At 34.7% G+C, this 72,089-nt stretch overlaps 2 protein-coding genes and 1 long non-coding RNA gene across 3 annotated transcripts; 2 read left to right on the top strand and 1 right to left on the bottom strand.

The window, feature by feature from the left end:
* The first annotated feature begins 13,093 nt into the window (after nucleotides 1-13,093).
* Nucleotides 13,094-14,107, top strand: LOC107919355 (uncharacterized). Its single transcript, XM_016848828.1, has 3 exons — nucleotides 13,094-13,215; nucleotides 13,285-13,416; nucleotides 13,696-14,107. Exons 1-3 carry the CDS (start codon nucleotides 13,094-13,096, stop codon nucleotides 14,105-14,107), a joined length of 666 nt encoding a protein of 221 aa, XP_016704317.1.
* Nucleotides 14,108-32,012: 17,905 nt separating this feature from the next.
* On the top strand, nucleotides 32,013-33,529 carry LOC107918910 (probable carboxylesterase 6). The gene has a single exon (XM_016848483.2). It carries the CDS (start codon nucleotides 32,076-32,078, stop codon nucleotides 33,090-33,092), a length of 1,017 nt encoding a protein of 338 aa, XP_016703972.1. The 5' UTR covers nucleotides 32,013-32,075; the 3' UTR covers nucleotides 33,093-33,529.
* Nucleotides 33,530-42,892: 9,363 nt separating this feature from the next.
* On the bottom strand, nucleotides 42,893-43,954 carry LOC107918826 (uncharacterized). The gene is made up of 2 exons (XR_001690256.2): nucleotides 43,623-43,954; nucleotides 42,893-43,320 (listed from the first exon to the last, which is right to left on the bottom strand). It is a non-coding gene; the product is annotated as an uncharacterized lncRNA (long non-coding RNA).
* Between the last annotated feature and the right edge of the window lie 28,135 nt (nucleotides 43,955-72,089).

Below are 72,089 nucleotides of genomic sequence, written 5' to 3'. Positions count from 1 at the left end.
AAGTGATTTGTAGTGAACAGAGGTCAGAGTAGTCGAACACTACAATAGGGGAAATTTAACTAATAAACTGTACTAATTTGCCAAAAAAAATTCTGGAAAAAAATTAGTAAATAGATATATAAGTCTAGTTTTAGGAAAAATTTACGGATTTTAATTTCGAGTTTCGTAACTCAAGATATGGATTTTTTAGCAACTGTGACAGTCTCGGGTAAAGGGGTGTTATAAAACCTTAACTCTGATACCATTAAATGTAACGCCCTTAACCCAAATTCGTCTCCAAAATAGAGTTACGGAGCATTACCGGAGTTACCAATTTATTTATTAGATATTTTATTTCATCTAACGTTCATATTTGGAACCAATTTAAATCAATCATATTGTCCCTTAAACATACTTATTTTTCTCGATATATTTTACTTGAATTTATTACTCGTCTCAATATACTTAATTTCCTTGTATCAATGTATCAAAGGTAATCACATATTGACATATCATGATAAATATCATTCTCTTGCCATTTCTTCATAAACATAAATCAGGTAATTCATTATATCGATATTTCATGCATTTAAAAATAAAATTCTTACAATTTAATCCTTATTTCTAGCCGTTATTCTCATACAAATTGATAACAACCCATGTATTCTATAAAATATCAGAATTTTTTCATAATTTCAACACTTTTCAATTTAATCCTTAAAAAATGTTTTTCCCCGATCTTGGACTAAATTAATAATTTTATTCAATTTTTCAATTTTAAATAAAAAAATAATCTACTTCATGCAAATTGGTCATTTCTAACATTTTTACAAATTGCCCATAAAGTTTTACTTTTATTCAATTTAGTCCCTGAGCCTAAAACATGCAAATTAGCTATGCTAGCTGAATATTCATACATATTTTCCTCCTCCGCCTCTCCATTACACATCCTTAATTTATATAATATGCTTATAAGTAACATTATCTATAATTTCACTATTTACTTATATGTATATTCAACGCTATCCATTTGAGTCAGAGTCACTAAATTATTTATATCTTGAGCTACAGAACTCAAAATTAAGATCAGTTAATTTTACCTGAAACTAGACTAATATGTATTCTTACCATAAAATTTTCAGAATTTTTGGTTCATCCAATTAGTAGAGTTTATTCATTAAAATCTCCCATGTTTTGCTATTTGATAGTTCTGACCACTCTTCACTAAAGTTTAATTATCTCTTTAAACAGAATTCAAATGATGTTATAATTTGTTTCTTATAAAAATAGACTAATTAATAAATCTAACCATATAAATTATGTCCAAAATTATTTTTTTATAATTTTTAATGATTTTTCCAAGTCAAAACTGGGGATCTCGAAATCATTCTAAACCAGTCTCACAAAAATATAAATATCTCAGAATACAGAATTTCTCTACTTTCTCTATTTCTTTTATATGAAAATAGACTCAATAATATTTAATTCCATATCTCACTAAGCTTCTAATTCAATTTATACCATTTTTGGTGATTTTTCAAATTTAGCCTATTACTGCTGTCCAAAACTACTTTAGTGCAACATATTGATTATCAAGTTTATAACACTCTTATTTCCATTCTCTACCATATTTCCCATTATTTTCTCTCATTTCCCTTCACTAATATATCAAGAACATGGATCCTTATATAAGAAAACTCTACCTTAACATCATTTTCATGCTTTTGATATTACCTTACATGAGAAACTCTACTTAAAATATATTGAAATATTAAAATTCTTACCTTGTCCCATTGATTTTAATCTTTAACTTGATTTTTCTCTCTCCTCCAGCTTCTATTTCTTGAATCCAACTTGATATTCCAACTCCCCTTAGTCTCTTTAACATTTTTCTCTCTTGGTAGCTATGAAATTATTTTTTTTATTTTTAGGTGAAAAGGGTGAAATTTTGGTGGAAGGACTAAATTGTAAAGAAAGCAAAACTTTCTTTCTTCTCTTTTCTTCTAACGTGAAATGCATGGAGAAAGATGGATGGTGTATATTTTTTTTTCCACACACACACACACATATATATAGACTAAATAAAATAATAAAATATCTTATTAAAATATTAAATAAATAATAATTATCTAATTAAATAACTATAAAATATCACCAACATCATCATTACTTTCTAGATTTCTCTCTCTTCCAATTGACCATTTTTCCCTTCGTGATCTTTTAAAACTCCATTCTTGAGTCATTACTTAATTTGGTAAAATTACAATTTAGTCCCTCATAATTCTTCACCTATTCAATTTGGTCCTTATTCATCAATTTTCCTTGGTTTCTAGATCATTACACCCTTAAAATATTTGCACTGTTAGTCCTTCAAATTTTTTATATTTACACTTTAATCCCTCAAATTTTGAGTATTTACTCTTGGGCTACAAAACTTTTCTCACTTTTACAATTTAGCCCTTTCTTGAATCAATATGTCATAATATACTTCCCGTGACATAACTCAATTTTCCTTTTCTTGTCATTTTATTTCCTTATTTTACTATATTAAGGATAATATCTTACTGTAGAAATTTTCAGGGTGTTACAGTAATAATAATTCTAGACCTCAAAATAACCCATACAGTAACACTTATAATGCGGGTTGGAGGAACCATCCCAACTTCTCATGGGGTGGCCAGGGAAATCAAAGGCCACAACCTCCCCCAGGTTTTCAACAACCACCTTACCAGTAGAAAAGAAGTCGAACCTTGAAGAGATGCTAACGAAATTTATCTCGGTGTCAGAAACTTGTTTTCAGAATACCGAGGCAACACTTAAGAATCAATAAGCGTCAATCCAAGGGCTCGAAAATTAGATAAGCCAGGTTGCTAAATTGATTTTTGAACGACCACAAGGTAATTTACCAAGTAATACTGAAACTAACCCAAGGGAGTAGCTTAATGCGATTACCGTTCAAGATGAGGAAGGGTTAGTGGAAGTTGAACCAGAACCGATACAAGGACTTGTGGTAAGTAAAGGTAAAAGAGAGGTGGACCGCAGTGAGCAAAAACCGTTAAGTAGAGAATACAAACCTCATGTGCCATACCCCAGAGCGACAAGGAAAGACCACACGGACGAACAACTTGGTAATTTCCTTAAATTATTAAAGAAATTACATATTAACTTATCATTTATTGAAGATCTTTACTAGATGCCACACGCAGTTAAATTTTTAAAAGAGCTTTTAGCAAATAAGCGGAAGTTGGATGAGGCGTCGCATGTAGAGTTGAATGCAGTTTGCTCAGCCATTCTACAGAATAAGCTACCCAACAAGTTGAAAGATCCAGGGAGTTTTACAATTCCTTGTTTAATTGGTAGTTTAAATATTAACAATGCTTTGGTTGATTTAGGGGCTAGTATTAATGTCATGCCCTATAAAATGTTTAAACAACTAGGTCTTGGGAAACCCAAATAAACTAGGATGAGTATTCAATTGGCAGATAAAACAATTAGATTTCCTAGGGGTATTATTGAAGATGTACTTGTTAAAATTGACAAATTTATATTCCCAATTGATTTTGTTGTTTTAAACATAGAAGAGGATAGTGACGTGCCTTTAATTTTAGTACGACCCTTTTTAGCAACTGTTAGAACTATTATTAATGTTGGTACAGGTGAACTCACACTTCGTGTGAGGGATGGAACAATCACTCTTCAAGCTCGTAATTCGAGTAACACATCCAATATTAAAGGTGATTGTATAAATCATGCTACTAATATTGATCATGTGGTGCAACCTTCTTTGCAGGAAACACATTTGAAGAGCATGAATGAGCCATGTTCAAGTAACAACAAAGGACCCATCTATGAAGAGCGAAGGCTACAGATCGAGGAACTAGATGAATGACGTACACAGAAATCGAGAACACACGATAAACTGAAACCACGCCATGACGAACTCAATGTTTTATCAAATTAACTTAAGGTTGGAGACAAAGTACTATTAGATGCGGCAGACCCCCATATTACCCTTTCTGAATCTAATGGAGCAATCCCTTTTACGGTACTTAACATTTTCCCATACGGTACAGTCGAGGTAACTTATTCCAAATTTAGCACTTTTAAGGTAAATAGTTATCGTCTAAAACCTTATTTTGATAAGATTGATAGCATGAATGAGGACTGTCAACTTCTTGAACCACTATGACTATGCGAAATCAAGGTAAGTCGAGCTTAGACTATAAATAAGCGTTTCTCGGAAGGCAACCCGAGCACTAACGGTGTTGATTTCTTTAAATTTTAGTTTTTAACATCTAAATCATTAATTGAGTCCTTGAACACAGGTTTTCCAAATCCACACGGCCAGGCACACGGGCGTGCCTTAAGCCGTGCTCATACCACGGGTGGCAACATGGCCGTGTGAAAACAGAGCAAAATTTTTCCCAAAACAAGAGATTCGATACGTTGCCACGGCCATGCGACATGGCCATGGGTAATCCTGCCAAATCAACATGGACGTGTGACCCGCCCATGCCTATAAGCCGTGGTTGAAACTGAGAAATTAACTCGTACGCCCGTGCCCACCACCTGTGGTCGAAACTGTCAAAATAACAAGGGCGTGCACATATAGACATGGGCGTGGGAGAAGCGAACAAAGCAGCACACGGCCATGTGACACGGTCGTGTGCACCAACACGCCCAAAGAACACGAGCGTGGGCCGAATTCCAAACGCGCCAAAATTTGAAAATCACGAAACACACGGGCTGAAATAAGGGCACACGGGCGTGCCCCACGGCCGTGTGCCCCAAAATCTATAAAAGCCCCCACTATTCATCATCCCCTTCCCCAATACCCTAACCAATGCCGCTGCTCTCTCCGCCACCATTGCCATCGAAGCTCCGACCAACACCCCAAAATCAACCCTTTCTCCTCTCTTGTCATCCCTACATCCACAACTCCCCTCATCCCTCATTTCCCCCTCCAAAATTCTCTTCCCCAAACAACCCCAATCACTCACCCCACACCCCACCGTCGCACAACCACCACACGCCGCCGGCCACTTCCTCATCCACTCCTCGAACGACTAACCTCCTCCCTCTACCAAGCACTATTGCGTTTGTCCATTCTTTCCCCTCTATTTTCTTCATTTATCTTACTAATCTTATGTTATCTCTTGTTTTATTTGACTGTTTTTTATTAATCTTCATACTTCTAACGATAGTCATGCTTATGCTCTTTATTCTTATTTAGTAATTTTCCATTTTAGTCGATGCATTATGATGCATTCATTCATTCTTGTGTTCCTATGGATTTCATGCCTTACCCACACCATATTCCATATTATCATTCTCATTACCCACACCATATTCCATATTATCATTCCCATATGCATTTTTTCCTCACCAATTTACTGTTTTTATGTCCAATATAAGTCGTCTATGTTATTCACTAGGTATTTCCTTTAGCACTATTCTTGTATTCCTATTGCTAATAATGATTTGATATATCTGTCAATTAGGATTTGGTTATTTTTAAGTACATTTTTCCTTTAGTCCGTGATCCCTATGAAGTAGTTCTATTTAGTTTTAACATGCTTGCATACTTATCCATGCTATTCTTGGGGATTATTTTTTTATTAACTTTATCTTTTTATTCGCAGGCACACTATGACAAACACTAGAGGAAAGAAGACTGTCGTCCCCGCCTAAAAAAAGCGAAAAAGAGCAGCATCCTCCTCGAGTCCTACCACCAAAATCCGACACCCATTCCTCTAATTTCCACCAGGACCCGAGGAGAAACTATTCCAAATACTACGGGCCCGACCTCTAGGTGTGGGCCGTTGCATTGATTTTGGACCGCCCTAGAGCCGATCCAACTCACTGACGCAATCCGGGCTCTTCTGACTACTGACCCATGGGGGCTCTTCTTCGAGATCGTTGAGCCAACATATCTCGAGCTCACATTAGAACTCTGTTCGACCTTCCACCTTCAAGCCCTTATGACAGAGTTCGATGATCCCAGAACGGTCCAATTCCATCTCGGTGGTTTAGTTCACCAGTTGAACGTGCCTGAGTTCGGTGTCGAATTAGGACTATATACGGAGGAGTTCATGGACGATGACGACTTTGACAGTCTCCATTGCCACATATACTATTCACCTTCAAATTGCTCGAAGGCCCTAGTCCCTTCTTCGGCCACTTATGACCCTAGCTGGTCCAAGGCATCGGCCCTTGCCCCATCACTGAGATACTTACAAGCCATCCTAGTCCACACCCTGATAGGACGGTGAGAGAGTACCGGCGTCGTCAACACTAATGACGCTTTTTTTATGGAGCTTGGCACATAGACGCGCATTCAACCTCGCTTATTTCATCGCCCTCGCCATTCGCCATCAGACAGAGCAGCATAGGAAGGGATTCATTTCCATCGGCCCTTATGTGACTCGCCTGGCGCGGTACTTCTGTCTCCTCAACATGGCGGCGCAATCATCCTCCCTCACCCTTATTGGTCAGATGCCCCCATAGGGCATCTCGAGTATGCTCTATATGAGGATGATCGAGTGACGACGTGGATTTGATCCTCTTCAGTACCGCCTCGTCCAGTCAGCCGAGCAGGAAGACCCAGAAGACATTACTGATGATGTCTTTCTACCTCACGAGGATCCACCATCTATTCATCATCCAATTCATGCGGCTGCTTCACTTTCTGACATCTTTGAGCGTCTCACTCGATTCGAGCAGCAATGTTTTTAGTGCTTCGACCACATTGATGCAACCTTACATCAAATTTGTCAGCACCTTCACATCTCATCGCCACCCTCACCTCGCGAACCATCTGGTGATGAGGATTTTTGAAGACTTTTATTTATTATTTATTATTTATTATTTTTACTTATATATTTATTTATCTTTTTAAATTACTTTTCATTTTATTTCTCTTTAATACTATTTTTATTTTACCTTTAGGATTTACAATTTATATTATGTAATTTATGTTTTCGGCCATTTCTTTACGAGTAATCATGCTACTTTATATTTCTGATAAACTGTAATTTATACATATTTCTATCCCATGCTTATCACATTTTATGGATGATTTTTCCTTAAAATTGGTGAATTCAATGCTTCTAATGCCTTAATTTCATATTTTATACTTAGGTCAGCATAAGAGAGTGAAAGGAACGAGAAACGGGCCAAAAACTGAGAAAATAGGCCAATTTTCGAAATCAACACAGCCTGGACCTCCTCACACGAGCAGGCCACACGGTCGTGTCAATTTGGTAGAATCGAAGCACGACTCACACAGGTGGACCACACGCCCGTGCCTATTTAACAGGCTTGACCATTGCCTGAAGTAATCGCACATGGGCGTGTCCCTGTCGAGCCCAAATTGAGTCCAATTCGAAAAAGGCCAATTTTGAGGGTTCTTAGGCATTCTAAAGCCTATAAATACACCCTAGAGGAGGAGGAAAATGGAGCACAGAGGAGGAAGCTAGGAACTACTCAAGGAAAGCTGATTGATCGATCTCAGAAGCTAGATTCATCATCAAGACTAAAGATCTCCCCTCAATTTCCCTTCAGGAGTTTTGGGTTTTTCTTCATGTTTTGTATTCATTATTCTTCTGAGATGTTTACCTTTTCAGTTATGAACTAAACCCCTAAATACCTAAGGGGAATGAAACCTAAGACAGATCTTGTTATTATTATCTGAATTGTATGATAAATATTTGACTTGTTCTTAATTATGTGTTCTTAATTATGTGTTCTTAATTCTTGTTTTGATATTCCAGGATATTGATTCAAGTTAAGCTCTTACTCAGAGGAGGAATAGACCTTGTCTAAGAGTACATTTGTCATAATTAAGCGGAGTTGATTGCGCATCTAGAGATAGGGTGACAAGATTTTGCCAGATTAGGGTGAAACCTAATAAGGGGATCCATAGATCGAGTTAATGCAAACCTAGGGAGTTAATTAGAAAGAGATTTCAATTATTCAACCTAGGGTTAGACGTTGTTAGTCTCGATAGGGATAATAATATAACTTATGGATTTCTATGGATCAAGTCAAATGAATAAATCGTCCGATTCAGAGTCAAATAACAAGTGAAGTCTAGGTGAATTTTTCCTTAGGTATTGTCTTAATTCAATCGTTTTTCCAAAAGTAATTCTCCAATTATATTTTCTGTGAATTCTTAGTTTAATTAATTAGTTAGACAAACAAAACCCTTTTATTTTTTAAGCTAGATAATAAAACGAAAGTTAATACTAGTACTTTTAGTTCCTTTGGGTTCGATAATCTGGTCTTGCTAAAGCTATACTACTATTTGATAGGTACACTTGCCTTCATCGTGATAATAGTTAGTTTCAAGAACGATTCATTATAAATATTTAAAACCTGTCACGAATATCACGTATCAATTTCCTAAAGAGTTATTGATTCTATCGTAATTATGAAGAGCTCCAAAGCTCACTATTACTTAAGAATTTAAAACTCCACTGGAAAAGGTCCTCCACAATTGTTATGCCCTACTCGACCACGACCATAGCTACCACTAGTTATAATATTCTTTTGGCGCAGCACTTGTGGACTAACAACCTCTACCACCACCGGAGTATCCTCCTCCAAATCTCACCCTTGCCTTAGCCGATTACTTTCCATAACTTCAATTCAATGATTCAATTTAACATTTAGAAAGTTTCACTTCTCTCCCTATCTTATGATCTTATATCTATATTTTTCAGTAAATCTATCTTTGTACATTGAGGACAATGTGTATCTTAAGTGTGGAGGGGTTACTTATATCATTATTAGAAAAATCCCTGAATTTTGTTTTATTCTCACATGACTCACTCATATCACAATTAGAATGAATTTTGATTAATTTATGATTTTTATTAATATGTCTTGAATTAAAACATAGACATTTATGCATTGATTGTTTAAACTTTAAGAAATTAGGGAATCAAGCATGATAAGTTGATTTTTGAGAATTAAAATTTTTATAGGTTATTTCCCCAAGTTTAGGTATTATCTAAAAGTTGAAATTCACAGGATTAACATCAAAAAGCCATAATTTTTGTGAGATCTTGAGCCTTTAGAGCATATATTATTTCTTTCATGCTCACCTTTATTGTTGCTATGAGTGCGTCAATATTGATTTGTTATTCTAGAACTTGCTTCGATTATGCATGTCAAGACTACAACATTGATTTGATATGTTGAGATGATAAAGGCACTTAGGTTTAACCCACTCACTCCATAAAAGTCTACCTTCATAATTAACCCTTAGTGAACCCCCTTGAGCCTAACAAGTCATTCATTGATTTACCCTCAATATTAACCCATAACCCATTATTGTTGAAATCCCCTCAATTAATTTGATCCCTATTTTTGTTAAGATTTGATTTGAATAAATTGCTTAGCTATGTTTTATTTTTGATAGTTAGCAAAGTTCTATGTTACTTGATTTGTTCTTAAAAAAAAATCGAAGTTGCTACAACTGAGATTTGTCGTCTAGCATATTACAAAATTATGTAATGCTTGGATTAAAACGATGTATCCATGAAGAAAAGCTCAATTCTAGGATCATCTAATTAGGAATGTAATTTGTCAGTTTTAGTATTTTTCTAGTTAGGTAATTTTTCAATTCAATCTCGATTCTAACCTTTCCTTTCAGCTTGTGTCCACACCCCCTAACCAAAGCCACGTTACAACCCTTTAAAGACCTTTTGATTGATATATTATCTCAATATATAGTGGTGGAGATTTGATTTTCAAGCAAGCCTATGGTAATAACTTTTCATATTGATTGTTGAGTGCTAAATTTGTTGTCCTTAAACACCTTGAGTGATTTGAGTGAATCTTTAGTGAGGATGTTAAACCCTATAATATTTTGAATCAAAGGTGATTACTTAGATAAGGGGAGACACCTATGTTTTCGTGATAGAATGCTCAACTTGGAACGTTTGAAACTTTGATGTTTTTCTAGATGAATTATCAAAGTATGATTACTTATGGATTATTTTGAGATATTATTGATAGGAATTATAAGTTGAGAAAAATGAATTCTTAATTGTGAATTGAGGATTTTGCTTGAGGACAAGGAAACGCTTAAGTGTGGGGGTATTTGATAAGTCATAATTTATACATATTTTTATCTCATGCTTAGCACATATATGGATGAATTATCACTAGATTTGTGGAATTCGATGCTCTTAATCCTTTAATTTCATGTTTTATACTTAAGTGAGCATAGGAGAGTAAAAATAGCAAGAAACGGGCCAAAAACGGAGAAAATGGGTCAACGTGGGAAATCAACACGCCCTGGACTTCGTTACACGGGTAGACCACACGCCCGTGTCTTTTTAGCAGACTCTAACATAGCCTAAGCCACCTCACACGGGCGTGTCACACGGCTGTGTCCCTGTCGAGCCCAAGTCTAGTTCTATTTCGAAAAGGCCACTTTTAAGGGTTTGGAAGCATTCTAAAGCCTATATAACACCCTAGAAGGGCACCTAGAACAGACACGGAGTAGGAGGTAAGGAATTACTCGAAGAAAGCCGATTGATCCATCTCAGAAGCTGGATTCTCCTTCAAGACTGAAGATCACCCTTCAATTTCCTTCAGGGGTTTTTGGGTTTTCTTCATGTTTTGTTATCATTATTCTTCTGAGATATTTTCTTTTACACATATGAACTAAATCCCCTAAATACCTAAAGGGGATGAAACCTAAGACGGATCTTGTTATTATTTTCTAAATTATATGATAAATACTTGATTTGTTCTTAATTATGTGTTCTTAATTCTTGCTTTAATATTCTAGGATATTGATTCAAGTATTGATGTGCTTATTCAGAGGAGCAAAAGTCTCTGTCTAAGAGTAGATCGAGCATAATTAAGCGAAGTTGATTGCACCCCTAGACATAGGACGACATAAATCTGCCAGATTAGGGTCAAACCTAATAAGGGGATCCATAGATCGAGTTAATGCAACACTAGGGGTTTTAATTAGAAAGAGATTTCAATTAATCAACCTAGGGTTAGATGTTGTTAGTCTCGAGAAAGATAATAATATAAATTAGAGATTTCTACGGATCAAGTCAAGTGAATAAATCATCTAGTTCAGAGTCAAATAACAAGTGAAGTCTAGGTGGATTCTTCCTTGGGTATTGTCTAAATCAATCAGTTTTCCCAAAAGTATTTCCCCAATTTACTTCCTATGCATTATTAGTTTAGTTAATTAGTTTAGATAAAGCAAATCCCCTTATTTTTAGGCTAGATAATAAAAAGAAGGTTAATACTAGTACTTTTAGTTCCTGTGGGATCGACATTCCAGTCTTGCTATAAGCTATACTACTATTCGATAGGTGCGCTTGCCTTTATTGTGATAATAGTTAGCTTTCAAGTACGATCAATCATAAATATAAAAATTATCACGTACATCAACAGCTCAGGCTCCAGTTCTGATACAGCCTGAGCCTGGTAAGGACTTCGTGGTTTACAGTGATGCGTCACATGTGGGTTTAGGTTGCGTCTTGATGCAAGACGGTAAGTAGTTGCTTATGCGTCTCGACAGCTTAAGACTCACGAGGCTAATTATTTGACGTCTGATTTGGAGCTAGCTGCAGTGGTCTTTGCATTAAAGATTTTGAGACATTATCTGTATGGAGAGAAGTGTACCATCTACTAGATAATAAAAAGAAGGTTAATACTAGTACTTTTAGTTCCTGTGGGTTCGACATTCCAGTCTTGCTATAAGCTATACTACTATTTGATAGGTGCGCTTGCCTTTATTGTGATAATAGTTAGCTTTCAAATACGATCAATCATAAATATAAAAATTATCACGTACATCAACAGCTCAGGCTCCAGTTCTGATACAGCCTGAGCCTGGTAAGGACTTCGTGGTTTACAGTGATGCGTCACATGTGGGTTTGGGTTGCGTCTTGATGCAAGATGGTAAGTAGTTGCTTATGCGTCTCAACAGCTTAAGACTCACGAGGCTAATTATTTGACGTATGATTTGGAGTTGGCTGCAGTGGTCTTTGCATCAAAGATTTTGAGACATTATCTGTATGGAGAGAAGTGTACCATCTACTAGATAATAAAAAGAAGGTTAATACTAGTACTTTTAGTTCCTGTGGGTTCGACATTCCAGTCTTGCTATAAGCTATACTACTATTTGATAGGTGCGCTCGCCTTTATTGTGATAATAGTTAGCTTTCAAATACGATCAATCATAAATATAAAAATTATTACGTACATCAACAGCTCAGGCTCCAGTTCTGATACAACCTGAGCCTGGTAAGGACTTCGTGGTTTACAGTGATGCGTCACATGTGGGTTTGGGTTGCGTCTTGATGTAAGACGGTAAGTAGTTGCTTATGCGTCTCGACAGCTTAAGACTCACGAGGCTAATTATTTGACATATGATTTGGAGCTGGCTGCAGTGGTCTTTGCATTAAAGATTTTGAGACATTATCTGTATAGAGAGAAGTGTACCATCTACACTAATCACAAGAGCCTTAAGTATCTCATCACTTAGAAGGAGTTAAATCTTAGGTAGCGTCGATAGCTTGAGCTACTCAAGGACTACGACTGCAGTATTGTGTATCACCCTGGAAAGGTCGATGTGGTAGCCGATGCACTAAGCCGTAGGGCTGTGTTAGATCTGAGAGCAATGTTCGCTCGATTGAGTCTTTATGATGATGGAAGTCTTCTGGTAGAGCTACAAGTGAAGCCGGCATGGATTGAACAAATTAGAACTAAGTAGTTAGAGGATAAGACTCTCGAGATGCGATTTCGTTAGGTTAAGACTGGGACTACTACAGATTTTGGGCTGAATAGTAATGGGGTACTGTGTTTCCGAGGTAGGATCTGTGTACCTAATGATGAGGATTTGCGACTTTCAATTCTGAGGGAAGCGCATAGTAGCCTTTATGCTATGCATCCTGGTGGAAACAAGATGTATAAAGATCTTCGAGAGTTGTACTGGTGGCCACGGTTAAAACGTGAGGTTACCGACTTTGTTGCTCGTTGTTTGATGTGTCAGCAGGTTAAGTCTAAGCATCAGTTACCATCGGGTTTGCTATAGCCAGTTACAATACTGATGTGGAAATGGGAACGAGTAACGATGGAATTCGTTAGTGGATTGCCCCTAACACCCACTAAAAAGGACTCTATTTGGGTCATTGTGGACCGATTGACCAAGACCGCACATTTCATTCCTGTTAGGACAGACTTCTTTCTACAGAAGTTGGCCAAGCTTTACATTTCTGAGATAGTGAGGCTGCATGGGGTACCTGTCTCAATCATTTCTGATAGGGATCCTCGTTTTACGTCTCGGTTCTGGGGAAAGCTTCATGAGGCTTTGGGCTCGAGGATAGATTTCAGTACTGCTTTCCATCCTCAGACAGACAGCCAGTCAGAGAGGGTAATCCAGATACTGGATGACATGTTGAGGGGCTACATTATCGATTTCTGAGGCAGTTGGGAGGAGTATTTACCTCTAGCAGAGTTTGCTTACAACAACAGTTATCAGTCTAGTAGACAGATGGCACCATATGAGGCACTTTATGGTCGTAAGTGTCGCACACATTTGTGCTAGACTGAGTTGGGTGAGCGATGTGTTCTAGGTCCGAAATTGGTATTAGAAGCTGAGGATAAAGTTTGTTTGATTCAAGAATGTCTGAAAGTGACTTCTGATAGATAAAAGTCCTATGCTGATCTAAAAAGGAAGGACATCGAGTATTCGGTGAGGGACAAGGTTTTTCGTAGGGTCTCGCCATGGAAAAAGGTTCTGAGGTTCGATCGCAAGGGTAAGCTGAACCCTCGGTTTATTGGGCCATACTGGATTCTGAGGCGAGTAGGGCTAGTTGCATATCGGTTAGAGCTACCTTCAGAGTTGGATTGTATACATGACGTGTTCCATGTCTTGATGTTAAGACACTACCGTTTTGATCCTACGCACGTTGTGCCTGTGGAGGAGATTGAGATTAGACCAGATCTGACGTTCGAGGAGGAGCCTGTTCAGATTTTAGATCGCAATGTTAATGTCTTACATAGGAAGTCTATTCCTTTGGTGAAGGTGCTGTGGCGGAATCATAGCACTGAGGAGGCTACTTGGGAGCCAGAGGATTCGATGTGACAGTAGTATCCTCACCTTTTCTAATCAGGTAAAATTTGAAAACGAATTTTCTTTTAGGGGGTAGAGTTGTAACGTCCCAAATTTCGGTAATTTCGGCTTTTTTAATTGTTGAGCATGGAAATATCAAAACTTTTGTTTTGATTCTTTTTGGTATATATATATGTGGTTTAAAAAGTTATGTGTTCTGGGGTGTGTTTGGGAGGTCCCAAGTTCAAGTTTTAACTTGGACTAAATTTTGGTTTTATTTGAGTAAAGCCTGATTTTAGGTCAGTGGGCTTATAAGGAATTGATGGTAAAAACCTAATAGAATGGGCCTTCTGGTCTAATGGTTAAGATGTGTGTTGGTGTGTTGGAAGTTTGGAGTTCAATTCCCTGCAGTAGCGATAAGATTATTTTTGCTGCAAGTTTCAGTAAAGTGTTAGGTTTTATTAAAATTCTGAGTTGAGGGTTTTAGGAAAAATTAGGGGTTCTCTTATTTGCTTCTTTTTAGCAAAATATTTTCTCTGTTGTTCTTCCTCTTCCAAACCCTAGCTACCGAACTTTTCTTCTCATTCGCTTTCTTCTTTTTCAATTAGTTGTGGCGTGTTGCTAGTGATTTCGTCGATTCAGTAAGTTTGGTTTTTAATAAAAGTTAAGGGATTTCCTTGGAGATTGTTTAAAAGGAATTTTGGTTACCGTTTAAGGAATATTCTAGTGTCTATAGATCATTAATCGAGTTCATAACAGTGAGGAATCATCGTTATTCGTTGAAGGTAAGTAGATCTCTCATTTCGAGATTTGCCTATTCTTAACAATTTGACTTAAGAGACTGATTTTGGGCCCAGTATTGTCAATTTTAGGCTTTGGAGTGCTTGTGGTTAGATTAGCAGCGAAAACAAACTAGATGTATACTCCGATTACGCAAAAAATGAGTTTCAATGAAAGCCAAATAGTGGTCTGTCGACGTCACACGGGCGTGTGGTCTGCCCGTGTGGCAGCCAGCGTCACGAGACACGGGCGTGTCACTAACGAGCTAGGCCATGCGCACGCCACACGGGAGCGACGGACACTATCGTGTGATGGCTTGTAGGCCGTGTACGAGGCACAAGCTCAAAAAAATAGGCCGTGTGGGCCACACGGGCGTGTGAGAATCTGGGCCAGGCCGTGTGATCCACACGGGCGTGTGGGCCCACACGGGCAAGGTACACGAGCTTGTGAGCCCCTTTAATCTAAAATATTTTGTAAGGTTGTACGGGTCGCCCAAGTCGACTGTGACCTGTAGTAGGGTCAGTAAGCCTTATCTGGACTCTTAATTATGTGATGTATGGGTGTGCATGATATACTTAGCATGATTATCTTATTTGCTCTGTTCTGTAAATAAAGATATGATCTGTTTGTCTGTATTATAGCATGCCATGCTTGTATGATGCATTACATCGGGGTGGGTTTGATGAAGTGAAGGGAGTACCTGAGGGGCTTCATAAGCCCATTATCTGGCAGCTAAGCTGCATACTTATGATATGTGCTGCGTTGCGGTACTTTATGGTGTGTAGGGTTAGATGGGTTGATTATATCCCCATATACGGTATGCAAGGATGGGTGGGTCGATTTTATCCCTACATGGTGTGTTGGGTTGGACGGAGATGGTGTGCAGGGTCGGAGGGCATGATATTTCTATTATCCGATCTGTTATGCATGCGATCTCTGTATGGCTGAGGCCAAATAACTGTATTCTATTATCTGTTTGTATGCATGTTGTTTGTGGGGATGTATACTCTGAGGTGCGAAAACTTACCCCTTTATTTATTTATCTGTTCAGGTAATCTCCAGCAGTAGATGGATCGGTGTGACGGAGGGCTCGCTGGTGACCACTGGTAGACATTTACAGATTTTTGAGTAACACTTTACGTTGTCTGCTTTATTTAAGTATTTATTCAGGGTTTATTTTGGGGATTTTAATTTGTTAAATTATTGATTTATGAATTAATGATGTTTTAGCTTCCGCATTAATGAAATGTTTTCACTTAATATTTGGAATAGAGATTTCACAACTTAAGTAAAGATAACAAATTGGACGACTTTTAACTTGCTAAGGTTTTTCTAAAAAGCACTCACATGTGATGCCGCCAGATTCGGTCATAGTGTCTAGGCCAGGTTTGGGGGTGTTACATATATGATGCCATTTGATGAAAGACTATTGTTGAGATATGAAATTAAAGTATAAATTAACAAATATGACTTATATTGTTACATGTTTGATGTCTATTATTTATTATAGTTTTTATAATTTGAATTATGGTAATACCACTGAGTATAGACATACTCAGCGTACGGTTGTATTAATATAATTCAAATTATTTATTATTAAATGTTAAATGTTAAATTATGTATATGGTAAGAGAAGTATGAGGTAGTGTTATTGTTAAATTGAATGGAAATTAAATTGAGTTATGAATGAATTGAAAGTGAAATTGGAATTAGAAAGTGAAGTATTGATAAAGATTATTAGTGAATTTTGAAATATATTACATGTATTAAAGAAAGAAAAGATATAAACATACAGGTTATTAGCACAATGATTAAATTGTAAAGTATGTAAAAGCATTATGCTAAGAGTGTAAAAGTGATATGCTTGCATAATGTAATTTGCTCAAGTAGATGAGATTAGATCTACTAGGATATTAGTGTTACACTAGCGCATTATCCGATAATAGCACGTTGGTACTTACCAAGTGCTCTCTGATTAATAGTGCATAATAATACACTTCTATATCTGTTCCGTATATCCTAAGTGTTCTGTTTAGTCTATTGGGCCTCTTATAAAAAGGTAAGCAATTTTTGTTATAAGGTATGTTCGCAATATTGAATTAAAAATAAATTATGAAATGAAAGGATAGGGAATAGATATAAATAATAAATTAGATAAATATGTGCACAAAGGAGCTATAGAATTATGGAAATAATGAAGTTCATAATCAAAAGAAAACAAGGAAATTTCGAGGACGAAATTTCTTTTAAGGGGGAGAGAAAAGTAACACCCTGAAAATTTCTACAGTAAGATATTATCCTTAATATAGTAAAATAAGGAAATAAAGTGACAAGATGAGGAAAATTGAGTTATGTCACTGAGAAGTATATTATGACATATTGATTCAAGAAAGGACTAAATTGTAAAAGTAAGAAAATTTGTGGCACAATAGTAAATACTCAAAATTTGAGGGATTAAAGTGTAAATATGAAAATTTTGAATGATTAATAGTGCAAATATTTTAAGGGTGGACTGATCTAGAAACCAAGGAAAATTGATGAATTAGGACCAAATTGAATAGGTGAAGAATTATGAGGGACTAAATTGTAATTTTACCAAATTAAGTGATGACTCAAGAATGAAATTTTAAAAGATCACAAACGGAAAAATATTCAATTGAAAAAGAGAGAAATCTAGAAAGTAATGATGATGTTGGTGATATTTTATAATTATTTAATTAGATAATTATTATTTATTTAATATTTTAATAATATATTTTATTATTTTATTATTTTATTTAGTCTATATATATATATATGTGTGTGTGTGTGTGGAAAAAAAATTACACACACACACACCATCCATCATCATTCCCATGCACTAACGTGAGAGGAAGAGAGAAAGAAAGAAAGTTTTACTTTCTTTACAATTTGGTCCTTTTACCAAAAATTCACCATTTTCACCCAAAAATCAAAAGAATTTTCATGGCTACCATGAGAGAAAAATGTTAAGGAGACTATGGGAAGTTAGAATATCAAGTTGGATTCAAGAAAAGGAAGCTGAAGGAGAGAGAAAATCAAGTTAAAGATTGAAATCAATGGAACAAGGTAAGAACATCAAGATTTCAATACATTTAAGATTAATATTATTAAAAAAGGATGGAATTGATCTTAATGTAGAGTTTTATTATATATAGTCTTATGTTCTTGATATGTTAGTCAAGAGAAAATAAGAGAAAGCAATGAGAAATAGTGAAGAGAAAGAAAATAAGGGTGTTACAAACATGGTAAATAAACATCTTGCACTAAAATAGTTTTGGACAACAGCAGTAGGCTAACTTTGAAAAATCACCATAAATTTTGAAAATCTAATTACAGAATTAAAAAAATATGGAATTAAATCTTATTGAGTCTAGTTTCTTATAGAAGAAACAGTGTAAGCAATGAAATCGTGAATTGTGAGATATAATAAATTTAGTGAGACAAGGTCAGAATGATTTCGGGTTCCCCTGTTCTAAATTTGGAAAATCATAAAAAATTGGAGAAAACTAATTATTTTCTTAAAGTTATGTGTTTAAAATCCTGAATGAGTCTATTTTCAATAGAAATAAATGATAACATCATCCAAATCCTGTACAATGAGATAATTAATTTTAGTAAAGAAGGGTCAGAACTGTCAGACAGCAGAATAAGGGTGACTTTAAAGAATAAACTGTACTTATTGGATGAACAAAAAAAAATTCTAAAAATTTTATGGTAAAAAGATACGTAAGTTTAGTTTCATAGAAAATTATCAGATCTTAATTTCGAGTTCTGCAGCTCAAGATATAAATAATTTAGTGACTATGACGCAAATGGACAGTTTTCAATATACATTTAAGTAAATAGTGAAATTATTGATAATGTTACCTATAGCATGTTATATAAATATAGGATGTGGAATGGAGATAAGGAGGAGGAAAATATGTATGAATATTCAGCTAGCATGGCTAATTTGCATGTTTTAGGCTTAGGGACTAAATCGAATAAAAGTAAAACTTTATGGGTAATTTTGTAAAAATGTTAGAAATGATCAATTTGAGTGAAGTGGATTATTTTATTATTTAAAATTACAAAATTGAATGAAATTATTAACTTAGTTCAAGATCAGGGAAAAACATGTTTTAAGGATTAAATTGAAAAGTGTTGAAATCATGAAAAATTCTGATATTTTATAGAATTCATGGGTTGTTATCAATTTGTATGAGAATAATGGCTGGAAATAAGGATTAAATTGTAAGAATTTTATTTTTTTGAGCCTAAAGATGAAATTGTCATTAATTTAAAAGTTTAGGGGCAAATGGTAATTTTGTTTAGAGAATTAATTGAATGTATTAGAACATGAAATAAATGAAAACGAAGATCAAATTTATTTATAAAGATCCGGATGACTCGAATATGAGACTTGAACGTAGAAAAGAAAAGATATCGGATTTGTAAACAGGCCAATTTGCCCGGGCCCAAAGAAAAACCAAAATACAAAATAAATTAAAATTAAATACAAATGTTAACAGTCCATTAAATGTTTATTTACAGACTTTGGCCCAATACATAACCTAACCCAATACCCCATAGCCCAAATACAATGGCCCAATAACTAGAACAGGCCCAAACGGCCCGAAAACTAAGCCAACTTTCGGCAAACCCTAGGGCAAAGGGCTCCTTGCGCCGCAGTCCTCATGAACGGCCTAACCACATCGCGCCAGCTACCTCTTTACGCCTCAGCAGCGCCACGCCCAATCTCCGTACGCCTCACGCCAAGGGCCAGTGCATGTCCTCTACTCCGTACCTGCGAACAAGACAAACACAGCAGCAGCAAAAAGCAAGGAAATATTGTATTCTGATTTTTTATTTTTTCTTTTTTAGTTTCGGCTATAAAGCCAAGAGCGCATCGATTGTATTTTTTTTACGCACATGAATAGACACTATTTCGCATATTGAATACAAAAAAAAGGGAACGAGTATTTGAAGGTGATTCCGATTCAAAATTTCAGAGACTTTTTTTTTCTTCTTTGCTCAGTTTCATTCTTTCTAGATTTTCTTTTGTTCTTTCGCATTTTGAGTGTATAAAAGGGAGAGGAATTGAAACCTTACCTTATAAATACGCCATGAGATCTCCTTTACTTCGTTGAAATCGGGGTCCGAGGGGAGCTAAAGGTGGAAAGAAAACCACCTTGAGACTCAAACAGGCCGATCATTGCGGCAGATTGACATGGCAGATGAAGGGTCAAGGTTCAGTTGAGGGAAGTAAAAATGGAGGCTAGGGTTTGGGGTTCGGCCTAATCTGCTGATTAAGCCCTTTTATAGGACCTCAAATGGCACTGTTTTAGGCCTTGCCTAATGGCTTTCCAAACGGTGTCGCATTGACATCACGCCCGACCCGATTCGATCCTAACCCTCAGGACCCGCATGTCTGTGCAGTGAAGGGTTATTTGCAGTACAAGTCCCTCCCCTTTTTCACCGTGTTTAAATCAGCCCGCATTCTTGTTTCATTTCTTTTAATTTAGACTTGTATTTTGTGCTCATTTTCAATGGGATCCGCGCTCAAACGCAGCACTTTGGAATTTGGCATATTGCCAGTTTTAGACCCTTCGCACTTGCGCGCACGGCAAATTGGTCATTATTGTTATTATTGTTTTATTTTCTAATTATCCCTTTTGTTTTAGTTTGATTCTAATCAAATCCTTTTAGTGTATAGCCGTTTTGACTACCTATTTGTGTATTTTTAAACTACCTCGATAATTGCTTCTTTTTATTGTAAATTTTTTTAATATACCATCACCACATTTTATGTATTTTGTATAAATGTTTTGCACATTACCATATATATATATATGTATATATATATGTACTTTATAGTAAGATAACTTTAGTCCATGTACCTTATTAATGTTATTTTATTTCGTACATTTTTGAACTTATTCATGCATTTTGACATACATTTTTGTTATTATAATACGTTTTACATGCATGTTTTAAATATTTTTTAAATGGTTATTATGCGTGCACATATATATATTGGCACGTATGTTTGGTTTACATATATCATTTAATTCATGTTATTCTATACATATAGTTTTCTTCGTATAAATAAGTGTATTCTTAAATTTATTATATACATAATTTGTAATAAAATTGATTTAACTCTATGTACATATTAAGTCTCATGCTAATTCGTTTTTTTTATAAGGTTCTTTTTAAGTTTTCCTATATATATCTTTATGTACAAGTTATTTTTAGAACGTGTCTTACTACATATTATTTTGATTTAAAAATCTCGTATTTTAATACTATTTTCATATTTTATACATTATTAAGTTCTCCTTTATCGTACGTGTTTTAAAAAAAAAGGTTCTTAACACCTTATATATTATGTGTTTTTAAAATATCCATTCTCCAATAAATATTTTAATGATTGCATGTGTATTTTGAGCTTGTCTTTACAAATGTTTTCTAATTTATCAATCCATCAATTCATATAGTGTATCGTGTACTTATCATTGTCTTAAAATAGTTTTATACCATATTACTTCTTTGATTTGCATTTTGCTTTGTGTATCTAGTAGTAATCATATTATATTATGCCATGCATGCTATCGTTGCATATTATTTATTCATTGTTTTATATTGTCATGTTAATTGTTCTCCATGCATGATTAAAATTGAGTTCTATTTCCAATTTGGTTATACTTAGTTGTTTAAAGTGTTCGTTAGTTGATTAAATAAATTGCATTATCTTCATTCTTCCATTGTCGTACTTTTATGCATGCACATATTACCCCATATCATTGTTTTCCACTTGGTTTACGAAATGTGGTTTTATAAAATCCAAATTTTTATGATTAGTTTCATTTTAATTCAAGTCGCATTAACGCGTTTTAAGCTATTTTCGCAATTATTTTTTAAAGAAAATTCTTTAAAACGAAGGCGATGTTTGATATTTGACAATTCGCGGAATCGTGCCCTAACGTGTTGGGTTGCAATTTCTCGTTTGCTCAAAATAATCGAATGTCCCTTTGGAACTTCATTCATGTTTTCTAAAAACTCTTTAAAACAAAGGTAATACTCGATGTTTGGTAATTCGAGAATCGTGCCCTATCGTGCTGGGTTGCGATTTCCCGTTCGTTCAAAACAATTGAATATTCCTTTGAAATTTCACCCATGTCTTTAAAAATTCTTTAAGCGAAGGCGATGTTCGATATTTGGCAATTCGCGAAATTGTGCCCTATCGTGTTGGGTTACAATTTCTCATTGGTTCAAAATAATCTAAGGTCCCTTTTGAATTTCACTCACGTTTTCTAAAAACTCTTCAAAACGAAGGTAATTTTCGATGTTTGGCAATTCGGGGAATCGTGCTCTATCGTGCTAGGTTGCAATTTCCTGTTTGTCCAAAATGATCGAAGATTCCTTTAGAATTTCACTCATACTCTCTAAATTCTAAAATAAGGCAATGTCTGATATCTAGAAATTCGAGGAGTCGTGCCCTACTATGCTGGGTTTCGATTTTCTCGTTAGACTAAATAATTGGGCATCCTTTTGCGGTTTTCAACATATAAATTTTTGGAAATCAAAATTTATCATGTTTTCGAGGGCATAAAGGATCGTGTCCTATCGTGCTGGATGTGGTGCTATATTCCTCTTAAGCAAGAGAATTTTGATGACCAACTCGGGTTATTCAAATGTTATCAAAAGGGAACCACATTTCAAAAACATTTTTAAATCTTAGACATAAGGACAATATTTAATCGATTTGGTACCAATTTTGGGCGTAGTGAGGGTGCTAATCCTTCCTCATGTGTAACCGACTCCCGAACCCGTTTTCTCAAAAGTTCGTAGACCAAAATCATTGTTTTAGTAAACCAAAAATGTTTTATTAAAATAACCAAATTCTTAGGTGACCCGATCACACCAAAACAAAAAGATCGGTGGCGACTCCACGTTTTATTTTTAAAAAAGTCGATTCCCCATTTTTTTTCATTAAATTGAAATCTTGAAAAAGATGGTTTCGACAGAATTAATGAAATTATAAACATGAACAAGCAACGAGGTAAGTTAGTGTAACTTGAATTGTATTTTTAAATGCATGAAATATCGATATAATGAATTATCTTATTTATGTTTATGAAGAAATGGCAAGAGAATGATATATATCATGACATGTAAATAAGTGATTATCTTTGATACGTTGATACAAGGAAATTAAGTATATTGAGACGAGTAATAAATTCAAGTAAAACATGTCGAGAAAAATAAGCACGTTTAAGGGACAATATGTTTGATTTTAATTGGTTCCAAATATGAACGTTAGATGAAATAAAATATCCGATAAATAAATCGGTAACTCCGGTAATGCTCCGTAACTCTATTCCAGTGATGGATTCAGGTTAGGGGCGTTACATTGAGTGCCGATCTGATTGTCCAACATTTCAAAAATCTACAATGACATTAAACTACACAAGTAAGCTTAATGAAGCTTAGTAAGTTCAACGAGTTAAATGAAAATCTTACCGAACTATCTATAATAAATCAAAAAATAAAAAAAATCATCCAAGTAAACTCCCTGTCATTCACAACTTTAATCGATAAATACATCCGTATTCAAATCAATACAAGAATATATAACATATCTTTCAATTTCGTTAAATAAATCACCTTACCAAGATTTTTCCATTTGAAAAATGACTTACGAGTAAGAGTACATCGTCAACAGAAGCTCATAAGAGCTGGTCCTCCTGAATACACCAATAGAAGCTCGAAAGCTGAACAAAAGCTCGTAAGAGCTGATCCACCCAATCACGCCAAACAAAAGTAAAACACAAGAGTGCTCAACAAATGTTGAACCCCGGTTTACTTGGGTAAAATGCTGATATCTCCCTCCAATACCATCTCCACTTCAAACCTCCATCGTACACCAAATCATGAATGTACTCAAATCTCGCATTCAATTCAAACCAAATATCCAATTCAATATTATAATTCAAACAATAATTCATTTCCAACAATAGGATATATGCATAATACAAATCATAAATTTATAAAAATGTTAAATTTTAACTGTACGAACTTACCTGGACTGAATTGTAGTAATTGCAGAAGTTCAGGGACTATTCTGCTATTTTTTCTTTTTCATGAGTATCTACATGATCTTGATCTAAAATAAAAAATTACTCATTTATTAGCATATATTTCATTTCCAATCCATTTTACAATTAATACCATTTTATTTTTTTAATTTACGTAATTACCTCAAACTTTTACAATTTTTTCAATTTAATCCCTTAATTAGTTAATCTATCAAATTAACTAATTTTCTCAAATCAATAATCTATCCAAATATTCTATGTCCTCATACAGCCCCTAATAAACCTAAAATTTACTATTAGACCCTAATATTTTGACATTTTTATAATTTAATCCTAAAATCAATATTTAACAAAAATCACTTTACAAAATCATCACACAACACAAAAAAGCTCCAAATCCATGACATTCATAAAAAAACATCTAATATTTATCAATGGAAACTTCTAAAATTCTTAACAGAATCGAAAACAAAGGTATGGGCTAGTTGGACCTAGTTGCAACGATCTCAAAAATATAAAAATTATAAAAAAGGGGATCATAATGGACATACATGCAAAGAAATAATCCAACCAAAGCTTTCTCCTCACCCTAGCTATGGCACTCGGCCATTTGAAGAAGATAAGGATGAAGTTTTGTTTTTCATTCTTTAATTTAACTTCATTTAATTAAACTTCCATTTATTTACAAAATTGCACTATTTTATTATTTTCTATTTAATTGCTGTCCCATTATTACAATTAAGGCATAATTGTTTCTTAAGTCCTCCCTCATTTATTAATCAAGCATTTAATCACTTAATTACTATAATTAACATAATTTTCACTTTCTACAATTTAGTCCTTTTCTTTTAACTAACTAACTAAATATTAATATTTGTTAACCAAATTTTAATACGACTACAATGACCCTATAAATATTCTAAAAATAATATTTATGATTTGATGCAACAGAAATTTGTGGTCCCGAAACCACTATTCCTTCACCACTGAAAATTAGGCTGTTACATAACTGCCGGATGATTTTTGGTCTTCAACACTCCTTCCTTCACCGCCATATTAACAAACGACTGTCCTTAAATGTAGGATTAAATTGCACTACATTTTCCACTTGCTTTTGGAATAAATTAGGAAGCTCCACCTTTACTTGGTCTGCATCAAAACCATTCTGTGAATTTGAAACTAAAGGATAAAAGGAGTCAGAAATACCTGAATTTAGGGGCTGGTTATTTTCTTCAGCACTGGGTAATGAAGCGTGCATGACACTAGGAAGCTTTGAAAGATCTGGTCCAGCCTCCTTCGAAGCTTGGGTCTCTTCTTGTAGCCCAATACTATTACTACTAGAGGCCTGCTGATTATTATCCAAAGAAGCCTGCTGGTTAGCAACCAAAGAAGCCTGTGGGACCAAGCCTGTCTTAAACCCAAAGTGATATAATTATTTGAGAGAGTAATGACCTTAGGGTCATGGGCCTTACCCTTTAAAAGCTTCGCCACCGATAGGCCCAAATTAACTTTTTTAGAATCATTAATAGTATATTTTTTACTCGTTGAATATTTCTCTTAAGGATCATTTAAAGTAGCTTTCCCTTTTTTCTTTAAATCTCCATGATTTTCCTTAATCAATTCCTCCTCCGTTGAACTCTCCTCCAGGCCTGCTAATGATTGAAATCGTGATCCCATAATTTTCTCCTATTTAGAATTATTTCCTTTTTTTTATCCCATCCAAGGTGTCGCTCCTGCTCCTCTGCTCCACCAGCATCTAGCATCTAGGGACCATAACCCCCATCTCCGGCCACCACAGAAGTTGTAGAGGTTTGTTCCGACGTCTGCCCCTTCTCTTTCGCCTCTAAGGAATGTGTGACAGACGAACAATTCTCCTTGATGTGTCCATAACAATCACCCTTAAAGCATACCACAGGTAGGTTTTCATACTTAATCCTTTGAGGGTTGCCATTGATGAGAATCTTAGAGACTAAAGGTCTTCCTAAATTGACATAAACTGCCATGCGAGCATAACGACCCCGTGCTTTGTTATCCGTGTTAAAATCTAATTTAGTTACTTTGCCTACCATTCTCCCAATCTCCATTAGAAATTGTTTTTATATAAATGAATAGGAAGACCGGGAAATCAAATCCATGTGAGGATCATATTAGGGTAAGGTAAACTAGGATTAAAATCGATGGTCCAAGGTTGAACGGTTAGGTAATGGCCGAATATAACCCACGGACCCTGGGAGAGAATCTTATCATAGTCATCAGTGCTTTGGAATTTAGCGATAAAATAACCATTCTCTATATCCATTAATTGAAAAGGCTTAGACGGTCTCCAAATCCCATATAATCTATTATGCAGAGTCGTGATTCCAAGGTTCCGTCCCAACATCTTGAGAACCACAGAGGTTGACATTTCCTTTTCCAAGAGCTGATATACTCTCTCCGAGAAGTCGATTGAGGGAACATCATCAACAAACGATTTCTTGACTTCCTGCTCTGTGAGGGAGAAATTATCAACAAGAAGTGGCCATCTTGTATTGTTCTGCACAAAAGTATCTTTCTCCACTAGCATATCTTTCCATGACAAAGAAGGCGTTGATGATGACTCCACAACCATCACATCTTCAGGAATCACGTCCGATTCCTTGTGTTAGAATCCTCAGGAAGAGAATCACCTTCTCCATTCTTGTCCACAGTAGAAATCGAAGAAGATGAGAGCATATTTTCTTTTTATTTTCTAGTAATTTTTATCATGATAATAATGCATAAATTTTGAGAAAGTAATAAATGGCCAACAGCTGGGATTATCTAAAAACAATAAAACACTTTCAAATGATTCACGTATATTTATAAGAAACTGAAGAATGGGTTCATTGTGAATGACAAATGACACCATGATTGTTTTTAAAAATATTATCCAACTTTTGTCTACAATGTAAGCAGAGTCTAAAAGGAAATAAAGAGAATGTTTGATATGTAGCTGCCCATTTGCATGTACTTAAAAGCAACGACAAGGACCCTGCTAAGGGAGTTGGATTTGGTTCCATCATCTTTATTTTTCTTTTTATTTGTTTGATTTCGGTTTTTATCATATGAATTTTTGAAATTATTTTGATAAATATCACTCTTGAATAAAATCTTTTTTAAAAGAAAATTTCAAGTAAATAAAAAACTTTATATATAAATTTTAAGTTATATTCACTATTCTAAATATATACCCACTACCAAATATATATAATAATTATTTTTACATCCTAAAAATTAAAATTAAATATAAATTTAAAAGTAAAGTTCAATTTTGTTGAAATAATCACAGTTTTTTAAGTATATTCTTTAAACGGTCAAAATGTCTTAATTTCAATCGGTTTTCGATTTATTAGTTTTTCTTGTTCAACCCCGAGGGCAATGAACCCTGCAAAATAAAAAAGATTTTTTTTTTAATTATAAATTTTAAGTTAATCAAATTTAAAATTCAGTAAATGAAAACTTTATGGTTTAATCTGAAAAAAAATATTCTAAAATGATTTTCTGGTTGACCCTGCTTTTGTTTTGTTTTGTGTTTGAATACCGAGTAATTGAATAAAAAAAAGCAATTATTAGAATAATAACTACACTTAGACTGTAATTCTCTAAACGTTTTTTTGACTTACATAGTATAATTATTTCATAATTTCCTAGGTGACGTCGTATAAATTGTAATTATATAATTATATAATTTTAAATTATAAAAAATATTAATTATAAAAAATTATGGAGGAAAAAATTATGTAAATAAGTATCAACTTAAAATGAATCAACATATATAATATGTTAGCCCAAGAACTTATGAATCAATTTACTAATAAAATTAATAAAATAGCCCATACAATTTTATGTAATTTGATGGGGTTAATTAGATCATCCTAACAAAAAGACTTTCTCTTGTGTTTCAAATATTTTATAATTACTCCCATAATTTTTCTATGACTGAAAACTTAAGAGGTCTCAATATTTTGTTCACTAACACCAACACACTCAGTGACATCAATAATATAAATCCATGGATTTGTTCTACAACTTATTTTGGATCATCCATTATGGATGCCTGCATTAACATACCTTTTCTGCATTAACATTACGTAGCGTTCAAAATCATCCTCCATCCATTTCTTATGGCATTCAATAAGTTCTCCATTTTTGGATGCATCACCTAGATATAGTGGAAAAAACACCTATCTTTTGTTATAGTTAATTGGAAGGATATCTTTATTCTCCATCGTTTATAATTGAACTCATTGAACCGTTTAAGTCTCTCTATATTAATAGCTTGCATCTTTGAAATTGAAGATATATGATAATAACTATTCTTATTTTAATTTATGTATATAGTAGGAACTGAAAAAGAGAAATTAAGTAATGCATTTTTTTAAAAATTTTATTAAGAATAATTATTTTTCTACCGTATACAGAATCATCATGAAATTTTATTTTTATGATATAATACCTTTACTTGAATAAAATAGTCCATATATTACACATCGATCAATTCTTCTTAAATTAGAACAAAATCCAAATAACGGAGAAAGAAAGGAAGTATGAAAAGAAAAGTTTGAATGAATTCCATTCTAAACTCTAATTTGGGGCGTGTATATAGTGCACCTATTGACGCTTAAGTGCCCTCTCAAAAAGGTCACAACCTTTTGTAGAATAAAGGTTTGCTAATGGTTAGAACCCTTCGGATGAAAAGAAATCTTTTAACTAAAATTTGAAAAAGGATGACCATGAAAGCCTAATGACTAATCTGACCTACATTGCTTTCCCTCTTTTATTTATTTAGTTTTTATTTTGTTCTTATTATTAGTATATATAGCACAAAATTTTAATTAGAAGTTTAACTTGATGTTTGTTCAGTGGAAGAAAACAGTGAGAGCATAGTCCTATGAAAGCATGAGACTAGAGATGCATCAGATGCCGTGTGGGATTATCGGAAAACTTCATATTTCCACCGATCCATAGAATTAAAGGAAGGTGAAAATTTTACTTTCCTTCCTAATGAAAATTTCACTCTTAGTTTTTATTTCAAAATATTCTATAATAAATATATTATATATAAAAATCCATCAATTATTTTCTGTTGGGCTCAAAAATATTAAGATGGGTGAATTGAAATTTTAAAATTTTATTTTAAAAACTAAAAGAGGGTAAAAAAACATTTCACATTCGATTTATAGTAGTTCGACGTTAATTGTGTACCTCTTCTACATTAGTTTAGTTTAACTAGGTTTTCCCAATTCATTAACTTGAATCGATACCTTTTAAAGATAATGTATACAACCTTTACAACTCCCTACTCTCTATCTTTTGCTAAAGCTAAGAACATTTCCCCTAATTTCCAAAGCTAAATTAGAATCTATTTAATTTTTGTGGCTCGGAGTAGAAACCCGCCCGTTCATAATTGCTGAAATTAAGTATACAAATAAAACCTCTCAAATGTATGGGTTCACAATATTTGGGCTCACAAAAAATTAGTACAAATATTTTGCAATGAAGCACCAAAGACTACTTACAAGAGAAAGATGAAGAAAATAAATATCTAATTAATTTTCTCTTGATTTTATATTGATCTTTTTTCTCTTGTAGTGTTCTTGAGGTGTTTGTTTATATCAAAGAATTGGTTTGTAACCATTTGGAGTAGAGGTGTGCATGCGCCGGGCTACCCAGCCTAGCCTGAAGGCCCGCTCAAAAAATGAGAGAGTTCAGGTAAAAATATAGGCCCGAAATATGGGTTTGGGCAAAAAAATAGGCCCGTTTAGAAAACGGGTCGGGCCTTGGGTAAAACTTTTTTGGCCTGGGCCCGGTCCGAATTATATACTAAATATATATTTTTATTTTTAATTATATTTACATTTTATTTTCAATTTTAATATAACCATTTTTTATTATATTTTCAATTTGTGTATTGTTTTAAGAATTGTTTTAGTCTTACTTTTTATTTTAAATGTATTTGATTTATTATATTTTAAATTTTTTATTTAATGAAATAAGCTAAAAAAAATTTTATATGGGCCAGGTCGGGCCGGGCTTGGGCTTAACAATTTTATTTCGAGTCTGGCTTGGACAAATTTTTACGCCCATGTTTCGGGCCAGGCTCGGGCCTAAAATTTTGTCTAGGCCCAGCCCGGCCCATGCACACCTCTAATTTGGAGTCGTTGGAGGCAAAATATAGTCATTGCAAAGTGAAATTAATGTGTAAAAAGTTCCATATAACTAGTGGTTGCGGTATCTATATAGAGGGTAACTGTACCTCTAAAAAATATAAACGTTACAAAAAACGTGGTATTGGTACATTTGTGTTAGGTATCGATAACTCAAATACCTCAAGAACATATATTGATTTATTTCCCCCTCTAGAATGGTCTATGGCTATAGGCTTCCCAAGGTATTGATACTTAAGGCATCGATATTTTAATGCTAGGTATTGATACATAGACTTTTGGTATCAATACTTAGCTATGTATCAATACCTAGCCACTAAATTATTTTAAAACCATCTTAAACCCTTTAAAACTACTTGGAATCAACTTAAAAACATTTAGTATAAAACTCATTTAAAACATGTTTTTAAATTTTTTAAATTCTTGAAAATGTTTAATTAAATTTTCAATAATCTTTTCACAAAACAATTGAGGATTAAATATATAAATTTATCTTAAATATTGTTATATAAAAATTTTGATAAATCAAAATTAACATTTTCAAATATAAAGCTAAGATATATATATAATATTTTAAAATTTGATTTTCTACGATAAAAATGTTAATGATTTAAACCTTTTTATCTAACGGTATGTATGAGATGAAAAAATAATATAATTTATTTAATTAATAGGATCGATCGATGACAAGATAGAAAGAATTCATAAAATAATTTTGTAGAGAAATTATAGAAAAGTAAAAATTCCTGCCATTAATAAAACACGTACACTTTGCCTTGAAAAGATGCTATTGGGAGGCAACCTACAAAAGTTTGGACGATGGTGTTTTTGACTCCACTACATCACATGTCTCTCAATTCGTCAACAATATTAGGCCTCATTTTCTAAAGTAAACTTTCCTTTACATATTGCCGGCCTACACATATGCTTATATCATAACATCGATAGTGCTTCAATATCTATCTGTCCTTCAACCCCCCCCCCCCGCCCCAAAGAACTTCCCCCCTTGCACTTAGATTGTGCCTAAAATAGAAGGAGTACGTTCTAGCTCGCTCACACTTTAAGATTCAAGCCCTCCGCAAGTCACCGGCATTATGACTATGTATTTTAGACCTAGAATTTGTGACATAAAGTTCAATGTATGTCATTCTTTTAGTGGGTGACGGTTCTAAGGGTCTTGCAAAGGTAGTGGAGATGAGACAATGAAATTACCCATCGGGAGGATGGATTCCAATGTGAAATGATTAATAGATATAGCTATGGAATGGTGAAGTATGAGAAACAATATTAAAAAAAAGACTAGAGGCCTCCTTTGACTTCTGTTTTAATTAATAATATTGAGAGAGGATGACCGAAAGTCCTTTATGTAAATAATTTATCATAGCTACGTCAAAATCACATGTTTTTCCTTCGTAATTAAGCCGATCAGAATTTGTTCAAACCTTAGATAAAGGTATTTTATGTTTGGATTTTAATATGGAATAAAATATTATTTAAGGTTATTTATTGCATATAATAATATCTTCAATTAATATAATATGTACTACCTTTCAAAAAAATACATATATAATATTTACTAATTTAAAAAAAAATGTTGTGGCCCCAAATAAAGCTATAATTCACAAACAAGCCATCAAGATTGAAAGTGCTTTACAACGAAGATGAGTCAAAGCATCCCACAATTCAGCAAAAACGTTGGCTCGACTCTGACCCCCACACGCTTTGGTTCCACGTGAAGACATGTGGCTAGTACCCAATTTCCCACTTGGCAGTGAATTATGGGACAACATCTTCTCCTTTCATATTCTAATCTAACCACCCCTCTCGCTTTATTCTATCTTGTTTTCCTATATAAGCTGTCTAAAATATAACCAAGAATCCCAATCTATTACTTGTTTAACATATATAACTTGAGCGAGGAGAAGAAGAAGAAGAATGGCTACCATTGCAATGGATCCAAGTTTAAGCCTACAGATTGGGAGAGGCTCAAATCAACATGGAGCTGTGCCTGTGAAAGAAGAAATTCAAGGGCTGATTAAAGTGTACAAAGATGGACATGTGGAAAGACCACAGATTGTCCCATATGTTACCCGAGCATTGCCTCCGGAGTTGGGTGTGACAACGAAAGACTTTGTCATCGACAACTTCACAAATGTTTGGGCACGTTTTTATGTTCCAAAGTCAAACTGGAAGCTCCCTTTGGTGGTTTACTTCCATGGGGGAGGGTTTTGTCTTGGCTCTGCTGCTTGGAGTTGCTACCACGAGTTTCTAGGAAAACTAGCCGCCAAAGCTGGTTGCTTGATCGTCTCTATTAACTATCGTTTGGCGCCGGAAAACCCACTTCCTGCTGCTTATGAAGATGGGGTGAAGTGTCTCATGTGGCTAAAACAGGAAGCACTAAAGGGGTGCAGTGAATGGTGGTCTAAACAGTGCAATTTGTGTAGCGTCTTCTTAGCCGGTGATAGTGCTGGTGCTAATATTGCACATAATGTGGCAACGAGACTTAATTCAAATAATCTTTACCCTTTGACTCTTAAAGGTACTATCTTAATACAACCGTTTTTCGGAGGGGAAGCCCGTACAAATTCCGAAAAGAATATGGTCCAATCTCCTCGCTCTGCCCTCAGCCTACCAGCTTCGGATACATATTGGCGATTAGCATTGCCATGTGGCACCAACCGTGACCATCCATGGTGCAATCCATTGGGAAAGGGGTCAGCAAAAATGGAGGAGATGAAGCTTTTGCCTACCTTAGTGTGCATATCAGAGATGGACATATTGAGAGATAGGAACCTGGAGTATTGTGCTGCCTTGGGTAAAGCAGGAAAGAAGGTGGAGCATGTTTTATACAAAGGTGTTGGCCATGCATTTCAGGTTCTTAGCAAGTCTCAACTATCACAATCTCGAACAAATGAAATGATAGCTCGTGTCAAGGCCTTCGTTAATCGGTGATTATGGTCTTGTGTAAATCCATTTCCCAACTTTTTCGTTTAGTTTGTGTGCAATTGTCCCAAACCCCATAGCTAGTATACTGCTGACGAGGAAATACATGCAGCGCACATCTCTAAATACTGTGTATATAGACAAGTATAATTAACAGATATAGCTTTAAAGTGGTGGAGAAAAGCTATTTTTTGGGTTTGATTGATGGATATGTATGCGGTTCAATAGATTTAAAAAGAACATCAAAGAAAGACCGATTGCACTGTAATAAGCACTCACATATAATTTTATCTAGAGGTGACCGGCCTCAAATTCCATACATTTATATATGTATAGTCTTTTCATCCTTTTTGTGATAGATGGATATAATTATTAATTCTTCGTGAAAAATGTAACTTGAACGTCTTAAACATTGAACGCGGAGAATTGCCTAAAAGTTTTCTTCCCATGCCTAAAAGTTTTAAATTCTTAGTGGACAAAGTTAGACGAAAGTTGGATAATTGGAATGTCAAAACATTCTCTGTGGCGGGACGTATAACTTTAGCTCGGTTTGTCGATTTCTAATTACTTTATGCAATTTTTGAAAATTTTGTCTAGTATTTATGTAGAAATTGAGAAAATTACCTAATGATTTATTTTGGGGAGTTCTAAAGCCTCTCAGGAATTGACTTTGGTAAAGTGGGGAGATTGTTGTCAACCTTTGCCTAATGGGGGATTAGGTATTCAAAGACTTAAGGAATAAAATGAATCCTTTTTGCTTAAGTTGGGATTTAATCTCATAGCCAAAGAGCAAGCTCTGTGGGTAAGGGTACTCCGTTCTAAGTACAAGCTCTTGAAGGAATATCCTGAAGACATTTCTCAAAGTAACTATTTTTTTGTCTGGAGATTCCTCGCCAAGGTTTGGCCCCTTTTGCATCAAAATATTCTTTGGTTAGTTGGTGATGGGAATCGTATAAAATTTTAGACTGGCAGTTGGATATTAGAGGTAGGGCCGCTTGTAACACCCCTCACCCGTATTCAATGTCGGAATAGGGTTACGAAACGTTACCGAACATATAATACAATTACACGTACATTTTCAATTTCATGCAAATATCAATCAGCTACATTCATATAGTCCCTAATATGAGCCTACGAGGCTCAAAACATACATTCGAGGTGGTTCGGGACTAAACCGATAACTTTAAAAAAACTTAGAGAACACTTATAAAATTTTCTCAAAAACAGGAGACACATGCCCGTGTGGCCCGGCCATGTCTCTCACACGGCTAAAGACACACCCGTGTCACAGGCCGTGTGGACATTCGAAATGGGAGCACATGGCCGTGTCCTAGCCTGTGTCCTACCCCGTGTAACTCTCCTACTTGGGTCACATGGCCAACACACGCTCGTGTGACTAGTCCGTGTGCCCAAAAAAATGGCCACACACGCCCATGTGTCAGGTCATGTGCTAGGCTGTGCCAAACCTGTAGAATATACTGACTTATGCCACACGGCCAAGTCACACGCCCATGTTTTAGACCATGTGGAGCATACTGATTTGATTTTAATCTCAACAACAGGGGACACACGGTCGTGTACATGACCGTATATCACACACGACTGAGACACACGCTCGTGTCTCTACCCGTGTGGACAAAAATAGGCTATTTACCAAGTCAATTTGCAACCCAAACTTGCACAAACCTTCACCAAACCAAATTGCACAATTCATAGCATATATAGGCATTCAAACCAACTAAATCAAGCCTAATTCATGCAAACTCAATATTATTATCCACAATGCACACAAGTCACAAAATAGACCAATCCATTTATACCAATTTCACATACACATTTCAACTAATTAGACATTCCCAAACATGCATCATTATGCTCAAATTCATAAGCCTACATCTTTTCAAATATTAACTATTTGTCATCCATAATTTCTACTATCAATAAGCGTCACAAAACCAATCTCAATCACATAACATAGGCCATATACACATATATATAAACATAACCAAATCAACCAAGTTAAGCTAACTTTCATGGCTATATATATACAAATCAAAACATAAACATTTACAAGCTAATTCAAATGGAAAAACTCAATACCCAACTACATATTAAAATAAACATAATCCTATACATGCCATATGACCAAAACTTAGTTTCAAAAGTACCAATGTGATAGTTGGATAGTGTGATGAAATCTCCGACGATCCCTATATCCAAGCTAGCTTTGATATCATTATGAAACATGGAAAAATAAACAATGTAAGCTATAAAGCTTAGTAAGCTCATATGAAAATAATAAGCAAGTCTCATCATTCATTTATCAACTCAATTTAAATGACATAATATGCAACAATACATTAATCTCAAGATAATATGAACTTAACCACATACTTGATCATAAACTCACAATTTCCTTTGATTCATTGCTCGTATAGATTTCTGAACATACCTGTACCTATATGTATCTATTTCTCACCATTTCACATCTTCAATTTACCCGTTGAACCATTCGGAATAAAAGTAAGATACTCGGGAGTCTCGCACCCTAAGTGCCAATATAATGGCCCAAAGCCAACTTAATGTATCTCGCACCCGAAGTCCAAAATCATGGCCCGAAGCCAAATCAATGTATTCCCTAATGACATGACATTTGTATCCTAATCTATTCCTAAGGTTCAACCGGGATTTCCAATGCCGAATCTTCGTCGAATGTATCCGCAAATTCGTAATTCAAAATTTATGCAATATCAAGGCATTTAAAACACAAATATAATAATGCTTATTACATACAAACTTACCTCGGACACAAAAACGACTAAATAGATCAAATAGTCGAGTAATTTATCTTCCCCAGATCTAGATCCGGATTTCACTTTTCTTGATCTATATGTAATCAAAATCAGCTTATTTAATTATTTCTCTATTCAATTTAGTCCAAAATTCACATTAAGGAACTTTTACACATTTGCCCCTAATGTTTCACATTTTTACAATTTAATTCCTAATTTGCATTTTCACTAAAAATCACTTAACAAAACTTGTATAACTATCATTAAACATAAAAACACATCAATATTCATCAATGGAAATACCCTAAACCTTAAATACTTTTGTAAAATAGTTCTTGGGCTAGATAGACTTAGCTACAACAATCTCAAAAACATAGAAATCATTAAAAACCGAGTCAAAAATCACTTACAATTGAACTAGCAAGTGACCAAAAGCTTCTAGCCCTAAAATGGTGTTCTTTGCTCTTTAATTTTGGCAATTGAAGAAGATGGATAGGAAAAATTGAATTTTGGTTTACTTATTTTAGCATTTATTTACTAATTACTAATATAACCTTAAAAATAACTAAGAGTTACACGAAATGTCATGCCACTATCATCCACTATGTTATAAATGGGCTAATATCTACATAAGGACCTTTATTTTAAAGTTCTATAGATATCAGACACCTTTAACTAATAAAACATAACTTTTCCACTTTACGGGATTTAGTCCTTTTTATCAAATTGACCATTCAAACAATAAAATTTCTCAATGATATTTTTACATAATCATATTTTCATGTTGTGGACATTAAAATAATAATAAAATAAATATTCAACTTCGGATTTTTTGTCCCGAAATCACTGTTCTAATTTGACTAAAAACGAGTTGTTACATCGCTTATTAACCATTGTTTGTTTCTTTTTCTGGTTGATGATTCTATTACACTTAGTGAGGTTGTGTGTAACAGCCTAATTTTCAGTGGTGTCGGAACAGTGATTCGAGATCACTAAATCCGACAAATGAGTAATAAATATTATTAATTTAGTGAGTATAAGTTAAATGTGAAGTTAGGAAAAATTTTGAAATAGTGAATAGTGTACTAAAAATAAATACTAAAATAATTAGAATCGAAAACGAGGAATCGAGACCTTGGGAATTTTAAATCAAGCCATAAATATTTTTATAAATATTTATGGAGTGTTAATAAGTTAGTATTAAAGTTTCTTTCTGATAGTTAATTGAACAAAAAAGGACTAAATTGTATCAAATACAAAATTGTGGGAAATGATTAAATAGCTTAAATGATAAAAGAAAGAGGGTTTAAAAGGCAAATAGACTCAAAGTCTATTTGGGCTGGACAGCAAGGGCATGAAATCAGCAAGAAAATAAGGAGAATTAAGGGAAAAATTAGAAAATTGCAAATTTTACTTAATAAAGCTAGGACTAAAGTGGAATTATCTAGATTTCTCTTTATTTTTCTGCATTCTCATCAGCAAAAATGCCATGTAAGAGTTCCCTTAAGCTGGTTTTTTCATATTTTTACTTCAAGTAAGTTAAATTCTTGATTATTTCTTGAAATTTTTGTGTTTTTGTGACTTTTACAACTAGGTCCACTTGTTGAATTCATTAGTTTTTGATTCTATGAAAGAAATTGAAAGTTTCTATGAATATGTGCTGGAATTATATGATGATTTGGCATGGAATTAGAGCTTTAAATTGTTTATATGCTGATTTTATTGAAAGAATTGAATAGAAAGTGAAAGTTTGGGACCTAATTGTAAAAGAGTTTGAAGTTAAAGTTTTATGTGGAAATTCTGAATTTCAATAGTTATGAAATAACTTATAATGTCTAGTAAAAGTATTAATTGAGAAAATTATCTTAATTGAGGGGTTAACTAAGCAAGGACTGAATTGTATAAATTGTGAAATCTGGGGAAAAATGGAAATCAACATTTTGCACTAAAACTGTTTTAGACAGCAGCAGTAGTCTAACTTTGAAAAATCACCAAAAATTGTAGAAATGGAATTAGAGGATGAATAAAATATGAAATTAAAGCTTATCGAGTCTATTTTCTTATAGAAGAAATTATGTAAGCAATGGAATTGTAAATCATGAGATATGATAAATTTTTTGAGACAAGGTCAGAATGATTTTTGGTTCCCCTATTCTGACTTTGTAAAATCATAAAAAATTGGATAAAAATAATTAGGGGCTTAAATTTATATTTTCAAAATTCTAAATGAGTCTATTTTCAAGAGAAATAAACAGGAACATCATTCGAATCCTGTACGAGGAGATAATTAATTTTTAGTGAAGAAGGGTCGGAACTGTCAGACAGCAAAACAGGGGAGAATCCAATGAATAAAATGTATTAATTGGCCCAACCAAAAATTATGAAATTTTTATGGTAAGAATATATATGAGTCTAGCTTTAGGGAAAATTAGTGGATCTTAATTTGGAGTTCCGTAGCTTCAGATATAAATAATTTAGTGACTATGACACGGGTGGATAGCTTGAATATTCACATAAGTAATTAGTGAAAATTATGGATAAGGTTACTTACAAGTGTGTTATTTATACCAAGGATGTGGATGGAGAGGAGGAGGAGGAAAAATATATGAATGAAACGTGTATAAATTGATCACATGCCCGATTATAATCGATAAGTGTTGGATTAGAAATGATATAATGTTTTATTTGGAATATTTATTATGAAATTATGATTATCGTTATAATACAAAAATTGAACTTGTGAGTTTATATGGCTAAATTTTAGTGATTATTTGTTAATTTTATGAATTTCATGATGTGTTATTTCATATGTATTGATGATAAAATCGTGAATAATGTAAAAGCATGAAAATTGAATAAATGATCAAATTGAGCATTTCAGTTCAGTGACAAGATGAATTGAAGGAAAAGACCATGGTTGGACCATGGCAACAAGTGATAAGTGATAGCTTCGGCTACACTTATCTGATCAAGGACAAGTGAAAGTGATAAGTGATAGCTTCGGCTACACTTATCTGATCAATGACAAATGACAAGTGAAAAGTGGTAGCTTCGGCTACCTGATCAGTGAAAAGTTGTAGCTTCTGCTACATGATCAGTGAAAAGTGGTAGCTCCGGCTACCTGATCAGTGAAAAATGGTAGCTCCGGCTACCTGATCAGTGAATAATGGTAGCTTTGTCTATAAGTGACAAGTGACAAGTGATTTCCGTATAAGACCATATTAGGGATATGGCATCAGTGTGATATATGCTACCGTATAAGACCATATCTGGGATATGGCATCAGTGAGATATGTGATTCGTGTAAGACCATAGCTGGGCTATGGCATCGATATGTGATATGTGATTACGTGTAAGACCATAGCTAGGCTATGGCATCGATATATGAATATGTGTAAGACCATATTTGGGCTATGGCATCAAGAAAACGAAGTACTCAATTCTGTAAGATGTTCACTAATTTGAAGAAGTTTGGTAAGTATTATATAGAATTATGTGACATAAGAAAATACGAGTTGATGAGACATGAGTATAAAACTTGGTTGATGAATGAGTTCATTTGTGATTATATATTTCTACGCCTTGAGTGTATTATCCGTATGAATTGGTATTCCAAATGAGTTAATAAGAAAACTTCTAGTATGAAATAATCTGAGTTCGAAATGAAATATCATGAAAACGTACTTGAAATACATTGGTATGTCATGTATATGCTATTTGAATTCATAAATGTGGAAAGTAAATGTATGTGGAAATATGAGATAATGATATCTGTACATGGAATTTATTGATGAATATGTACATCTAAATTTATATGATAGATTTTAGTGAACATTAAAATTGGGCTTAATGAGTGATTTGGCAATTTAAATTGTGATTGGTAGGAAGAGTTAATGAATTGCATATTTATGAATTGTTACACGTATTTGTCTGAAATACGAGGAAGTGGTGGTAATTGATACATGGAAATATGAAACTATGATATATATAAAAACATGGAATATGTTTGATAAATGTGTTCATTCATAATTATAGAATTATGTACCTCATGTGTGCTATTTGCATAAAGATGATATTTCAAATACTTTGGTGAATAAAGCTTAAATATGAAATAGTATGAAATCGAAACAAATTGTTATAAAAATGTATTTAAAATATCTGTAAGTGTTTCGTGCTTCCCGGTAATGCCTCGTACTCTATTCCGGCGACGGATACGGGTAGGGGGTGTTACATTGTGAATACGAAGGGCAATTGGAATTGGGAGTATTTGTAGTGCTTTTTAGATGAGGATATTCTATCATACATCGGAGGCATGATGATGTTATTTCAAGCTAGGTAGCTAATGGTAAATTTATCATCAATGAGGCTTATAGCAAGCTTACAAATAACTTGTTAAACCTGAAGGAAGCAAAATGGAAGATTATTTGGTCTTTAGATGCCCCACAACGTGTTCCCCATTTTATTTGGGTGGTTTTTAAGGGACGTCTCTTTATGAATACTGAAAGGTGTCTGAAAGGATTGTCGGAGGACCCTTTGTGTAAGCTTTGTGGGAACGGCAAAGAATATTGTTTCCATGTAATACGAGATTTTCCTAAGGTAAAAGAAGCGTGGAATCAATTAATCCCCTCGAGAATCTTAGATCGGTTTTTCATTTACCCATTGGAGGATTAGCTATCTACTAACTTGGTAAATAAGCTAGATGTTACTTTCCAGATGTAGATTGGCTATCTTTGTTTGGGATTGTTTGTTGGAAAATTTGGAAATAGCGGAATGTGTGTGTGTTCCAAGACAACCATCACAATATAATCACTTTGATCCATTCTTCATGGTTGTGGGCGAGATCCATTAAGTAAAGACAGATAAATCTGAGGGGAAGTAATGGGACTCGAATAAGGAATGAAAGATGGGCTCCTCTACTTGTCGGTTTCTTTAAAATAAATATTGATGGTGCTCGTAATCTGAATTCGAGTTCTGCATGGTCGGCAACAGTGGCACGAGATGAGCATGATAATTGGATATGGGGAATATGAAGAAGTATTGGGAGATGCAGTGTACTACAAGTTGAGCTTTGGGCCATTTATGATGGCCTCCAATTAGCTTGGGAAGCTAAATGGGCTAATGTTATTATTGAGACAGAGAGTGCTCAAGCTATCAAGGGTGTTCATGAAGAATTCATAGGACATTTTAATAGAGATCTGATCGTGCAAATCTTAGAACTATGCAAGCACGAATGGAGAGTGCTCTTTAAACAAGTACCAAGAGAGGTGAATTCGACTGTTGATATTTTAGCTGGATTGATGAAAGGTTTTCATATAAGCTCGAGAATATATCATGCTGCCCTCTCCACAGGCTGATGATCAATTGCGGACAGACAAATGAGTTATGCTATCCATCACATATACTACTGTTAGCTTGTAATTGAAGTTTCTTTTATCTTGTCACCCAAAAAAAAATTTAGTAAAACCCATTTTCGTGTAGTTATAATTAACTCACTCACAGACAAAAATATGAATGATGAGTTGGGAAGTGAAGCTTACAATACTCTCTTTCAGGAAGCCAACCACTAAAGAACTATGCCACAGTACATGGCTTAGTACTCCTTATTATATTTATGTTGGTAATTAGTAGGGGTGAGCATTCGATCAAATCAAATCGAATCAAATGAAAAAAATTCAAGATAATCGAGTTGATGAATCTTATTTTATCATCCTAATTCGATTTGAAATTCTTTCGAATCTTTCGAATCAAATTGAGTGAGATAGAATTCGAATCGAATCAAGTCGAATATATTTATTCGTGTTAAATTTTTTAAAAAATGACTTTGAGTCATTGTAGCTACTACCACCCACCGTAATAAAATTTGTCCACCGTAATCAAATTTGTTATTAACTTTCATTCCATCGTAATTTATTTATTAATATTTTATATTCGAGTTAGCTTATTTGCTTACTTAGTTGCTTCAATTATCTTCTAATTCTTGTTACCATATATTTTGAAATTAAAAAATATATTAAATGTAAAAACTGTGATTTTTTTAATAAAAGTTATTTTAAAGATAAAATGTGAAATTGATACCAAGAGAAAATTTTAACACGAATATTTTATGGCATCATCAATAATTCAATTTTAACAGAAATTGATAAAGATCTAGCATGATTAAATAATTCAATAATATAAATAGTACAAAATGTGAAATTTAATTCAATAATATACATAGTAGACATAAATTTGAAAAAAATTTTGGGGTTTAGGAGGAAGTAAAAGTTTTGGGGAAAACAAAAAGAAAAATATTTTGGGGGATTTGGAGGAAGTAAAATATTTGGGGGCAAAGTAAAAGAAATTTTTTTTGAAGGGCTTGGGGTAAGTAAATTTTTTGAGGGGGAAGTAGAAGTTTTGAAAAGAAAATAAATGGAAAAAAAATTTTGGGGGTTTGAGTGGAAGTAAAACTTTTGGAAAAAAGTAGAAGGGTTTGAAAGGGGGTTGAGGGGAAGGGAGGTAAAAAGGTTTGATATTTAGTTTATTTGAATTATTCAAGTTATTCGAATTTAAAAATTTAATTCAATTCTAATTTGAAATTTGAAAAAAAATTGAATTGATTTGTTTAACTCAGTTAATTTGATTTGAATAATTCAAAATTTTTTCAATTTTTTCTAGTCAGATTAAATTTTGCTCACCCTTACCTACTTATAAAAAAACTTATTTAATTACTCTATTATACTAACTTTTTAGTATACAATTATTACAATTATAAAATTTTATTCTTGTTAATATACAATTTAATGTCACCCCAAAAAATTGTCTAGGTTCGCCTTTATTACCGCGAATGTTCATATTTTATTTAAAAAAATATTGTTCAAAAAATGTTCTTTCTAGAAGAAGAAAATCAATAGCATGTTGTGTATAAGCTACGGTTAGGTGAATATTGTCGGAGATTGAGAATGTAAATTATTAAAGGTGTGTTTAGTTTCAAAATATATAGATTTTTAAAAATAAAAATATTAAAGAAAATATGTGTGATTGAAAAATTAATAATTTATTATTTATTAATTGAAATAATCTTATTTTTTTATTATGTAAATTGTGGGTACCAATTTTTGCCCGGGCCTATTTACCATTAAAACCTAAATTTTTAAACCAAAAACAAACTTCAAAGACCAAAAATAGACCCAAAATCAAATCAAAAACAAAATAAAATTAACCCAATTTTGAAGCCCAAATTACCCAAGCCCTAAATTAATCCTAGACCGAAATATTTAACCCTAAATAAAAAAAAGAAAAGAAAAACCCTAACACCCTTTTCTGTTGCAGCCGCCGCAAGCCTTCCCACGCATGTCCTCCACGTTCGCGCGCCCACGTCGGCTTCCCCTACGTCGCCTCTCGCCCATGTCAGCTCCAATGGCTCCATGTTCGCCATAATTTCATTTTTGTACCTGTAAAAATAAAGGCTATAAAAGCCAAAGATTGTAACAAGGCAAAAAAAAGATGGATTCAATACAAACACAAGATTTAACACCAAATACCAAGATTTTAAATACCCAAAAGTAATAAAAGCAGAGATCGAACTCAGACGGTCACACAAATCGGGAAGACAGCAAACATACAAGCCAATTTTGTAGAATCGAAAGTTACCAAGGTTGTTGTTTTGATTCTTTTCTTTTTTCTTCTTTTTTTCGTTTCTTTTTTGGATTTGACCACTCTTTACTATGTATATCTGTTAAAAAGAATAAAAATACAAAAAAAAACTTACTTTTTTAACTTCGGCCACTGCACGTGGTGGCCAACGACGGCGGTAAAACAACGGATGGGGATGAAGCTCTGGTCCAGTTGCTGAAGAATTGGATGGGGCAAGAGAATTTAGAGAGCTTTTCAAATGGTTTTTGAGGAAAATGAAAGGAAAATGTTGTTGAAGGGTTTTTTTTTTTACTTTTATTCCTTATTTATTATGCTAATTAATTCAATATTCCCGTATTTATGTTTCATTATAATTATTTTAATAATTAAAATGGTTTCCATTATTATGGTGTTTTATATTATTATTGTCTTAATTATTTATTTATCATCATTAAATACCACTGCTATATCTTTTTATATGAGTACCTTTTTCATATATAATTATTATTATCTTTATTATTTGTTGCTATTATCCTTACTTTTTTTTAATATTATTTTTACTTTCTAATGCTATTTATCATTAACTTATTATATTATTTTTATCATCTTTTTTTACGACCATTGTATATTATTATTTTGGGTTACTTTTTTTTAAAATTATCTTTATATGATATTCATTTTTTTATCTATTTTATTAAAAGTTAATTATTTTAAATATAATTTATTATACTTATTATTTATTATTTATCATTATTGTTAACTTAGCATCGTTATTATTTTAATTTTACTATTATTATTATATTTAGTAATACTATTGATATATTGCTATTATTGTCATGTTTATTATATTATCATATTTATGACTATTGTTGTTTCCATTTTTTATTATTTATTAAAAACTATATTTTTTTATTATTAATATAGGGTTAGCATGATTCTCATATTGTCATTTTTCTATCATCCATCATTATTTATCAATTTTTTTCCTCTCCAAATTTTAATCGTTTTAGTTCTTTTATTCCATAATGTATTCTCAATTTGTTTTTAACATAAAAACAATTTTCTATACTTAATCGTTTTAAAAAAAAGTGCCTTACCGTATTTGGTTCATTTTTTTTATTCGATTTAAGTATTTTATTCAACATTTTGTTCCCAAATAGTTTTTAATAAAGGCAATTTTCTATACTTAATCGTTTTAAAAAATGTGCCCTACCGTACTGAGTTTCGTTTTTTATTCGATTTAAGTATTCGAATATCCTTCTTAATCGATTTCTTCTTTAAATTTTCTCCTAAATAATGGCAATTTTTGATATTTGGAAGCTAAAAAAATTGTACCCTACCGTATTGGGTTTCGGTTTTTGTTCGATTCAAATATTCGAATATCCTTCTTATTGAATTTCTCCAAGTTTTGAAAAGTGGAGGCATTGTTCTGTATTTAAAAATTCGAAAAATCATGCCCTACCGTTTTGGATTGTGGTTTTACGTTTGATTTAAATATCTGAATACCCCTTTTTTTTAAAAAAAAGTGCACGAATTTTTTAATAAAAGACAAGCTCATAATCGGGGGTCAAAAACGTTGTGTCCTACCGTACTGGACGTGACGTTTTACCTTGGAGCGATATGGTCTTTAACTCACGTTTAATTTACTCAAATGTTTCAAAAAGGATGATCGTGCTTTAAAATCTTTTCAAATCTTTAGTTTTCGACATTAAGACATAAACTAATCAATAAAGTACCGATTTTGGGCGTATTGGAGGGGCTAGTCCTTCCTCATACGTAACTGACTCCCAAGCCTATTTTTCACAAAAATTTGTAGACCAAAATGTTTTATAATGTGGCCCAATCACACCACAAAAAGGATTGGTGGCGACTCCAAATTTTTGTTTTTTGAAAGTCGATCCCTGTTTCTAAAAAAATGGTTTCGACAGCTTGGCGACTCCGCTGGGGAACAATAAGAGAGTCGAGCTGTAAATTGATATTTTCTGTTTTCTTGTCGAAATTTGAAATTTGGTTTTCTAAAAATCTACTATCTTCACATTGCATCTTCTGTGTCCTTGTTGAATTTACTTTTTGATATGTTTTCGCATCATATTGCATGACCGTTGTGGGTGCGTCTCTTAAGTGGGAGTGAGAAACTATGCCTTCGTGAGGTTTTCACCTCCGCATGGGCTAAGGGATCGCTTCTGGGATACATCTGTACCTATGTCTTCGTGAGGTTTTCACCTCCGCATGGTCATAGGGAAATGTATTTCCCTGAACTGAACTTGGTCCGTATGAGCCTATAACGAGTGATGATCGAGGAATCTGCGGGTTCAGGTACCTTTACTCTAGAACCAACCCACATATAGCACGTCTTAGGAGCTTGCCTTAAGTAGAACTACACCGAGACCTAGTGGTTACCGAAGTAGGTGCTTGATTGCTTTGATTTTTATTTTTGATTCTGATTTACTTTTATTTTTTCTTTAACAATGATTGCATATCATTTTCACCATAAAAGAAGGTGTCGATTTATGGTTCAGTTACTAAATAGAAAGTTTTGCCATGGAAAGCGAATTCTCTAATAAAGTGGAGTATAATGCGTTTACCCAGAATGGTCAGAGAACACACAATTAGAGAAGGGTGACAGTTTGGTGGAAGGGTATACATCGGAGTTATGGGACTTTACCCGTATTAGTGTGGCACAGAATGATCTTAGGGAGCTGAAAGAGATGTGGAGTCATTGGGATGGTGAGATGAAGCAGTTATTCTATTATAATTATGGTGATATGTCTTATCTTCTTGATATTAAGGTAGATAAGTATTTGTTCCAGGCCGTGGCTCAATTCTGGAATTCTGCTTACAGCTGTTTTACTTTCGGAAATATGGATTTAACGCCTACTATAGAAGAATATACGACTTTGCTTAGATGTCTGAAGTTTCAAACCGACAAGATTTATTCTAGAATCGGCAATGTCCCAACCTTCGTCAAGAGATTGATGAATATTACTGGGATAAGTGAGCAGTGGGTTGTGGCTCGAGTCCAGCAGAAGGGTGATGGGAAGTGTATCCCTTGGGTAAGTTTGAGAGAGCTGATTCTGACGCATCCTGATATGAAGAGAAGAGTCGACGTCTTTGCTTTGAGTGTTTATGGGTTGGTGGTTTTCCCTAAGGCTTTAAGGCATATAGACGAAGCAGTTACCAATTTATTTGACCAACTTGGTAAAGGGATCACACCTGTTCCTGCAATATTAGCTGAGACTTTCAGATCTTTGAAAGCATGCCGAAGAGCAGGCGAAGGCAGATTTATTGGATGTGCACAGCTTTTATTAGTTTGGTTCAATAGCCACTTCTGGAAGATGGAGAAGGTCTCTTATCAACCCTTCCTCCGAAATTTCTCTCGTTTGAAGGAAATAGCAGCTACGCCGAGGAGGGACGATATATCATAGGAGAGATGGATGGCAATACTTCAAAATCTCCAAGAGGATGATATTGAGTGGAGAGCTCCTTGGATGGTTCCCGGTGAGATTCTTTTCCGGTGTGGAGATTATGATTAGGTTCCTTTGTTAGGGATTTGGGGAGGCATTGGTTATGCCTTTTTCCTCGTATCGAGGCAATACAGGTCGAGGCAATTCATACCTGCAACACAGGGGCTGGCTCAGAGCGAGTTTTGTTATAAAGGGGATAATTACAAGAAAAAGGTTAGAGAGATTTGTAATGCTTGGAACCGAACCTACCGGATGGAAGGAGTTGCTGTAAACCCGATGGTGACCCCTGGGTATAATGAATGGCGAAGAAGAAGGGTTAATGATAACATTCTGAGGCCAAATCTAGAAGATGCTCGACCGATAGATGAATATCTACGAGTGGTCCCCTCTGAGTTGGAAATTATAAAGCAAGACTTTGAAAAGAAAAGTTCAGAGTTAGAAAAGAAAATAGAACAGTTGGAAGTGGAAAAGGTGTACTTGAAGCTGGATGTGGATGTTCAAAAGTCGGAGGCCAAGAATTTGAGAAAAGGAAAGAGAAAAGTTGAAGAGGACCTTGCTAGCTTGAAGGAATATTACAAGAGATATCGTGCATCAGTGAAGAACGCTGGTTTAGGTAAAACGTCTGAACAGTGGAGGCAAGAAATCCAAGAAGAAAAAGCTAAAACTGATCAGTGGAAGAAGAAGTTCCATGATACTAAGGCACGAGAGGTTGGGTTAGAGAAAAGCTTGGATGATAGTCAAAATGAAAAGGAAATGTTAAGGGCCCGGGTAGCTGAGTTAGAGAAGGCACTACACCAGCATCGGAGTCGAAACTCGGTGATTGAATTAAAGGCCAGCTTAAGTAGGATCGAGGATTTGAAAGGAAAAGTAGAAGAACTAGAGTCTACACTTCAGAATTGTGAGCTCCGAATTGAACGACTGAAAGCAAATAAGTGTCAGTTAAGCAAGCAACTTCATCGATCTCAAGATCAGGTCCGGGATAGAGATTACCTCATGGGCGAAGCTATAATCTAAATACGAGAAGTGGCTGATTACTTACAGACTCTGGCAGTTCAGGCAGATGTGCTGAGTGCCAAATATGAGTTAGTGTCAGAACGAGGGTAGGAGTTAGCCTCCCTTCTTAGGAAAGTGAAGACTTTGAGCATTAGGGCTAAGCCATATATGTAATCCGTTTTATGTAAGGGATTTTGTTTTTTGAAGTAAAGTTTTCTAAATGTAATTGAATCAGAATCGAATCAGAATCGACGTCTTCTTTTTGCATTCATCTCATGCATTTGCATTTACATCATATCATATGCATTAGCTTTCATAAAAAGATCTCTAATTGATTAAAATTTATTTTAGTTAATCTGAAAAACCGTGAAAGTTCACCGATTAAGCACCACTATAATACGCGAAGGAAAACGAGAGCCATGGACCAAAGATTAGAGAAATTGGAACAGATGCAGAAGGAAATGCAAGAGCAACTGCATTCAGATGCAAGAGCAGTTAGCCAAAATACAACAAGATATGAGAGATCAGATGTTAGAATCCCAGAAAAACATGATAAACCAATTTGCACAAATGTTGGCTGGAGCTTCGAATAAAGGAAAGAGTCCTATGATTGGTACTGGAAACGATGATGAGGACCCTTCTGTTCCCCCAGGCTTTACCCCGGCGGGCATTCAAATGCCACAACCTAGGGTATCTGTTAACATTAAACCTCCGTGTCAAACTAGTACTTCAGCCCCGATAAATTTCCCAATAGGCTCAAGTTTTAACCCCGAGGATAGTTTGGCGAATCCTACGGTCCCCGATTTCGATGAGGCGGTAGAAGTGGAAAAGGCGAGAATGGAGATCCCAAAGCAGCTAGAGGATCGTTGCAAGTGGCTTGAGGAGAAGTTCAAAGCGTTGGAGAATGCTGATTATCATGGTGGGATTGATGCTAAGGATCTGAGCCTGGTCCCAGACCTAGTATTTCCTTCAAAGTTCAAGATGCCGGAGTTTGAGAAATACAACGGGACCAGTTGTCCTGAGGCTCACATTACAATGTTCTGTCGAAGGATGACAGGATATATCCATAATGATCAGTTATTAATCCACTGCTTCCAAGATAGCCTGATTGGGGTAGCGGCCAAATGGTATAACCAGTTGAATCGAGGCCAAATTAGTTCATGGAAAGACTTGGCACAAGCTTTTATGAAGAAATATGGCCACGTGACAGATATAGCGCCTGATAGAATCACTTTACAAAGTATGGAAAAGAAGCCGAACGAAAGTTTTAGGTAATATGCCCAGAGATTGAGAGAAATCGCTACACAGGTTCAACTGCCACTGCTTGAGAAGGAAACGACCATGTTGTTTATCAATACCTTGAAAGCACCTTTCACCAATCACTTGCTAGGAGGCGCAACCAAGAGCTTTTCGGATATAGTAATATTCGGTGAGATGATAGAAAATGCAATAAGGTGCGGAAAGATAGAAGCTGGGGAGAGCACCAAGAAGTCGGTCCCACAAAAGAGAGAAAATAAAGTAAACAATGAAAGTAGAAGTTATGCAAAATCAATCACTATGAATCAACCGAGAATAGTAAACGCGAGTCAGCAAGCCTCATCAAAGCAAGAGTCTGATACAAAGCGGAATACGGAGAAACTCCAGTTTACATCCATCCAGTGACGTATAAGGAGTCATATCAAACTTTATTTAATGCACATGTTGTATCCCCGGTTTACCTGAAACCGATGCAACCTCCGTATCCCAAGTGGTACAACGAAAATGTCCAATGCAAATACCATGCGGGAATCACAGGACATGCGATAGAAAATTACACCACATTTAAGAGGTTAGTGGAAAAGTTCCTTGAAATGGGCATCATAAAATTCGATGAGTCATTTGGCGGGGAAAATTCGTTACCCAATCATGCCGACAATGGGGTAAATGCAGTAATTGAGAATACAGAGAAGAGAGTTAGAATGACTGTGGCTGAAGTAAGAACACCATTGAGAGAGGTTTGGAAGGAAATAATGAAGAGGGGGTTAATCAGGCAGAGTTCGAGAAACAGACCCTAGAAAATAGGGAACTATTGTGAGTTCCATGTTGAGGAGGATCATGAGATCCAAGAATGTGATGAATTTAGGGTCTTAATACAGGAAGTTATGGACAACAAAGAGCTGGAATTCTTTGAATATGTAGAAGAGAGAGATGTATGCACCTCGGAAGGAGGGTCGTTAAGAAAAGACTGTGAGATTAATCGCCCAAGAGTAATTATTTCACAGCCAAAGATTAATGAAGTTGGATTGAAAATGGCACCAAGAATAGTGATACAGAAACCCGTTGCTTTCCCTTATAAGGATAGCAAGAGGGTACCTTGGAGCTATAATTGTAATATGACAATCCCGGGAGGGAAGAACCAGGTCAACACGTAAGGAGAAGCCTAGGATGTAGGTTTCCATACTAAAGCCAATTTAGTAAAAGGGAAATATTTATTGAAGCAAATGGAGGAGCTACCTGTTAAGGGGCCAATAGTTGAGAATGAGGCAAAGAAATTTTTGAAATTCCTAAAACATAGTGAATATAGTGTCGTGGAGCTGCTACACAAACAGCCAGCTCGCATCTCGGTACTGACCTTGCTTTTAAGCTCAGAGATACACCGTAACGCGTTAATGAAGGTGTTAAATGAGACCTATGTTGCGAATGACATCACAGTAAAAAGCTAGACTGCCTTATCAATAATATAAGCGCAGACAATTTCATCTCATTCAGCGACGCTGAAATACCATCGGGGGGTAGGGGATCTACTAAGGCCTTACACATCACTACCCGTTGTAAGGGATATACTGTGCTGGGGGTTCTAATTGATAATGGGTCAGCACTAAATGTTTTACCCTTATCTACATTGAATAAGCTACCAATAAACATCTTTCACATGAAGACGTGTCAGAACATGGTGATAGCATTTGACGAGACTGAAAGAAAGGTGATGGGAAGGATCGAAGTACCTCTTTTAATTGGTCCAAATACATATGAGGTAGATTTCCTAGTGATGGACATTAAGCCCTCCTATAATTGCCTTTTAGAGAGGCCTTGGATTCATGCGGCAGGGGTAGTACCGTCATCATTGCATTAAAAGTTGAAGTTGATAATAGAAGGTCGATTGATAACAATAACGCGGTAGAGGACATTATTGCATCTGTTACCAGTGATGCACCATACATTGAGAAGGATGATGAGGCGTTGGAGTGTTCTTTTCGTTCATTGGAGTTTGTGAATGCCACTTTTAGTATGGAGAGAAGTAAGATCCTGATACCCAAAGTGTCCAGTGCTACGAAAATGGGTTTACAATTGATGGTTGGAAGTGGAGCATTACTTAGAAGAGGGCTCGGAAAGTATCTACATGGACTGGTCGAGGTACCAGTTTTGACTGATAAGCGGGATTACTTTGGCTTGGGATATAAGTCGGATGCAAAACAAAAAAGGAAGGAAGCAGAGAAGAGACAAGAGAGACGAAGAGCACGTTTAAGTGGGGCAGAAATCAAATGGGAGCCGATGAGCTTTCCCCACATATCTGAAACTTTTGTGTTAGGAGGAATGATTTATCTAGAGAGCGGGATGACAAGGGAAGAATATTTTGAAGACATGTTCGATAGCCTGAGCATTAATGCTATACTTGGAGAAGAAGTGGAAGAAGGAAACTTACTGGGTATTCGCCCTTATGTGCCTGAAAGTGTGCTGAACAATTGGACTGCAGAAGAGATTCCTGTAATTTTTAGAGCAAATTCAAAGTAATGTTCAGAACATACTTATTGTTTCGGCCTAGAGCAATAATAATCTTTTGTGAAATGGGCTCATGTTTAAACATCGTTATTTCAATAGAGAAATGCATTTTCATCACTCTTTGAGCAAATATCTTGTTCTATTTTTCATTCATTGTCATGTTACAAATAAGCTATTCTTAGATTCATTTTTGGACATTCTTTCATATTTGCAACAGGTTCCCAGATATCAATGACGCGAGTAGTACTGATATGGACCCTGAATCTCTTTTATAGCAAGGTTTGTGCTTAGAGGGATCTCAGGATTTTGAAGATGGCGAGGATTATAGTTTATCTCCAGACTTGTTGAGGATGGTAGAACGGGAAGAGAAACAGATTCTGCCTCACTAGGAGACAATTGAGAGCGTGTCCTTGGAAGAAGGAAAGGAGGTGAAAATTGGCACTTACATCAATGAAAAAATAAGACAAGACCTTATCGAATTATTACGAGAGTTCAAAGATGTCTTCGCGTGGACGTATCAAGATATGCCAAGTTTAAACCCCGATATTGCAGTACACCGTATCCCTACAAAGGAGGAGTGTAAGCCCGTACAGCAGAAGCTCCGAAGGATGAGAACCGATGTGGCAGTGAAAATAAGGGAAGAGGTCAAGAAGCAATTTGATGCTGGCTTCTTACGAGCGGTTAATTACCCAGAATGGGTAGCTAATGTTATCCCCGTCCCTAAAAAAGATGGAAAAGTGCGGATGTGTGTGGATTACAGAGATCTAAACAAAGCTAGTCTTCCCCTTGCCTCACATTGATACCCTAGTAGATAATACGACAGGCTACTCACTATTCTCTTTTATGGATGGATTCTCGGGGTATAATCAGATTAAGATGCATCCTAAAGACATGGAAAAGACTACGTTCATAACCCTGTGGGGAACTTTTTTTACAAGGTGATACCATTCGGTTTGAAGAACGCAGGAGCAACGCATCAAAGGGCTATGGTAACCCTCTTTCATAACATGATGCATAAATAGATTGAGGTTTACGTTGACGACATGATCGCAAAGTCTCGAACAGAAAATGAGCACTTACAAGTCTTAAAGAGGTTATTTCTGAGGTTGAGGAAATTTCAACTTAAACTCAATCCGACGAAATGTACTTTTGGAGCCAGGTCAGGAAAATTACTGGGTTTCGTTGTCAGTGAAAAAGGAATTATAGTTAACCCGGACAAAGTCAGAGCTATACAAGAACTGCCTCCACCCCGTACTCAAAAAGAAGTTCGTGGTTTCCTAGGAAGATTAAACTACATTGCTCGGTTTATTTCACAACTAACAGAGAAATGTGACCCTATATTTCGTCTCCTTAAGAAACACAATCCAGGTATATGGGATGATGAGTGCCAAAAAGCTTTTGACAAAGTTAAACATTATTTGTCCAACCCTCCAGTGCTGACACCGCCTAGTCCTGATAGGCCATTAATATTGTATTTAACAGTATTTGACAATTAATGGGATGTGTGCTTGGCCAACATGATGAGACCGGAAGGAAGGAAAAGGCTATATATTACCTCAGTAAAAAATTCACTGAGTGTGAAATGAGATACTCGTCAATTGAAAATTTATGTTGCGTTTTGGTTTGGACCACTCGGAGATTAAGGCAGTACATGTTGTACCATACGACGTGGTTAATTTCGAAGCTAGATCCTTTAAAGTACATGATGGAATCAACTGCGTTGAGTGGAAGGATGGCCCGATGGCAAATTCTGCTTTCTGAGTTTGACATAGTCTACATGAACTAGAAGGCCATTAAAGGAAGTGTCATAGCAGATTTTCTGGCCAGTAGAGCCTTAAAAGATTATGAGCCTCTGAACCTTGATTTTCCCAATAAAGATTTAATGTATGTGGCAACTACCGAGGAAGACACATCCGAAAATTCTTTTTGGAAACTGAATTTTGATGGAGCATCAAATGACGTTGGTAATGGAATTGGGGCAGTTCTGATATCCCCGAATGGAGATCATTATCCGTTTACTTGCAAGTTGGATTTTGACTGCACAAATAATATGGCAAAGTACGAGGCATGTATCATGGGAATTCGTGAGGCCATAGATCGTAAAATCAAGGTGCTAGAGGTATATGGAGACTCTGCATTGGTGATCTATCAGTTCAAAGGGGAATGGGAGACGAGAGATCCCAAACTTATCAATTATCGAAAGTTAGTTTTGGAATTAATTGAGCAGTTTGATGACGTCACTTTCTTTTATCTCCCCCGTGATGGAAATCAGATGGCCGATGCCCTGGCTACATTAGCTTCTACGATCAGAATAAATAAACAAGGTGATATGAAGCCAATTCAGATGAGTATTTGTGATGCTCCAACTCATTGCTGCATTATAGACGAAGAAGAGGAGAGAGATAACCATTCTTGGTATCATGACATTCTGCGATATGTGAAGAATCATGAATACCCCGATCAAGCCACTGAAAATGACAAGAGAATGTTGAGAAGGCTCGCTAATGACTATATCTTAGACGGAGAGATCCTGTATAAAAAGAGGAAGGATCAGATACTGTTAAGGTGCGTTGACGCTGTGGAAGCGAAGAAAATCCTGGAAGAAGTCCATGAAGTTGTTTGTGGAACGCACGCCAATGGGTTTACAATGGCTAGGCAGATCATGAGATTTGGGTACTACTGGTCTACGATGGAGGGAGATTGCATCAGTTACGCCAAGAAGTGCCATAAGTACCAAATTTATGGGGATAATGTAACAGCCTAATTTTCAGTGGTGTCGGAACAGTGATTCGAGATCACTAAATCCGAAAAATGAGTAGGAAATATTATTAATTTAGTGAGTATAAGTTAAATGTGAAGTTAGGAAAAATTTTGAAACAGTGAAATGTACTAAAAAATATATATATTAAAATAATTAAAATTGAAAATGAGGTATCGAGACCTTGAAAATTTTAAATCGAGCCATAAATATTTTTATAAATATTTATGGAGTGTTAATAAGTTAGTATTAAAGTTTCGTCAAGAAATTTTAAAGTACTGATAGCTAATTGAACAAAAAGGACTAAATTATATCAAATGCAAAATTGTGGGAAATGATTAAATAGCTTAAATGATAAAAGAAAGAGGGTTTAAAAGGCAAATAGACCCAAGGTCTATTTGGGCTGGATGGCAAGAGCATGAAATCACCAAGAAAATAAGGGGAATTAAGGGAAAAATTGGAAAATTGCAAAATTTACTTAATAAAGCTAGGATTAAAGTGGAATTATCTAGATTTCTCTTTATTTTTCTGCATTCTCATCAGAAAAAACACCATGGAAGAGTTCCCTTAAGCTATTTTTTCATATTTTTACTGCAAGTAAGTTCAATTCTTGATTATTTCTTGAAATTTTTGTGTTTTTGTGACTTTTACAACTAGGTCCATTTGTTGAATTCATTAGTTCTTGATTCTATGAAAGAAATTGAAAGTTTCTATGAATATGTGCTGGAAGTATATGATGATTTGACATAGAATTAGAGCTTTAAATTGTTTATATGATGATTTTATTGAAAGAATTGAATAGAAAGTGAATGTTTGGGACCTAAATTGTAAAAGAGTTTGAAGTTAGAGTTTTATGTAGAAATTCTGAATTTCAATAGTTATGAAATAACTTATAATGTCTAGGAAAAGTATTAATTGAGAAAATTAGTTTAATTGAGGGGTTAATTAAGTAAGGACTGAATTGTATGAACTGTGAAATTTGGGGCAGAATGAAAATCAACATTTTGCACAAAAACAGTTTTGGACAGCAGCAATAGTCTAACTTTGAAAAATCTCCAAAAATTGTAGAAATCTAATTAGAGGATGAATAAAATATGAAATTAAAGCTTATTAGTCTAGTTTCTTATAGAAGAAACGGTGTAAGCAATGGAATTGTAAATCATGAGATATAATAAGTTTTGTGAGATAATATCAGAATGATTTCGGGTTCCCCTATTCTGACTTTGGAAAATCATCAAAAATTGGAGACAAATAATTAAGGGTTTAAATTTTTATGTTTAAAATCCTTAAAGAGTCTATTTTCAATAGAAATAAGCGGGAACATCATCCAAATCTCGTACGATGAGATGATTAATTCTTAGTGAAGAAGGGTCGAAACTATCAGACAGCAGAACAGGGGCAACTTTAAAGAATAAACTGTACTTATTGGCTAAACCAAAAATTCTAAAAATTTTATGGTAATAAGATAAGTAAGTCTAGTTTCAGGGAAAATTAGCGGATCTTAATTTCGAGTTCTGTAGCTTAAGATATAAATAATTTAGTGACTATGACGCAAATGGACAGTTTTGAATATACATAAGTAAATAGTGAAATTATTGATAATGTTACTTGTTGCATGTTATATATATTAAGGATGTGGAATGGAGAGGAGGAGGAGGAAAATATGTATGAATATTCAGCTAGCATTGGTAATTTGTATGTTTTAGGCTTATGGACTAAATTGAATAAAAGTAAAATTTTATGGGCAATTTTGTAAAAAAATGTTAAAAATGACCAACTTGCATGAAATGGATTATTTTATTATTTAAATTACAAAATTGAACGAAATTATTAATTCAGCTCAAGATCAGGGAAAAACATGTTTTAAGGATTAAATTGAAAAGTGTTGAAATTATGGAAAATTCTGACATTTTATAGAATTCATAGGTTGTTATCAATTTGTGTGAGAATAACGGCTGGAAATAAGGATTAAATTGCAATAATTTTATTTTATTTTAACCTAAGGATGAAATCGTCATTAATTAAAAGTTTAGGGGTAAAATGATAATTTTTTAGAGCATTAGTTGAATGTATTATAACATGAAATAAATGAAAACGACGATCAAATTTCTTTATAAAGATCTGGATGACTTGAATACGAGACTTGAACGTGGAAAAGAAAAGATATCAGATTAATGAAATGTCTGATAAATGAATCGGTAACTCCGGTAATGCTCCGTAACTCTATTCCGGTGACGGATTCGGGTTAGGGGCGTTACAGATAAGATCCATGTGCCTCCTTCCCCGCTTCATGTTATGACTTCCCCATGGCCTTTTTCAATGTGGGGCATGGATGTCATTGGGCCAATTTCGCCAAAAGCCTCTAACGGTCATCGATTCATTTTTGTGGTCATTGATTATTTCACCAAATCGGTAGAGGCTGCTTCATACACCAATGTCACGAAGTCAGCAGTCAGCAGGTTCTTAAAGAAGGAGATTATATGTCGATATGGCATGCCAGAAAGGATCATATCAGAAAACACGTTGAATTTGAATAATAGCATGATAGCAGGGGTCTGCAGTCAGTTCAAAATTAAGCATCATAACTCATCGCCATATTGCCCGAAGATGAATGGTGCAGTTGAGGTGGCTAATAAAAATATAAAGAAGATTATGGGGAAAATGGTTGAGACTTATCGGGATTGGCATGAAAAATTACCATTTGCTCTTTTTACTTATCGTACATCTGTCAGAACTTCTACTGGGGCAACGCCTTTTTCGTTGGTTTATGGAAGTTGAAATCCCCTCCCTCCGAGTGTTGTCAGAATTAAAATTGCATGAAGCAGAATGGGTCAAATCCAGATATGATCAGTTGAATTTGATCGAGGAAAAGAGGCTAAAAGCCATACATCATGGACAAGTGTATCAGAAGCGAATGAAGCGAGCTTACAATAAGAAGGTTCGCCCTAGAGTGTTCCATGAGGGGGACTTGGTGTTAAAAAAGATCCTTCCTATACAAAAGGATTTTAGAGGGAAATGGATGCCAAACTGGGAGGGACCGTATGTGGTAAAAAAGGTCTTTTCTAGAGGAGCGTTGATATTAGCTAAGATGGATGGCGGGAACTTACCTAACCCAGTCAATGCAGATTCAATTGAGAAGTACTTCGCTTGAAAAAAAAATGGGGAGAGGCCAAGGTGAAAACCCGCAAAGGGCACCTTGTGACCAATGGGGTTTTGAGTTGAAAACCCGAAAAGGGCAATTCAAATTTTGATCGAAGGTAAGGGCAAATAGTATTCTTGCTATGCCTGAATTGACAGAGAAGAGGTATGCTACATCTTGGGGCATCGACAAAGTACCCTAGATCTCCTAGACACATGCTGAGTTCAAAATAGGCCTCAAGGTGTTCGTACAGAGAAGCTCAGACTGTGATATCTAGGGCACCTAGTTTCATATCTTACCCATGTTGTATTTATTTTTGACTCTATTTTTCCTGAGATATGATCTCAATAAATTTTCTTCTTATGATATTTGCCATATTGGATTAACGTTTTTTGAGCTATGTTCCTAAACAATTTTTTGTTAGCCTATTATTTTTTCTTTCGAGCATTTTTTTTTGCATTGAAATGACGATTAATAGACTAATAATACTCTCTCAAAAAAGGTTTTGTATATTACTTTGGAAGCTTCTAATGTTACAAGAACTGGAAACAGGACTATTGTTCAGAACTCCCCAAGCCTAAGTGCGGGAAATGTTGAAAAGAGGGGTCTATGTTAGTACACTTCTCGGGATTTTGTTTGTCAGAGGTACCTCGACGAATAACGAGCAATGTCAACCCAATTTTGAAAATGGGGCTTATTCTCGAGAGAAAAATGATATTCAGCATCCATGCAAATATCAGGCATACACATCTGATCATGACACCCAAGAAATGGTGTGACAGATCAAATTAATGGAGGAAGGTTCAGATCTTATACCCTTGAATTACGAGGGGAATGGTTGAAGAGGAATCAGATTATATTCCCCTGAGTTGCAATGGGAGAGATTGAAAATGGTGCAAGCCAGAAGCACGGTGGACTGAACCTTGAAGTTATAGTGGGATAAACCAGTCGAAAAAATGGCTTTGTTTCTACGAGTTCTCTATCGAAAAGTATCAGCTGAACGAGAAGACCCATGTCAGTGAAGCAATAGCCTTAACAGACAATGAGTAATGTCAGGCCAAACATGTAAAAAGGGATCATTCTCATGACATTTTGCATTCATACAAATGTCAGTCATAATACATTTAGTTAGGAGCATTTGATTTATATTGATCATGACATCCTAATCATTTGACATAAACATACCCTAGGAAATCAATTCTACAGACAGATTCCCCAGTGGACAGTGTAGCAAAATTGAAAACTACAAATCTGATCTTCGCTGAGAGGAACAGAGAAGATCTGTAACGCCCCTTACCCAAGACCGTTGCCGGAGTCGAGCACAAGGCACTACTAAACTTATTTGAGCACTTAACCAAATTTAGATAATTTATATCATACTTTTCAGACAAGCTGTCCAACTGCGTCATAGTTGCTAAATAATTCATATCTCGAGTTATAAAACTCGAAACCAAAATCCATAAATTTTCCCCAAATTTATACTCATATATATACTTACAAATTTTTTTTTATAATTTTTGGTTGGTCCAATTAGTACAGTTTATTAGTTAAATCCTCCCCTGTTTCAGGGTTTGGCTACTTTGACCCCTATGCACTACGAACCAAATTTCTCTCTGTACAAAATTCAAATAACCATGCCGTTTGTTTCTCTTAAAAATAGACCCAATGAGGAATCCATACATATATAGTATGACTCATAATTATTTTTTTTGCAATTTTTAATGATTTTCTAAAATCAGAACAGGGGAACTCGAAGTCATTCAGACTCTGTCTCACCACAATTTAAATATCTCATAACATAAAATCCAATTGCATGCACCGTTTCTTCTATATGAAACTAGACTCATTAGGATTTAATCTCATTTTTTTCCAGCCCTTAACTCAATTTCCACAATTTATGGTGAATTTTCAAAGTCAAACTACTGCTACTTACCAAAAACTGTTTTAGTACAAATATTGTTAACTAGTTCATAACATCTTTACTTCAATTCATTCAAACTCTATACATGCCATATAAATCTTTAAACATAAAACAAAAACTACCAGAATTGATCTGAATAGTGTGCCTTGTTGTGTTGATCCGATCTACCCACTTCACTTCAAGTCAATCTACATAAAAATATTAAACACACACAAGTAAGCTTATTGAAGCTTAGTAAGCTCATAGGCATATAAATACAAATCATATCAAATATCGTACATAATCATATATCTATTAGTTTAACTATTTCATCCTCCAAATCACAATTTCATTAATAACTCATTGGAATAATTTCCATATGGCTACTCACAATTTAACTCCCTTAGGCCCATTTCTCATTTACTTCATTGTCAAATTAGGGAATAATAAGGGAATTGAGTGCTTCATTATCACATTGCCATAGTAAACTATGGACTTTCACATTGTTACGCATCACCCACCGAAGCCATAGCCTTGCCATAGTCTTACACGGTTCACATATCATACCGAAGCCATATCCCAGACATGGTCTTATACGGAATCACATTATCACATTATACCGATGCCATAGCCCAGCTATGGTCTTATACGGAGTCACATTATCACATTGCACCGATGCCATAGCCCAGCTATGGTCTTAAACGGGCACACTTATCACATATTTTTCGTCAATTCATCAGGGTCACAGAATAGCACTCAAATCCATTGTTCCTACTAATTTGTACTTTTAGTTACACATTATTCATTAGTTAATGCAAATTGATAGTATTCATCAATAATAAAATACTTTAAAAATCATAAGATTTTCATATCAAAACATTGAACTTTGCCATATGAACTTACCTGGACTAATTTGCAAAAGTCGTAGAAATTCAGGGACTATTCTTGAATTTTCTCCTTTCCACGATTCAGTTCGTTTTCTTGATCTATAATTATAAATCATTCCTTCATTAGCATCCATTTCAATTCTATTTCACTTCACAATTTATGCTGTTCAAATTTCGAAATTGCACTTTTACCCTAAAATTTACAGTTTTCACAATTTAGTCACTGCTCAATTCACCCATCAATTGAACTAATTTTTCTCAATTAACACTTTATTTTATCATTATAAACTATTTCAAAACCTTTTATATTCTTAATTTCAACAGAAACCTTCAATTCACAACTTTTTCACAATTAGGTCCTAAATATCATTTCCTATCAAAATCACTTAATAAAATCACCTTAATATGAAATTAGAACTTAAATTTCATAATAATTCATCATAAAATTCCCTTATCCATCCAGGGTAACTTCCAATTTCACCCATAAAATCAAAAACTAATGAATTCTACAAGTGGACCTAATTGTAAAAGTCATAAAAACATAAAAATTATCAAGAAAAGTAAGAATTAGACTCAAATGAAGTAAAAATATGAAAAACCAGCTTTCTCCAGACCTTCTATGGCGTTTTGGTTGAGAAAATATGAAGAAATGTCTAGATTTTTCAATTACATCATTATTTAACTATTAACTTTTATGCTATTTCCAATTTTGCCCCTTGTTCACATTGTTTTCTTGCTTATTTCATACCCAAACCGTCCAGCCATTAACCTTTGGGTCTAATTGCTCTTTAAATCCATCTTTTTAAATACTTAAGCTATTTACTCACAATTTAACAAATTTTGCGCTATTTTCAATTTAGTCCTTTTTAATTAATTAGCCATCCAAACGTTAAATTTTTCTAACGAAACTTTAATACTAACTCAATGACACTCCATAAATATTTATAAAATATTTATAGCTCGATTTTCAACTTTTAGGTCTCGATACCTCATTTTTGACCCGTTTGACCTAATAAATTCTTTTAATTCACTAATTTCACCATTTCACAAATTCTTCTAAATTCTTACTTGACTCATAAATATTAAATTACTATCTTGTTCAATCTTATTTGTCGAATTTAGTGATCTCAAATCACCATTTCCGACACCACTGAAAATTAGGCCGTTACAACTCTCCCCCCTTTAAAAATTTCGTCCTCGAAATTTGTTACCTGAAAACAGATTTGGATACTGTGATCTCATTGACTTTTCTGTTTCCCAGGTTGCCTCCTCCAATCCATGTCGATGCCATAACACTTTTACTAACGGTACTCGTTTATTCCGTAGTTCTTTAACTTCTCGAGCTAATATTTTCACTGGTTCCTCCGAATAAGTCATATCTGATTGTAGCTCTATCTCAGTATGAGGAATCACATGTGAAGGGTCTGATCTATATCGTCTCAAAATAGATACATGACATACATTATGGATCTTCTCAAGTTCTGGAGGCAAGGCCAATCTATAAGCTACCGGACCGATCCTCTCAATGATTTTGTATGGTCCGATAAATCGTGGACTAAGCTTTCCTTTTCTACCAAACCGTAAAAATTTTTTTCCACGGAGAAACTTTCAAGAACACATGATCACCCACATTGAACTCTATATCTCTTCTTTTCAAATCTGCATACGACTTTTGACGATCGGAAGCAGCTTTCAAACTTTCCCGAATTATCTGAACTTTCTCTTCAGTTTCCCGAATTAAATCCACTCCGACTAATTTCGATTCACTTAATTCTGACCAATACAACGGGGTTCTGCACTTCCTTCCATACGGAGCTTCAAACGGTGCCATTTTGATACTAGCTTGATAACTGTTATTATAAGCAAATTCAGCTAAAGGTAAGTACCTTTCCCAGCTGCCACTGAACTCGAGTATACAACACCTTAACATATCTTCCAAAATATGAATCACTCGCTCTGATTGTCCATCTGTCTGAGGGTGAAAAGTTGTACTAAATTTTAACTTAGTACTTAAAGCTTCCTGTAGTTTATTCCAAAATCTCGAAGTAAACCTCAGATCTCGATCAGAAATAATTGATGTCGGCACCCCATGTAATCTCACAATTTCTGACACATATAATTCCGCTAACTTATCAAGTGAAAAATCTGTTCTGACCGGAATAAAATGCGCCGATTTAGTGAATCTGTCCACTATCACCCAATCGAATCTTTTTTCTTCGGAGTCACTGGCAATCCAGATACAAAATCCATCGTCACATGTTCCCACTTCCATTCTGGAATCATTACGGGTTGTAACAAACCTGTAGGCACTTGATGTTCAGCTTTTACCTGTTGACAGATTAAACATTTTGCCACAAATTCACAAATTTCCCGTTTCATACCAGGCCACCAATACATATTTTTCAAATCACAATACATCTTCGTACTACCCGGGTGAATCGAGTACATACTACTATGAGCCTCTGATAAGATATCCTTCTTCAATTCTAGATTATTCGGGACACAAATTCTATTACGATGGTATAACATACCACTATTATCAATAGAGTAATCTAAGTTCAAATTATCCCGAACCATTTGTCATTTCAACACCAACTTCGGATCTTCATCTTGCAATTCAATTCGTTGAAAGAATACTGGTTTTGTCTTTAATTCAGCTAATATAGAACCATTTTCATTAACAGACAAATGAGCATTTAACGCTCGAAGAGCAAATAATGATGATTTCCGACTAAGTGCATCTGCAACTACATTTGCCTTACCCGGATGATAATCAATGATAAGATCGTAATCTTTCAACAGCTCTAACCATCGCCTCTGTCTCAAATTCAGCTCTTTCTGTGACATTAAATATTTCAAACTTTTATGGTCTGTATACATATAACATTTCTCTCTATATAGGTAGTGTCTCCAAATTTTTAAAGCAAATACTATGGCAGCTAATTCAAGATCATGTGTAGGGTAGTTCCTCTCATGTGGTTTCAACTGCCGAGAAGCATATGCTACAACTTTTCCTGACTGTATCAATACACAACCTAAACCATTCAGAGACGCATCACTATATACTACATATGGCACACCTGATTCAGGCTGAGTTAACACCGGAGCCTCTGTCAATATTTTCTTTAATTGATCAAAACTTTGTTGGCACTCATCAGACCATACAAACTCAACATTCTTCTGTACTAATTTAGTTATCGGTGAAGCAATCAGTGAAAAATCTTTCACAAATCGACGATAGTAACCAGCTAATCCAAGGAAACTTCACACTTCCGTAACATTCTTTGGAGTTTTCCAATTAATCACCGCTGACACCTTACTCGGATCTACCCGTATACCATCAACTGACACAATGTGACCCAAGAATCCCACTTCATGAAGCCAAAATTCACATTTACTAAATTTTGCATATAACTGTTTTTCCCTTAATATCTGTAGTACAATTCTCAAGTGCTGAGTATGCTCGGATTCTGTCTTTGAATAGATCAGTATATCGTCAATAAAAACAACCACAAATCTATCCAGGTAAGACTGGAAAATTCGATTCATTAAATCCATAAAAGCAGCAGGAGCATTTGTCAAACCGAATGGCATAACTAAGAACTCATAATGACCATACCGAGTTCTAAAAGTTGTTTTCGGTACATCACATTCCTTTACCTTTAACTGATAATACCCAGATCTGAGATCTATTTTTGAAAACACTGTAGCATCCTTAATCTGATCGAATAAATCATCAATACGAGGCAAAGGATATTTATTTTTAATTGTTACCTTATTCAGCTGCCTGTAATCTATGCACAGCCTCAATGAACCATCCTTCTTTTTCACAAATAAGACAGGTGCACCCCATGGTGACATACTCGGTTTGATAAACCCTTTGTCTAACAGTTCTTGCAACTGCGCTTTTAACTCTCTTAATTCTGCTGGAGCCATTCTATACGGTGTCACTGATATGGGAGCTATTCCTGGAAGCACATCTATCACGAACTCAACTTCTCTATTGGGTGGTAAACCTGGTAATTCTTCAGGAAATACATCCATGAATTCATTTACAACAGATAGTTGCTCTAACTTTGATTTAGAACTTCGAGTATCAAGAATATAGGCTAAATAAGCCTCATTTCCTTTACGCAACAATTTCTGAGCAGACATAAAGGAAATCATTCTAACCATGTCATCCAAATTCCCAGACTCAACCAAAACAATATCTCCTGTTTGACATTTCAAGCTAATTCGTTTTTCTCGACAATTCACTACCGCGTCATGTTTCATTAACCAGTCCATGCCCAAGATAATATCAAATTCACGAAAGGGTAGCAACATCAAATTAGCGGAGAAATCACAGCCCTTAACTTTCAGTGGACAGTTATGACATATTAAATTAACTACCACACTTTGACCTAACGGATTTGTAACTTGTACATCATAATCAGTAGGCTCAACAAATAAGTTCTTTTCAGATGCTAACATAGTGCAAATATATGAATGAGTAAACCCAGGGTCTATTAAAGCATACACAGGAACATCATAAAGATAGAAAGTACCAGCAATTACATCTGGAGCTGTTGCTTCTTCTCTCGCTCGAATGGCATAAGTACGAGCAGGAGCCCTAACTTCTGATCGGCTAGCAGTATCTTTCATACCCGAACGAGTAGCCCCTGTAGCACTGCTCTGACCAGAGCGTCTTCCTTTTTGAGGAAGAATTTTCTGTTTCTCCCTCTGTTCCACTTCTTCTACTTGTAATTGGGGACAATCACGAATAAAGTGATCAGTGGCCCCACATTTATAACAAGCCCCTAACTTACTTCTACATTCACCGGGGTGACTTCTTCCACAATGTTGACACTTAGGCCTTTGGGTATTTTGTACACTACCCACACTAACAGCAGGCCTGTCAGATGCTTTGTAATCAGATTGTCTTGGCCTACTTTTTCCTGATCTTTCCGGTACTGAAGTGGCTCGACTGAATTCCTCTTTAGATTTCTTCACTGGTAAAGCCGAAAATGACTTAGATGCACTTCTTTTGAAAGATTCTTTACTTCTTCTATCTCGTTGCATCTTTTTATTATATACTTCTTCAAGCTTCTGAGCACGATCTGATAGAACAACAAATTCTCGTATCTCAATGCCCCCTATCATCATTTTAATCTCATCATTAAGCCCTTCTTCAAATCTGATACACATTTCTTCTTCTGTGGGTACTATATCTCGAGCATATTTGCTCAGATAAACAAATTCTCTTTCATATTCAACCACTGACTTGTTTCCCTGTCGCAAGTCGAGAAATTCTCTTTTCTTCTTATCCAGATATCTTCTATCGACATATTTCTTCTTAAATTCATTTTGAAAAAATTCCCAAGTGATCTTCTCAGCCGGTACAATAGCTTCTATTGTTTCCCACCAGTTATAAGCTTCTTCTTTCAATAATGACACGGCACATATTAAGTAATCATCTGGTGAGCACGCCATTTGCTTAAAAACCCTCATTATACTTTGTAACCAATATTCAGTTTTAACGGGGTCATCATCTGTTCTTCCCCGAAATTCTTCAGCCCCACGATTCAGTTCGTTTTCTTGATCTATAATTATAAAATCATTCCTTCATTAGCATCCATTTCAATTCTATTTCACTTCACAATTTATGCTGTTCAAATTTTGAAATTTCACTTTTACCCCAAAATTTACAGTTTTCACAATTTAGTCACTGCTCAATTCACCCATCAATTGAACTAATTTTTCTCAATTAACACTTTATTTTATCATTATAAACTATTTCAAAACCTTTTATATTCTTAATTTTAACAGAAACCTTCAATTCACAACTTTTTCACAATTAGGTCCTGAATATCATTTCCTATCAAAATCACTTAATAAAATCACCTTAATATGAAATTAGAACTTAAATTTCATAATAATTCATCATAAAATTCCCTTACCCATCCAGGGTAACTTCCAATTTCACCCATAAAATCAAAAACTAATGAATTCTACAAGTGGACCTAATTGTAAAAGTCATAAAAACATAAAAATTATCAAGAAAAGTAAGAATTAAACTCACATGATGTAAAAATATGAAAAACCAGCTTTCTCCAGACCTTCTATGGCGTTTTGGCTGAGAAAATATGAAGAAATGTCTAGATTTTCAATTACATCATTATTTAACTATTAACTTTTATGCTATTTCTAATTTTGCCCCTTGTTCACATTTTTTTATTGCTTATTTCATACCCAAACCGTCCAGCCATTAACCTTTGGGTCTAATTTCTCTTTAAATCCATCTTTTTAAATACTTAAGCTATTTACTCACAATTTAACAAATTTTGCGCTATTTTCAATTTAGTCCTTTTTAATTAATTAGCCATCCAAACGTTAAAATTTTCTAACGAAACTTTAATACTAACTCAATGACACTCCATAAATATTTATAAAAATATTTATAGCTCGATTTTCAACTTTTAGGTCTCGATACCTCATTTTTGACCCGTTTGACCTAATAAATTCTTTTAATTCACTAATTTCACCATTTCACAAATTCTTCTAAATTCTTACTTGACTCATAAATATTAAATTACTATCTTGTTCAATCTTATTTGTCGAATTTAGTGATCTCAAATCACCATTTCCGACACCACTGAAAATTAGGCCGTTACAAGATCAAATTTCGGTAGATCTTATCTTCGCTGAGCAGGAGCGGAGCAGATCAAATTTTAGCAGATCTCATCCCGTTGGCAAGAGTGGAACAGATTAAATATCGGCAGATCCTATCTCCCTAAGCAATAGTGGAGTGGATCGAAAATTACAGATCTTATCTCCCTAAGCAGTAGTGGAGCAGATCGAAGACGATGAGCCTTAACCCCCTAAGCAGTAGGGTAATATACGAGAAAATGACAGATCTTTATCTCCCTAAGCAATAGTGGAGCAGATCAAAGATGGTGAGTCTTAACCCCTAAGCAATAGGGTAACTGACTGAAAACAGATCCTATTTCCCTAAGCAATAATGGAGCGGATCGAAAATGGAAAGCTTTATCTCCCTGAGCAGCAGTAGAGCAAGCTGAAGATTACAGATCTTATCTCCCTAAGCAGCAGTGGAGCAGATCGAAGATAATGAGCAGGCTTTAACTCCCTAAGCAGTAGGGTAAAAGGCTGGAGGATTACAAGATCTTATCTCCCTAAGCAGTAGTGGAGTAGATTGAAGATAGCAAACCTTATCTCTCTGAAGTTGCAGAGAGCAAGTTGAAGATACAAACCTTGTGTCCCTAAGCAGTAGTGGAACAGGTTGAAGTGACCAGTTATTATCTTCTTCATGTGTCAGTAGAGTAGAGTGAAGCTACAAATCTCTTCTCTCTGAAACTTATTGGAGTAGATCGAAAATGTTAATTCCTATACCCCTGAAGATGCAGTGGGATGGAATATGGCTACTTGAGCAAGATGAACAACAAGGAGTCAGGAATCAGCAAGACCGGGCAAAATTGGCTCTTTAATGTCTTTGCTTCGTTCTCGTTACACAAACAACGAGCAAAGAGGGGCAGCTGTGGGTACGAATTTTGTAATATCCTGATTTTGGGCCTAGTCGGAATAGTGGTTTCGAGACCACAAATCTGAGATAGAAAGAATTTTTTTTTATAATTATTTTGAGGTCTATGATATGATTGCATGATTGTGTGAAAATTTCGTGAAGAAATTCTATGCATAAAGTGCTTAATTTGAAATTAGGGACTAAATTGAATAAATTGCAAAACTTGTGTTCTAGAAGCATTTTGCATAAAATTGAATTATATTATTAATTAGAGGTCCTTACAGAGCAATTTGACCAATTTGTAAGTATATGGACAAAAATTGGACATGGATGGAAAATTTTTGGAAAGTTTAGTAGTAAGGGCATTTTGGTCATTTGGATATTAAATGAAATTATGTAGTATAGGAAGTTGTAGATAAAACGGAATAAAAACGAGGTATCGAGACCTCAAATTCATAAACCGAGCCATAAATATTTTTAGAAATATTTATGGAGTGTAAATAAGTTAGTATTAAAGTTTCGTCAAGAAATTTTAAGGTTTCGATAATTAATTAGGTGAAAAGGACTAAATTGAAAATAGCGCAAAATTTGTTAAATTGTGAGTAAATAGCTTAAGTATTTAAAAAGATGGATTTAAAGAGCAATTAGACCCAAAGGTTAATGGCTGGACGGTTTGGGTATGAAATAAGCAAGAAAACAATGTGAACAAGGGGCAAAATTAGAAATAGCATAAAAGTTAGTAATTAAATAATGATGTAACTAAAAAATCTAGACATTTCTTCATCTTTCTCAGCCAGAAACGCCGTAGCAGGTCTCCTATGCTGGTTTTTCATATTTTTGCACCATGTCAGTTCAATTTTTACTTTTTCTTAGTAATTTTTATGTTTTTGTAACTTTTACAATTAGGTTCAATCATCTAATTCATTAGTTTTTGATTTGGTGGATGAAATTGGAAGTTCCCCTGGCTGAGTAAGGGCAGTTTATGATGAATTATTATGAAATTGAAGTTCTAATTTCATATTAAGGTTGTTTTATTAAGTCATTTTGATAGAAAATGGTATTTAGGACCTAATTGTGAAAAAAATTGTGAATTAGATGTTGGTGTTGAAATTCAGAATATAAAAGGTTGTGAAATAGTTTATAATGATAAAATAAAGTGTTAATTGAGAAAAATTAGTTCAATTTATGGGTGAATTGAGTAGGGACTAAATTGTAAAAACTATAAATTTTGGGGTAAAAGTGCAATTTCAAAATTTAAACAGCATAAATTGTGAAGTGAAATAGAAATCAAATAAATGCTAATGAGTAGAAATAATTTATATTATAGATCAAGAGAAACGAGATTCAAGTCGTGATCGAGGGAAAAATAAAGTTTACGAGGAATAGGCTCGATTGCTAATATTTTATATCGAGGTAAGTTCATATGATTTTTAATAATGCAATGTGTAATTTAATGTTTTGAAATGAAAATTTCATGAATGATATAGTATATTATTGCATATAAAATGTCATTAAACTGTGATAATTGTAAAATGATATTTGAATAAAAGTACAAATTAAATGGAACAACGGACTTGAGTACTTTCATTCAGTGGCTAAGACGAATTGACGGAAAAGACCATGGTTGGACCATGGCAGCATGTGAAATGTGATTTCCGTATAAGACCATAGCTGGGCTATGGCTTCGGAGAAATGTGATATGTGCTTCCGTATAAGACCATATCCGGGATATGGCATCGGTGTGATATGTGCTACTGTATAAGACCATATCTGGGATATGGCATCAGTGTGATATGTGATCCGTGTAAGACCATGGCTGGGCTATGGCCTCGGTATGTGATATGTGACTATGTGCAAGACCATAGTTTTACTATGGCATTGTGATAATGAGGTACTCAATTCCGTAATCGTTCCTTAATTTGATTATGAACGAAAATGTAAAATGGGCCGAAAAGATTAAGAATTGGTGAATACTATGAAAATGACACGATTTGGAATAAGTTCTTGATACTTGATGACATTGAGATTATGGATCTATGCTTATGAAGCATAATTATGTGTTCTTACCATGATGGATGAAATGATATTGTATGGATTTAGTGAATAATAGTGGTGAATGAATAAATATGGCCTTGGCAGTTTTGGGTTACTGCAGTAGTGTATCTTTTGAAATTCACCATAAATTGTGGAAATTGAGTTAAGAGCTGAATAAAATATGAGATTAAAGCCTGATGAGTCTAGTTTCATATAGAGGAAACGGTCCATGCAATTGGATTTTATGTTATAAGATATTTAAATTGTTGTGAGATAGAGTTTGAATGACTTCGAGATCCCCTGTTCTGATTTTAGAAAATCATTAGAAATTGTACAAAAATAATTATGAGTTTTAATTTATATATTTAAAATCCTTATCGAGACTATTTTCAAGAGGGATAGACGGGAACATCATCCAAGTCCCGAATTATGAGATAAATAATTTTTAGTGAAGAGATATCAGAACTATTGGACAGCAAAACAGGGGAAACTTTAATGAATAAACTGTACTAAATGGTTAAACCAAAAATTCTGGAAATTTTATGGGAGAAAGGTATATGAATCTAGTTTCAAGAAAAATTAACAGAACTTAATTTGGAGTTTCGTAGCTCCAGAAATAAATTATTTATTAAATGTATCTCGATAAAACAGTTTAAGCTGAGTATGTATAATTGTACAATTGTGGTGTTTTATCTTAAAAGCATGTTGGTAATTGCTTATTAATTTCATATGTACTTACTAAGCATTTATGCTTACTCCCTCCTTTTCATTCCTTGTAGTTTTGACAAGCCAGCTCGGAAATCGGGAACGGTCGGAGGCCCACTCACACTATCCGTATACCATCTTGGCATAATGGCTTGTATATTTTGAGTATGGCATGTATAGCATTATAATCATTTTGTATATATGGTCTTATGATATGGATATTGAGTGGTATGGAAATGCTTGGTAATGATTAGCCATTGGAATGGCTAATCATGATCATATTTGGTGTTACGTATGCTAAATTGCTAGCTAATCCATGGAAACCATGAAATAGGCAAAATTTACCATAAAATAGATTCAGACAGCAGCAGTGATGTGAGTTTGAAAAATCATTAAAAATAGTAGAGATACAATTAGATGATGAATAAAATATGGAATTGAATAATTATTAGTCTCTTTTCATATGGATGGAACAAAACAGGTATATGAGCTATATTTTATGAGAAGTTTAAATTTTTGTGAAACAGGGCCAGAGCGATTTCTAGATCCCCTGTTCTGACTTTGGAAATTCACCATAAATTGTACAAAGATAATTAGAAGTTATTATTTATATTTACAGATTCCTTATTGAGTCTAGTTTTATTATAAACAAATGGCATAGTCATTGAAACTCTGTACAGGGAGATATCTGATTCGTAATACACAGAGGTCAGAGCAGTCGAACCCTAAAACAGTGGAGACTTTAACTAATAAACTGTACTAATTGGCCCAACCAAAAATTCTAGAAAAAAATTAGTAGATATATATATGAGTCTAGTTTAATGAAAAATTTACAGAATTTGATTTCGAGTTTCGGAACTCGAGATATGAATTTTTAAGCAACTATGACGCAGTTGGACAGCTTGTCCGAATTTGTTTAAGTGCTCAAATAAGTTTAGTAATGCCTCGTGCTCGACTCCGGCGACGGTCTCGGGTAAGGGGGCGTTACAAATTTTTGCCCAGGCCTATTTACCATTAAAGCCTAAATTTTTAAACCAAAAACAAACCCCAAAGACCAAAAATAGACCAAAAATCAAATCTAAAACAAAATAAAATTAACCCAATTTTGAAGCCCAAATTACCCAAGCCTTAAATTAACCAGACCTAAATATTTAACCCTAAATCAAAAAGAAAAGAAAAACCCTAACACCCTTTTCTGTTGCAGCCGCCGTAAGCCTTCCCACGCACGTCCTCCAAGTTCGCACGCCCACGTCGGTTTCCCCCACGTCGCCTCTCACCCATGTCAGCTCCAATGGCTCCACGTTCGCCATAATTTCATTTTTGTACCTGTAAAAATAAAGGCTATAAAAGCCAAAGATTGTAACAAGGCAAAAAAAAAAGATGGATTCAATACAAACACAAGATTTAACACCAAATACCAAGATTTTAAATACCCAAAAGAAATA

This window comes from Gossypium hirsutum, chromosome A12 (genome assembly GCF_007990345.1).
Source record: "Gossypium hirsutum isolate 1008001.06 chromosome A12, Gossypium_hirsutum_v2.1, whole genome shotgun sequence".
NCBI classification, from domain to species: Eukaryota; Viridiplantae; Streptophyta; class Magnoliopsida; order Malvales; family Malvaceae; genus Gossypium; species Gossypium hirsutum.
Note: the sequence above shows the minus strand (reverse complement) of the source record. Positions and strands in the feature narration are given on the sequence as shown.

What these genes read in the sequence shown, in the direction of transcription:
- LOC107919355 (XM_016848828.1), top strand. Translation starts at nt 13,094, where the DNA reads ATGGAATTCGTTAGTGGATTGCCCCTAACACCCACTAAAAAGGACTCT. An exon ending in ACAGACTTCTTTCTACAGAA is followed by an intron (nt 13,216 to 13,284) that starts GTTGGCCAAGCT and finishes CATTTCTGATAG; the next exon opens with GGATCCTCGTTTTACGTCTC. An exon ending in ATCCAGATACTGGATGACAT is followed by an intron (nt 13,417 to 13,695) that starts GTTGAGGGGCTA and finishes TGATCTAAAAAG; the next exon opens with GAAGGACATCGAGTATTCGG.
- LOC107918910 (XM_016848483.2), top strand. Translation starts at nt 32,076, where the DNA reads ATGGCTACCATTGCAATGGATCCAAGTTTAAGCCTACAGATTGGGAGA.